The 58,212-nt window shown below is 55.0% G+C and overlaps 2 protein-coding genes across 2 annotated transcripts; one reads left to right on the top strand and one right to left on the bottom strand.

Moving 5' to 3' along the window:
• Positions 1-3,087: 3,087 nt before the first annotated feature.
• BRF2 (BRF2 RNA polymerase III transcription initiation factor subunit) lies at positions 3,088-7,063 on the top strand. Its single transcript, XM_045996927.1, has 4 exons — positions 3,088-3,397; positions 4,102-4,161; positions 4,624-4,945; positions 5,769-7,063. The coding sequence occupies exons 1-4, from the start codon at positions 3,244-3,246 to the stop codon at positions 6,496-6,498; spliced, it is 1,266 nt and encodes a 421-aa protein (XP_045852883.1). The 5' UTR covers positions 3,088-3,243; the 3' UTR covers positions 6,499-7,063.
• Positions 7,015-42,332, bottom strand: ADGRA2 (adhesion G protein-coupled receptor A2). The gene is made up of 19 exons (XM_045996920.1): positions 41,618-42,332; positions 28,533-28,604; positions 18,873-18,944; positions 18,523-18,594; positions 18,283-18,354; positions 17,836-17,999; positions 17,186-17,399; positions 16,462-16,626; positions 15,708-15,906; positions 15,074-15,223; positions 14,782-14,943; positions 13,743-13,967; positions 13,344-13,560; positions 12,571-12,779; positions 11,735-11,862; positions 11,344-11,467; positions 10,735-10,880; positions 10,155-10,244; positions 7,015-9,930 (listed from the first exon to the last, which is right to left on the bottom strand). The coding sequence occupies exons 1-19, from the start codon at positions 41,878-41,880 to the stop codon at positions 8,658-8,660; spliced, it is 4,017 nt and encodes a 1,338-aa protein (XP_045852876.1). The 5' UTR covers positions 41,881-42,332; the 3' UTR covers positions 7,015-8,657.
• Positions 42,333-58,212: the final 15,880 nt, after the last annotated feature.

A 58,212-nucleotide genomic window follows, 5' to 3' on the forward strand; every position in this document is an offset into this window, starting at 1 on the left:
TCACTCCTCTCTACCCCTTAGAGGTGCTGGTTGGAGGATCATAAAACCGCTCTTCCCCTTTAAAATGAGTAATGTTGGAGAAAGCAGAATTCTAAGGCTTCTGTCAAGGGTAGAGGATTCTAATTAAATCCCACTTTTTTTTTTTTTTTAAACGCAGTTAGAGTCAAGATTGGCACAAAAATGGGGATGAGAGTCTGATGCTGTTCTGTATGATAACGTGAAGAAGCACTCCGAATGCAATTATGTTGCTTTTGGAGACATATGTCTCCACCCTAACCAGGATGTCGATGGTGTTGTCAAAAACTAACGGTGTCGGGGCACCTGGGTGGCTCAGTGGGTTAAAGCCTCTGCCTTCGGCTCGGGTCATGATCCCAGGGTCCTGGGATCGAGCCCCACATCGGGGTCTCTGTTCCGCAGGGAGCCTGCTTCCTCCTCTCTCTCTGCCTGCCTCTCTGCCTAGTTGTGATTTCTCGCTGTCAAATAAAAAAAAAAAACAAAACTAACGGTGTCTTTGATGGGTGTGTATGTGCACACACAAGCATGCGAGTGTGTCTCAATGTATATTTGTTGGACACCAGAAATAAATCCTTATCACATCCCTCGCTCTAGTGGGCAAGTCTAGAAGAAAGGGGACTTGGAATGCCAGTGCCCACCCAAAGCTATTGTGCTGATCCCCCCTTGTGGTGTGGGGCTAGAGTGAGGAATTCAGATGTAAGGGTGTGGACTACTGGGGCTTACTGTGGCCCTTGGTTTTGGGGAGGGGATGAATACTCCAGCATGATCAAGTCCTTTGGTAGTAGGTGGGACTTCTCTAGAAAGGAGAAGAGGTTTTATGTCCTGAGAAAGCATTCTCTTGGGGATGAGGTGGCGTCTTTAGGTCTGGATATCAAGGAAAAGCTGGAAAAGAAGGGGCTGGCAGGCTTTAAAGGTACTTTGGTTTGTTTGTTTATTTTTGCTTGTTTTCTCTTTTAATGCTTTCCTCTTGAGCTGTAAGGAGAGTCTTATGAAATTTCCCATTTTACAAAAATATTTTTCATTTCTATTATGATCACTTTAAGTTCCTCAACCCTTCAGCAAGGTGCATTAACAGTCTCGTGATACTGGTGTGGAAAATGAGAAAATGGAAATCTCGCTGTTGTGACCTGTGTTCACAGGTCAACTAACAGCATCCTGCTGGCCCACTGAGGTCGGAGGTGTAGGAAATTCTGTTGAGCAGTAGCAAAGCAGGGGAGGTTTGTGGAATAGCTATGAGCAGAGGGAAGGAACTGGGAGCCAGGGGCTGGTGTTGAATGGACATTCCTTATAAGGCACAGCGCTTCCTTCCCAGTTTAAACTAAAGATCAGTGACATCTAAAGCAGAGAAAGTTGATGCTTCGGTTATAGATAAAATGCAATCTTTGTGTCAGAAATGCCCCGTTCCCCACCACAGTGGGAATGAGAGTCTGATGCTGTTCTGTATGATATGATATGACTATGGTCCAGGGAACTCAGTCCCGCTAGGCATACAGGGAATCCTGTGTACCTGACTACCGATTATAGCTCTTTCAAAAGAACCTACAGCTTTGTCTGATTATATCCCTTTCTTTTTGAGGCTCAAATCCTCTGAGGACTCTCTGGGTACATGGTCCAAAATTGTGTCCCCTGACTCGTCAGACTAACAAGCTCCATTTTTTATTTTGAAAAATTTCCAGCTCTAGAATGCACAGTTTATTAGTCTTCGAAGGAAGGCAGCAGTAACCTGTATCTTATTCCTCAAGCGAGTATCCCAATTTGTTAAGGTCTGACAAAACATCTTATTCCTCAATTCATTCTGCACAGAGCTGTTCAATCATTTTCTGTGCCGGTCTTACCTTTCCATCCTCATCCCCCAGTATAAGTTGAAATCGAGCCCACAACAGTTCCTAAGATCTGCTAATGCCAGGAGCCTACCTGAAATTCCCAGCTGTCAGCCCGAGAAACAAATTCTCTACACACACTTTAGACACTTGCTGCGCGGACTCCCGTCTGCTTCCTTGGAGTCATAAGGAACAGACTTCTGGTGGTACCTGTCATTTAACTCAATGTTCTTGTTTTTCAGACATAGCTGATTCTAAAACTTTCAAGCATTAAAATCCTTATTCTTAATGAGTGCAATTAGAATTAATTAGAAATACTCTGTTTTGGTGACTTCTTATTTATAAATATAGCAGACAGAATTTTAAATGTGTAAGCCTGGTTTCTGTGATAGCATCACTGGAGGCACAAGTTTGCTCAAGATTCTTTGACCTATACTTGTACCAAGTTAGGAACTTTGGAGCCAGAATTTGGGAGTACCTTAAAGCTCAGGTTTTGTGTTTTTTTTTTAAGATTTTATTTATTTGTTTGACAGAGAGAGAGATCACAAGTAGGCAGAGAGGCAGGCAGAGAGAAAGAGGAGGAAGCAGGCTCCCTGCTGAGCAGAGAGCGGGATGCGGGGCTCGATCCCAGGACCCTGGGATCATGACCTGAGCCGAAGGCAGAGGCGTAACCCACTGAGCCTCCTAGGCGCCCCAAAACTCAGGTTTTAAAAATATCTAAATCTGCCCGAAGCCTCCAGTTTGCCCAAAACCTCACCACCCTCATATTCCTTCACTCCCAACTCCTTTAGACATTCTTTACCTAGTCTCTGAAAGCATTTCTGTTTGCCACCTGTATTTTTCAATTCAAGTTCCTCATTCTACAGTTGAGAGAAACAGACTGAAGGGGAGGAAAGAACTGGGCTGGGAAAGCCGCTCTGGAGAGTGGAACACAATTTCCTGTTCTCTCACGGCAGTATTCTTCCTTTTAGGCAAACTTTGTACGATGGCCAAAATCAACATTTGTTACCAAAAAGAAATGGAGAATTCTATGACTTCCCTAGCGTTTCAGAAAGGAGAGTTGTATGGGAACGGGAACAATTCCCTGTCTGTGTAGTATGTCCACGTAGGTAGAAGTTTCACTCAAATTCAACTTGCAAACTGACCGCAGATACTGGGGAACGCGAAGACGGAGCCCACAGCAGGAACCTCTGTTCCTAGCTCGCGTTTCTACCCGAGTCCGCAGAGAAAAGGACCGGAGTGACGCGCCGCCGGCGGACCGAGTTACCTACGTACACTGCGGTTGCCCTGGCCGGAGGAGAAGGGTGCAGCTCTTAGAAGGCCCCTGTCCTGGTTCTTGCTTCTCCGCTGTTGCTGTTGTGGACGTAGGAGTGGATACCCGAACGCTTCCGCGGCTCTGGAGTGTGAGATGCCGGGCGGAGGCCGCTGCCCCGATTGCGGGTCCACTGAGCTCGTGGAAGACTCGCACTATTCGCAGAGCCAGCTGGTGTGCTCAGACTGTGGCTGCGTGGTCAACGAGGGGGTCCTCACTACCACCTTCAGCGACGAAGGCAACCTCCGAGGTATCTGTGCCGGCCTTTCCAGGGCCGCGGGTATAACCTGGGGTGGTGAGAGATTGACGTCGGAGTGCTCTGATTCCTCCCGCGCGCTCTCGTCCCGTGTTCGCTGAACTATGGGAGAAAGTAACCGAGGAAGCTGCAGGAGGTCAGGGACTGCCCTTCGTCTGTTTTTCTAGCAGCCAGTACGGTATCTGGCATCTGTCTATCCGGAGAGAGAGAGAAGGTATAATAAACGTTGAGCATATGAATCAGAGAAACAGAGTTCCACTCAATTTACCTAGTCTGGGTGTGATGGAAGGATTGTGGGTCAGTTCTTTACAGATAGGGACAAATTATTACCTCCAAGTAGTCTTTAGCACTAATTGGCAAAAACATCGTTTTTTTTTCTTTGCGTTCTGAGTTCCTGGCCACTGTAGCCCTCAGAATCAGCAGTCAGGAAAATTACCTGATTGGATATGCAGGAGGGAGGGCAAAAAACTTGGAACACTCGAAGCCACTGTAGTGCATTCTTAACCTTCTCAGTCTCTGTATTTGATACTGCTGTGGACATAAAAACCGGGTAGACTTTTAACGTGCAAAATGGGTACCTTCTGTGTTTCAGGAAGCAGAGCCTAAGGATATGAATTCTCCCTGGTTTTGTGTGGTGCGAGGCCAGGGATCTGGTGAATAAAGGCTAAACAAGTTGTTTGTTGTCCATTATCTTACAGAAGTAACCTATTCCCGAAGCACAGGGGAAAACGAACAAGTTAGTCGCAGCCAACAACGAGGTGAGAATCAACCTTTTGTGATACGGTGACCTTAAAGAAAATTCTCCTGATGGTCCAGCCTATCCTCTTGCTTTTCCTGTGTTCGGCATTACTGTGTAAGGTAGAGTAGAAGAGATTGGTAATTAGAAATAAAGAATGAAGGTGGTTCTAAGAGAGTATACGGTTCTCATTCAGTATACAGTTTGGGTTTGTCACGGCTGTGCTAGAGGTCCAGCCACGCATTCCAGATCATACTTTGGCCTGGCTTTGAATCAAGCCAGCCCCTGAAGAATGGTGGGTTGAAATGTGACTTTTTCCACGAATTTCTTTGTGTCTTTAGAATGACCTCACCAAGTGTCATCCTGGTCATTGTAGAAAGGTACATTATTTGTGCGTCTGGTGTCAGAGACAAGTTTAGCAAAAATTGCCAGGAGCTGCAGAGTAGCACCTTCGACCTCTGAGTTCTGCTGTTGGCTTTCTTAGGTCTCCGCCGCGTGAGAGACCTCTGCCGAGTTCTGCAGTTGCCGTCGACATTTGAGGACACGGCAGTTGCCTACTACCAGCAGGCCTACCGGCACCCTGGCATCCGCACCGCCAGGCTGCAAAAGAAGGAGGTGCTGGTTGGGTGCTGTGTCTTAATCACCTGCCGGCAGCATAACTGGCCCCTCACCATGGGAACCATCTGCGCCCTGTTGTATGCAGATCTGGATGTGTTTTCTGGCACCTACATGCAGATAGTGAAGCTCCTGGGGCTGGATGTGCCGTCTCTGTGCTTGGCAGATCTGGTGAAGACTTATTGTAGCAGGTACCTACCCACTGGGAAACCCTGGGATGCGATGGCTCCTTAGATCTGAATCCTTTGACCTTTGGCTGTCTCTTTCTCACCAAAGCCCCTCTAAAGGGATTCGAGAGGAAAACCTATTCTCCCTCCCCTGCGCCTCGTACTAATAAGGTTAAGCCCATTTTACAGTTCTAAACTACTGCCATTTCCAAATCCCTTTGCCCTTACTGGGGCCTAATGCTGTAGGCAAAGTAGGTGTCAGCCTTGGCCCGGGGCTGCTGAACTTTGCGCCTCTCGTGTTGTGCGTGGCCTGCCTGACTGTATGCCAGAGCCCTGCCTTGGCAGGGTCATCTGTGAAGGCAGGTAAAAGGAAGTTAGTGATGGGGCAGGAGGCAGAAGCTGAGGCGTTTTTCCCTAAGTAGCTGTGTTCTTTTCTTTTTTTCCGAAAAATAGAGGAGAAAGCAAAGACTCTCAGTGACAAGTAGTGTTGGGTTCGCTGGGTTACTTCCTAGCTGGATGACTCTGGGACCGTTTTTTCTAACTATAAATGCACATAAGAGGGTGTGGAGGAGATGAAAGGAGAACAGTTGGAAAGCACTCAGAATACGGCTGACAGGGATGCTGACAAACGTGAGCCTCCTTGTAGGTTCTCCTGCCCTTCACTGTACAATTAGGACGCTCCACCTGTCTTCTCTCTGCACCTGTAGAAAGTCGCTGCCCAGCGAGCTTGAGTATTCCAAGAGGAGAGAATAGTTTGCCCATCATGAGTGGACTGCTTTCCTCCCTTTGGCAGAGCAGCTCCCTCCCCTATAGGCATGGAGATCAGACCCTTATTTTGTTCTTTCAGCTTCAAACTGTTCCAAGCTTCCCCATCCGTGCCAGCCAAATACGTGGAAGACAAAGAGAAGATGCTCTCTCGAACACTGCAGTTGGTGGAGCTGGCAGATGAGACCTGGCTGGTGACCGGGCGGCATCCCTTGCCTGTCATTACTGCGGCTACCTTCCTGGCTTGGCAGTCGCTGCAGCCTTCAGAGCGTCTGAGGTGTTCCCTCGCCCGGTTTTGTAAATTGGCAAACGTGGACCTGCCCTGTCCTGCCTCCTCCCGCCTGCAGGAGCTGCTGGCTGTGCTGCTGCGGATGGCGGAGCAGCTGGCCTGGCTGCAGGTGCTGAGGCTCGACAAACGGTCGGTGGTGAAGCACATCGGCGACCTCCTGCAGCACCGCCACACTTTGGTCCGCAAGGCCTTTCGAGATGGAACGGCAGAGCTGGAAGGCAGGGAGAAGGAGCTGCAGGGACAGGGCCTGGGGCCAGGGCAGGGAAAAGCAGAGGCAGCGAGTAGTTCCTTAGATCTGCCCGAGGGCAAGCGGCCAGCCAGTCCTGCCCTTCTCCTCCCACCTTGCATGTTGAAGCCCCCAAAGCGGATCTGTCCCCCACCTCCTATCTCCACAGTCACCGGCGATGAGGACATTTCTGATAGTGAAATAGAGCAGTATTTGCGTACCCCTCAGGAAATGAGGGACTTTCAAAAAGCTCAAGCTGCCAGACAGGCTGCCACGGGGGTTCCTAACCCTCCCTGATGTGCATCCGAGGGAGCGCTCCCACCACTCTGGCAGCAGCTTGACCACAGGCCTGTCCTACCCGGAGGAGTGAGTGTACACAAGTCCTGAGGTGGCTGGTTTTTTTCTTTTTTCTCTTGTTTAAAGGAACTAAGGGACTCTGCAGTTAATTGGAACCTGGGTCCTGCAGTAGAAGTTGGGAGCGATGCCGGAACAACTGGGTTGGAGAGAATCCCATCCCTGAGAGGGACGGTCCCAAAGGAGAAGGCACACACATCCATACTGTGAGGGATGGCTTTCCTCCTAGACGGGTTGGAGGATGTCTGGCCTCCTCCTGATTTGGACTGGCTGCACTGTTGCTGCAGGCCTGATGGGCCCTCCCTGCTCATGTGGCGCAGTTGGCATTTGGATGGTATCAGCCCTCAGAGGACAGGAACTGGGCAACTCTTGGCCCTGTGTCCATCTACAGGCACAGGTAGGTTCTTGTGTACAGGGTCATAAAATCCTCTACCTCATGACAAAAGGACCGTGGGTGGATTAAAGTTACATAGCTCAAAGGGCTTTGCAAAATTTTAATATATTAAAACAAGAGGCATCTGCTAGAAAACATTCTATTGTATAAAACCCGAGCTTTTAAAAACAGGTTTTCTTTGGCACTTTTCATCCCCTCCCTCCCTTTTCCCCAGCGTATTGCAAAAAGCTCTCCAGTGCTAAGGCATTGGCACGGTATGTAAACAGCAGCCAGCATATGTGGAAGAATAATACAAAGCTTTTTTTTTTTTTTTGCCTTTTTTTTTTTTTTTTGGTCTAATATTGTCTGTGCAGCAAGCATAAATAACAGGATTCATCCTGTGTGTGTGTGTGTGTGACTTTTCTCCCCTCCCTTTTGTCTTTTGCCTTGGTGATTAGACTGTGGGGATGTGGACACCAAGAGGGGACCTGGACCAGGTCTGGTTTTCCTGTTCCGCTTCCCCAGGCTCAGCTTTCCCTCCATGTTTCACTGGGTCCTGTAGTAAGGCTGGTGATTGCTTTTTAGGTTGGGGGAAATATGGGTGCTGGTGTTTAAAAAAGTAGTGAAGGCGCAGGCCCCACGTAAGCTTCAGGGATCCTACCTGCTGCCCTGGGGGATTCAGCTTGGGCTTCTGTGAGGCAGGAAGGCGGTTCGATATTTGGGAGGTTTCTCCCTAATATGGAGCTAGAGATCAAATTTTTGGAATGGTTCTTGCATATGGCCTCGTGGAGGCAGGGAAACGCTCTTCCATAGTCCCTCGGTGTTGGCAGGCGGAGACTGAGGCTATGGGGCTTGCCATTGAGCAGTTAAGTGCTTCTTTAGCACCACCTGGGCCTTGTGGTGCCTCTCTTCAGAGCACTGTTTACAGGGCTGGGTTTAGGCCAGGACTGCATGGGTCTCGAAATCTAAGCACTGCTCTCTAGTTGCCTCTGATCTCTCCTGGGTGTCTGGCGGAGTCAGCAGTGCAGGCAGAGTTTTGTCCTAAAGCACCACCTCTTAAGCCCTGCCCTGTGCTTTGTGTACCACTCCTGTGTCCCCAATTGTGCACCCTTTCCCTAGAACGCCATCTCCAGGGCTGCCTTTCACACTGTTCCACCTTCTCTTACATAGTTTATCTTAAAAGTAGCACCTGTGCACCGGGCTGCCTGGCTCATCTGCTAGACTGGCACCCTCCTTGCCCGGAAGCTGGGTGGGGGAGAGGCCCTATGACCTAGGCACAGATGGCTGACTGTAGAGGGCAGTGAGGAGAGAACATGGTTCTCGAGCTCCCATCTGTGTTTTCCTGATATGGACGGCCACCAGCGAGGCAGGGTGGAGGAGATGTGGGGAGTACCGAACGGGCCCACCTGGGAGCTGTGCCTGTGCCCGCCTCCCAGGCCGGCAGGACCTTCCCCCACTACCGTGGAGGGCACAGTCTACTGCCCAAACTAGTCTGGGCTGGGAAGGTGTGTATCCTGCTGGCGGTCCTAGGATCGTCGCTAGCCAGAGGGACGGCCCTCTTGGCAGTGGCAGGCCTTCGGCCTGTCCTTTTCCCCAGCCTCCGGGACTAAAGCCAGCGTGGCCTGCAGCAGCCCTGGGCACCTCTCCCTCAAATCTGCTGGCGTACCGCTGGACGTCTTTGAGGGTCCCCGGGAAGCCGGCGTGTTCCGCAGCATTGCCCACCCCCACCTTAGACGGTAGTCTCGCTCTTCCAGAGACCCGTCTTCATGCAGGCGCTGCCGGCTGCGTCCGCGCCCGCCCCGCTGAGGTCGTCGTACTTGGCTCCCCTGGGCGCGCCGTTGAGGCTGGCGGCGTTGAGCGGGTACGAGCGCCGCTTGCCCTCCCGCTCTGCGCCAGCCCCGCCGCCCTTGAGGTTGTCGCGACTGGCGCTGCGGCGCTGCCCCGGGCGGCCGGCCTCGGGAGGCAGCGCTGCGCTCGTGTCGCTGCCCTCCGACGGCGTGAGCATGGGCTCGCCCTCGAGCTGGAGCTGGAGCCCTGGGCTGTTGCGGCTGCTGCTGCCCGGGTAGCTGTCAGACGGGCTGTTGTGCAGGCTGCCGCTCTCGCTGGACAGCAGCTCAGGCGCCCCGGCCACCGCGCCCCCGCGCAGCACCTTGAGCCGGTTCTTAGCGCCGGCCTCCCCCGCGCGGTGTCCCTTGGCCCGACTCTTGTGCGCTCGGCGCCCATGGTGCAAGTTGTTGGGGTGGCGGGGAGCGAGGCTGCCCCGGGAGCCCATGGGCTCCGGCTCCCCTTCCCCGCGGGCCACCACCCCCACCTCGCACACCTGACTCTGGGCTAGCTGCAGGTTGGTGAGCTTGCAGGGGCCCAGGGACGGCCCTTGGCCGCTGCTGCCACTCGGGGAGGACTTGAGGGAGGCGGGGCCCTCTCCGAATACGGGGGAACCGTCCTCTGGGGCGGCGGGCACGGCCCGGGGTGAGGCGCGGGAGGCCGAGGCCTGGGGGCAGCAGGCACGCCAGGAGGCCCTAACGTCCCGGCGCCGGGCACAGTGGTGGGTGAAAACGAAAAGTCCCAGGGCGGAGGCCGCCGCCCCGTACAGGCAGCTGCACACCACCCGGGGCAGCCAGCGCTGGGACACGGCCAGAGCCCCACAGGCCCACATGGCCAGGTACAGGAAGTGAGTGGTCACCAGCGCCCCCAGTTGGACGCCCGGAGAATAGAGACCATCACCATCCTCTGGTGGCCCCGGTGTCACCACCCCAGTGCTCCCAGTAGCCAGAAGGGAACCTGAGTCATTCAGGAGGGGGCCGCTGCTCCTAAGCCTGGTGGAACCCCTCAGTTCCTCGCCTGTCTCCAGGGACATCCTGCTGGTGCCCCCCTTTGGGCTCTGTGCCAGAGGACCCCTTAAGCGCAGCCCGGCACACAGGAAATAGATCCAGGTGATCAGCAGAATCAAAGCCACCGGGATGTAGAAGGCTCCTAGGCTTGGACGCCACACCAGCCAACAGCTGAGGGGAGACACAGGCAGTGGGTGAGGGGGGCATGTCTGGGTGGCTGGGTAGCTGGGGAGATAGGACATGGTGAGTGGCAAGGCAGAGACTGGCTTAGGCAACATGCATGGGTTTGGGTTGGGTCACTGGCTGGGTGGGCCTGCAGGTGCCCCTGCTAGCGGAGTAGAGGGCATCTGGTGTCAGGGCGGGTGGGTTTGGGGCAGGCAGGCCATGGCGCTCACTAGGGGCTGTGGTCCCGGTAGTTGTGGATGTTGACCGCAGCTGTGATGCCACAGATAATGAGTGGGATGCCTCCGGCGATCAGATAGAACCTGGAGAGGAATGGGGTTTGGGGGTCAGAGATGGTGGGGAACCAAGGGAGTTGGAACCAGATGCTCAGAAACCTTGACTTAGGGTCTCTGTCCCATCCTCTTTCCCCTTTAAATTCTCAGAATTTGTTGCAGGCTCTGTAGGTTCCCAGGGGATTTGACCATGACTGTTGCAAGGGACAGAGGCCAGAATTGCTCTCACCTGAAACAGTACAGAAGACAGGGTGCCACTGTGGTTCACAGTATCCCTACCCAGGGCCTAGGGCCCTGGCCTTGTTGTCATCCCTGAAAAGCTCTAAGGACATACCCACTCCCGTGGCCTTGGGCAACCGTGTGCCACCTAGAGCTTTGCCTCTTCTCTCTTGGGAGAGTGCTCACCCAAGACCTTGGACCCGCCCTGCCTCCAGCCTGGGAAAACAGATGGTGCAGTCCTTCCCCTGGCCTGGCCTTGGAGCCCTTCACCCTTGCAAAGCTGACCATTGGAGGCAAGTACCGGAGCATGGGGCGGGGCGCTGGTGGAGCCAAGTCCCCTTCTTGTGGAGGGGGCGCTCTCCAGGTGAGCTCCTTGTGGAGGACACGGGCCTTCACGCCCATCCAGAGCAGTGTGGACAATGAAGAGTAGTGCAGAGTGATGCCCACCTGCAGGGTCAAGCCACAGAGGCTGGGGGACCAGGCTGCTACTGCTGAAGCCACCCCAGAGCCCCAGTCCCCAGGATTATTCTCCCACTCCTCCCACAGTCCCACCCCCAGCTCTACCCTGAGTCTCCTCAAGGTTCTGCCCCTGCTGTCACGCTCACTCCTTCCACCCCATGCTCCTCTTCCACTGGGGAGACTTTTCACAGCCCTGCTGTTGGTGTCCGCCTTGTTCCTGACCTCTCCTCCACTGCAGATCCCCACCCTCCACTGTGAAGACCCATCTCCTAGTTTCTCTACTTCTTACCACCCCTATGCCCATGGCTCCCACCCCCAGCAAGGCTGCCCACAACAGTGGAGTTGGGGCCTATTACCATGAGACCTCATTTTTTCCCCCTGCACCTCCCAACTCTGTGCCATCACTCATCTTGGAGCGCTCCCCACCCCCACCCTAGCCCCTTCTGCTTACTGCCTGGCAGACCATGTGGTAGTTGGTGAGTGTGATGCCTCCTGCAAAGACGGCGGAGGTCATGGCCATGTGGAAGCACAGGTTCAGCAGCATGTGCCAGCCCTTCCGGGACACATGGATGGAACTGCCCCAGAAACAGTCTTTAATTAATGGGCTGCCCACCCAAGGTCAGGCCCATGCGGTCTCAAGGCCATTGGGAGAGCAAAGGGGGAGGGCAGATATCTGTGTGCACGCACATTTGTGAATGTGATCAAGGCCCGAGGGCAGGGAGGGCTTAACCCTTTGAAAGAGCCTGCGAACATCATGGAGACCCACTTGGGAAAGGGACACTGGCCAGTACTCAGACCCACAGCCTCCCCTCCGCATCTTCCCTTCCTTCAGGAGCTCCCACCTGTGGTTGAGGATGTAGGTGATGATGGTGGAAAAGAGGCAGAGCAGAAGCAGGGCTGTGCAGGGGTACACAACGGGATGCAGCCCTGCCCCGGAGCCCCCCACCGCCCTGGGGAAGGCACTCAGCTCCTGGAAAGAGCAGGAAATAGGAAGTATTAGGAAGCAAGGGGTAGGGGCCACCCCTTGGAGTCTTGGCCAGTCCCCCGACCATTTTTCTTCAAGCTCAGTCAGCTCTGGCCCCTCGTCCATCCAGATGGGTGAACACTGAGTGCTGAGACAGTCAGTCCCAGGTAATGTTCGTCATCTACTGCCAGCCAGTTCTGCCCTCATCTCTTGCCCCTCTGGGGACTTCTCTCAGCCTAAAAGCCAGAGATGATGAAAGAGGGGGAGGTTTCTGTCTATAATCCAGCTGCAGGCCTGCTCAGGATCTGGGAAAGTGGGGTGCAAAATGTGGTGAGGGAGAGGGACCTGGAGAAGAGTGAGCGAGGAGGGTGACCAGAAAGGAAAAATGTTCCCAGATTTTTTTTTTTTCCCCTTTAACAATGTGGGTCTCAGAGAATACAGATGTGAAGACCAGGCTGGGGAGTTCCAGATCCATCTCTCAGGATGAATGTAGGCAGGACCTATCTCCTGAAAGATGAAAAGATGTGGGGGAAGACCAGAGGGACATTTCCCCATGAATTCTACAGTCATGAGGCCCAATGAGGCTGTTCTGCTTTCTGTAGTTCTCTGGGGCCCCAGGTGATCAGAATACCCACATCCTTACCCCCACCTCATCCTCCCCCTACAATTCCCCAGTCCCGGTCCTCTTGAGCTCCCAGCCCCCATCCCACTCACCATGAGCACGGCCACATTGCCCAGGTGCTGGCAGTGCAGGGAGCTGACGTTGGGCTGGCTGGAGCGGAGCTGGCAGCCCTCAGAGCTCCAACCCCCAGGGCCCCTGGGCCCATCCTGGCTCCACCAAGCTGCCACAGGCTCAGCCCCCTCAGCCCAATGCCGAAGTGAAATGGCCACTGGCTCGGTCAGGTTGCCCACACCGCAGCCACCTGCAGGGGAGAGGGAAGTCCATCCAGGTAGAACAAGGCTGTGAGGAGGCTCATCCTACAGCAACAGCAAGACAGCAACCGCAGAGCTGCCCGAAAACCCGTGGGCGGGGCAGGGTGTGGGCTGGGCTTGGGATGTAGTTAGATTCCAATCCGGGCCCTGCCTTCCAGGTTGTCAGTTTCACCAGGGAGACCCAGGAATGAATCTAAAAGCACTGGGAGGTGACCCATTCTAAATGTCAAATGAGTGGTGGCTAGGGGCAGGGAGAGGAAGGTAGAAGGTAATACTGAGGGTGAGGGAGAGAAAGGTGAAGAGAGAACCCTTTTGGAATTCGACAAATCTGGGATAGAAATTCCAATGTCTTCCAGAGCCTCTTCTCCAGCAATCCCTTTCCTGAGAGGATGTCTCTGTCCCTTATCCTCCTGGGAAATGATCAGGGGCCACTCTCCTCAGCCACCTCACTCAGGGCCTTAGGGGTGCTGTGGGTGAGGGAAGGGCAGGTGGCAGGGGCCCCAGGTAGCCACTTGGGAGCACTCCGTGCAGCACAGGGGAGTTCAGTCCCTTACTGGTTCCTGCAAAGATGACGGGGGTGGCCACACCACGCCTCTTGCCAGGCCCAGCGGCTCCAGGGCGGGAGGTGTTGCCGTGGCTGCGGAAGAGGCGGCCATTTCGGAAGACCAGCAGTTGCAGGGTGCAGTCTGGGGGGACAGGGGGAGCCAGGGCAGCCGGAAGGGACGAGAACAGACTGGGCGGCAGCTGGATGGAGGCCAGGGCCACGCTGTTCTGGGGGGACATTGGAGTTCCTCAGAGACATCTGGGAACCCCTAGGACTCTGAGGCCTTCTGGTCCTCTCCTCCCCCCTCCCCTGAACCCCTTTTCTGGATCTGCTTCCACTCACCCCACCACCCCCACCAGGCAGTGGCATCGAAGCGCAACCACCCCCTCGGCCGTTCCCCAGTGCCCACCTTGATGTGGAAAGACGACAGAGAAATGCTGGGTCTCCCTGTGGTACAGCGGAAGCGGAGCTGCTGATCAGCCAGGGGCTCAGGCTCCGGTGAGGGGTTCTGGCCAGGGCCCCCGGGCCGCATGCCCGGCACCCCTGCCTCCCTTCTCTGGAAGGCTGTGCAGGTCAGCCCCACGTAGCCGTGTGGCTTGATGAGGTAGGCCTCCAGTGCCACATTCCGGGAGTTCTAGGGACAGGGAGCTGGTCACCCCCGATCTGAGATACGGCGGCTCTCTCTGGGCCTCCTGCCTGCCGCGGCCCAGTCCCTCTCTGCAGTCGCACTCAGGCTGGACGCCCCCTACACCTTAGTCCTGACTGGCTCCTCAAGGCCTGGCGGTGTGACGTGTGCTGTGGGGTCTTCCCAACCCCTGGCCATGGCACCCTCCTCCTTGCCTCGCACCCTACCTTGTACCTTGCTCGCCCCTTCGCAGGTACTAACTAGTTCTGCTGCCCCGGCCAAGCCGCAGAGCAGGGTCCCGTCCAACCTTACACCACCCAGGGTGCCTAGCGCGGGAGCTTACACGCAGAAGATGCCCTGCGGCGGTTGTTAATTGGTTCACAGCCCACCACAAGCAATGTCACCCTCTTCTTAGGGAGCAGGAGTCTCCATGACTCCTCATTCCATCACAGGGCTGTGGCCCTGCTTCCAAGCCTCCTCTTACTCATGCCTTGGGCTCCTTTTCCCCTTCCTCCCATTTATTTCCACTGGGCTAGCGTTACAGCTCCAGTTCCCCACCACGAAGTCTTGCATGACTCCTCCCTGTCATCGGCCCCCTCCCTCCCCTCTGCACCACTGCGGACAACTCAGAATCAGATTCCACACACCGGTCCAGCTCAGAATTCTCGCCAGTTGGGCCCATGCAAGTGCATACTTGGAGGACTTGCTGCCCAAAGACAGGAGCATTTCTCTCCTGGCAGGCGAGGGCTGGCCCTGATTGCCTCTAAGGTCCCTCCCAGGGCTAGGCTCCCCAAGGAGCTCCCTCCCAGCTGACCCACGTTACCACGGAGATGTGCTGGGCGTGGGGGCTGAGGGCAGCCCCCCCAATGCGCTCCAGGGCGCCCACGATGCCACTGCAGGCCTTGTCCTCGCGCTGGGCCAGCCAGAGCAGGTGCTCATCCACCAGCATCAAATTGCTGGCCATGTCCACCATCACCTCCACCAGCTGGCAGGGGGCACAGAGTCACTGAGGGCAGGAGCGGGGTTTGGGGCCCGGAGGCTGGGGCACAAGAGGCTTGAGCAAATGGGGGTTGGTTTTCGGGGACCCCAAAGAGGCCAGGTTGAATCTCACTCACCTCTTTGATCTGGTCGACGTAACCCAGAAATTTCTGGATCATCTGAGCCACATAGACAACATCCATCATGTCAGAGAAGCTGGCTGCCTCGGCTGTGTACACTCGCAGCTGATGAGCCAGGGTCAGCGCATTGGAGGCATTGATGGGCATCTGGGAAGATTGAAGGAAGAAAGGAGATGGTCCAGTTCTGCTCCTTCTCCCCCAGAACTGCCCCTAGAGGGCCCCCTTGTCTGTGCTGATGCTCTGGGCCACAGTGCCTGGGGAGAGGGATCTGGCCCATCTGCTGGGTCTAATCAAGATGGGAGGCACAAGTAAGGAATGGACTCATCAGGACTCAGGGCCACCCACTTCTAACACCACCCGCCTAAGGATAATGGGACAGCCTCACGCTGTCCTTGTTTTCCCCCTTCAGGCTGCCGTGGCTGTGTTTGAGAATAAAGGCTTGGGGTGACCCTGGAGGGATCTGAATGCCCTCGAAGGAGAAAAGCTAGCTGAGAAGAGCAAGAGCCCCTCACTGCTCACACCCACAGCAAGAAGGAGCAGCAGAGCCCACAGCCATGAGGGGGCTCCCCTTCCCAGCCCCCAGAACCAGAGCTGACGGGTGTCCCCTGCCCCTCTCCTCTCCTGGCCTCACCAGCACGAAGGTGTAGAGCACCCGGGTAATGTCGTTGGTGTACAGACAGTGGGAGTAGTCCCCTGGCTCCCAGCGGCCAGCTCGGTCACACCGGCGGGAGGCTCGGGTGCCTGGGGCGCCCCCGCTCAGGGGCACCGAGGTGAAGGGGTACTGTAGGCAGGACTGGTAGGCTGTGATGCCAGCCAGAGTTCGAGGCCACCTGGGGGCAGATGCGGGAGGTTGCTGATCCCCCCAGGCTCCTCAGAGCAAGGCTCCCTCCTCTGCCCTTAGACCTGGGATGCTGAACCCCTTTAGGACCTGGGGGGTGGATTCAGAAAGAGGGTTCGGACTGGCCTTGGAGGGGCTCCCGAGCTCCACCTTCTGAGTCCACGTTTGTTCAGACTTGGAGCCCTGACTTCAAGCTCCTTACACTTTCTGGGCCTGAGTGTTCTCAGCTGTCCATGGGGAGGATAGTACCTGCCCTTCCTCATGGAGACGCCCAGGGGTATATTAAAATCTGATGTTCCTTGTGGGCGAATTTCATAAACTATTAATGCAAGGAAACAAGACAAAGAAACAAACAAAACCCACCCAAACTTTTTGTTCTGCACAGCACATGTCAGATGGGGGTTTATACAAAAAGATAAGGTCTCTGTGAAAACAACAGCGGGACAGTGGGGCTGGGGACTTGGAGCAGAAGGGGAGCCCCGCCCCCGCCCCGTGTTCTCCGAAGACAAGCGGGGGGCGGGGCCCGGGGCGGCAAAAGGCACCGCACCTGAAGTCCCCGCGGTTGTTGGCGACTCGCTCAGCAGGGCAGTAGGAGGCGGAGGTCTCCAGCACCACAATCTCCACCTTCTTGCTGGCGTTGCCCTGAGCCGTGGACACGGAGCACTCCCACTCCCCTGACGCCCACACGCCGATGTGAGACAGGGTCAGCTCGCTGCGGGCGGGCGGGCGGTGGGCTGGCTGCGCGAGGCACTCTCGGTGGCCGCGCCACCCTCCGTAAGCGCCCCGACCCCGTCCCCCCCGCGGCCCCTGACTGAGGGCCTGCGGGGCAGGGGCTTCAGGGTTCCGCCCTCTTTAACGGAGAGGGATGCGCGAGCACATACTCCCTCAATTCCGACTGGCCTTACGGTACGGTCTTCCTGAGCTTCCATTTCCCCACCTTTCTCACGGAGCTACTGAGACCTCCCCTGCAAGTCTATCGGAGAGACTCGGTCCCACAGTGGAGCTGAGAGTCACTGCATACATTGTGGAAGCGCCAGAGAAACCTCAGGTACCATCCTTGTTTTTTCCCTATCAGGCGCTGAGTCTCTATCCCGTAGCGGGACCATTTACGACTCAGCCCTGGGTTTCCAGAAACACACCCGTGCACTCTCAGATACACGAGCATGCTCTCCAGCCCGTGTCGGAGCAGGGCTCCTTTGGGGAGCGGGCGATGGGCACGGTGGCCTCCCCCACCCCCGCCTGGGGTTGGGAAGGGGCAGGAGGGCTGGTACCTGGTGATGAAGGTGCAGTCGTGGATGAGGCTCTCTGCCAGGAGGATGCCGGCCTGCTCGTCGCCCTCCAGGGGGGCCCGGTTGTGGAACCAGCGGATGCGAGTGTCATTGCCCAGGTAGCTGGCTGAGCACTGGAAGGGCAGCCGGTCACCCTGGAACACGACTTGGCGCAGGGATGGGATGAGGTGGTGCGTGTGCAGCTCCAGGGCCCCTTCTGTGGGAGGAGACATGGGCGCGGGGGCGGGGCATCAGGCACCAAGGTGGGCCAGGCCAGCCTGGGCAGGGCCAGGCCCCGTCTGACCGGAGCTCCCGTCCAGCTGGGGAAGAAAGGGTGCGGGAGAAGCCTCTGGAGGTGAGAGCACGGGAGAGGAACAGGTGGGCTTTGGCTGAGCAGATCAAAGTGCTCCTTTCCACAGCACACTTGTCACCCCAAGAGGAGGACCAGATGAAAACATAAACAAAGCAGCTGCCTAGGAGCACTGATGGCTGGAGAAGGAGCCCCAGGGGGATCTGAGGGAAGGGAGGCATGCCCTGGAGAAGGTGCCCACCACCCCCTAACACTTAAGGCAGAGGGAGCCTGGAGCCAGCAGGGGCCCTTCTGGAGTGCTTCTGCACCAAGGGGCAGGTGTGCAGGGGGAGGCTGTGCTCACCGCAGCGCAGCTGGGCCTCCTGGAGGCCCCCCAGGGCCTGGGCGTGTAGGGCACTGGGGTAGGCACAGAGGGTGCGCTCGGAGAGCTGCAGGGAGTGATTCCGGGCCCAGGGCAGCAGCCAGCGGAGGCGACAGTCACATGTCAGGTACTCAGTGCCCAGATCGCTGCAGAATGGGGAGAGGAGCCACAGAGTAGAGCAAGGGAGTGTGGATTCTGAGGGGCTGGGGGATGGAGCCCTGGGAGAGACTGAGGCTGGAAGGGGCACATTCGGGGTGTGTGTGCACCACCAGCCTAGCCATAGTGGGTAGGCAAATATGGAGATGTCAGCCATCGCCCATCCCACCTACTCATAAGGTCGGGTGCTGTCGTCATGATGCTTATGTGTGTCCCTCCTGGACAGAGAAAGGATGTAGGGCTCTGAGTCCTGGGCTGGGAACAGATACTCACACCACCTTAAGGGCTGGCAGCTCATCAAAGACCCCAGGTTGCACACTGGAGAAGATGTTTCCAGATATGTTTCTGTAGGGGATACCGGGATCTTAGGGTCTTCCCGGACCAGAGGAGGGAGGAGTGAGTGAAGGGAATGCGGGGGGCCTATGAGGGTCTGGTGCTGCCTCCTTCCTCCCAACCCCTCCTTTGGGGTGAGCCGTCCCTCTCCCTCCTCCCCACTAACTGCCCCTCACTCACAGTCGGAGAAGCCTGGGGAGGCCTTGGAAGGTCTCAGACGTGAGACAGCCAATCCGGTTGTTGGAGAGATCTCTAGGGGGACACACATAACGTCAGCAAGCTGGCCACACAGGAGCACATGGACCCACTTGTGCGGGACACACGTGTGTGGCCGGGGCTTGTGTGGGCAGCAGGAAGAACAAGGAGATGGGCTTCAAGTGTCTCCCCCTTCTGCCCTCCCCCATACACTGTGTGGGGAGAGGGGTGCTGTGAGTGGGGAGACAAGAAGGAACAGTTGATCATGGGATCTAGGACCATCTCCAAGGATGGGGAGGGCTGAGGGGGCTTGGGGAGCCAGACATGCCACTCACAAACGCTTCAGCTCTCCCAGGCCCAGGAAGGCACCAGGCTGCACCGTGCTGATGACGTTGTTCCTCAGGTCCCTGTGGGAGGCAAGTGGGGGCCCTCACAGCTCTCCCGCTCTGGGGGCCTCACGCTCCGCTGGGGCGGGGAAGCCTCATTTTTACCAGCAGTGTTGGCAACTGGATTTTCTTCTAAATCTCCTCAGCCCTGGTGAGGAGGTTGAATGAAGGACCTGACCTCTCATATAGGTCTACTTGCCGCACCCCCTCCCTCCACTACCATCAAGGGGTGCTGGTCAAAAAGACGTCAGGAAGAACAGAGAAGCCAAGATGGGGTGCCTGGGTGGCTCAGTGGGTTAAAGCCTCTGCCTTCTGGCTCAGGTCGTGATCCCAGGGTCCTGGGATGGAGCCCCACATAGGACTCTCTGCTCAGCAGGGAGCCTGCTTCCCTCCCTCTCACTCTACCTGCCTCTTTGCCTACTTGTGGTCTCTCTCTGTCAAATGAATAAATAAAATCTTAAAAAAAAAAAATAGAGAAGCTAAGAGATGGGAATGGGGACCCCTGGGATGAGGAAGCAGAACATGGTGGAAACAAGGATTGGAGCCAGCACTGAACTAGGAGCTGGGAGGCCTTGGCCATCTTGCTCTAATCTGAGCCGCCAAGGATCTCACAGGGGCAGCTATGAGAGCCATTTGAAAATGGGTGTCAGGGACACCTGGGTGGCTCAGTGGGTTAAAGCCTCTGCCTTCAGCTCAGGTCATGATCCCAGGGTCCTGGGATCAAGCCCACCACTGGGCTCTCTGCTCAGTGGGGAGCCTGCTTCCTTTCCACTCTCTGCCTCTCTGCCTACTTGTGATCTCTGTCTGTCAAATAAATAAATAAAATCTTTTTAAAAAAGAAAAAGAAAAACAAAAGGAAAATGGGTGCTAAAGTCTTTTTTTTTTTTTTTTTTTTAGTCTTTTGTAAATTACTATACAAAGGTAAGACCTTCTGGAGTCCAGCATTGGAGGGTGGTATTTCCACGTGTTGATCTCTCCATCCAACCGGTGAGGAGACACAGCATGAAGCTGATGACCGCCTGGAGGCCCACCCGGGTCTCTGACTCCAGGGCAGAACTATAAATCCCCCCCACCCCCACGGTGGCCATTCATTCTTCAAATGAGGAAGGCAAGGCTGGGGACGGGTAGTAAAGCCTTGTTCACCTGCATTCCCCCCAGGTCTCCTAGGAGCCCGCAGTGCTGAGGGAAGGTAGCAAGGGAAATGCAGTCTCTAGGCTGAGCTCCAGCAGGTCCAGACAGAAGAAGGTGGTGCCCCTCCAGGGCTCCAGGGAGCCAAGCCTCCCCCCTACACACACACACCCAGGAATGAGGTGCAGGAGAGGCATCAGGCCAGCTTCTGTCCCAGCATCACAGTGCTCAAAACAACCACAGGACCAGATAGCAGCCCTCCTCTCTTTCATCCTCCTCCCCTGCAGTGGCGGTGGCAGTGGGATTGGGGGAGGGGGGTGGCAGAGCTGAAGGGGTGGCTCCTGCCCCTTGGGGACCCACCAGTGTCCACCTGGCCCCAGCTCAAAACCAGGCTGGCAGCTGTCTGGGCCACAGGTGAGTGTTGGCCCACTGGCTCCCGTCCCATCCTCTGCTTTCTGAGCACAGCCACCGGCAACTCACTCACCCACTACTCAAGGTCCACCTGAGTCTCTCCTGAGCCCAACCAGCACGCTTGCAGCCCCACAGGGCAATGCAGCAGGAAGCCTCACTGCTCAGCCAGCCCGCCTCCCCTCCTGGGACCCTGGGATGGTGGCTGCAGCCTCCTGGCTTGGCTCTGCTTTCCACCCCGAGCTTAGGAGGCAGAGCGCAGGGGTGGTGGGTGGTTCCCGAGTAACCAACCTGGTACAAAGAGCCCGTACAGGAAAGAGGAGATTGACAGAGATATCTGTGGTCAACCTGTGTTCCAAGGCCCTGTGACCCTCCAGCCCAGGCTGGCGCCCTGGGCACTTGGCCTTGCCTGCTAAAGTCTCAGGGATATCTCTGGATCCTGGGCAGGAGGGGGTTAAGCAGCCACTCCCAGCTCTGGGAGAGGAAATGGGTGTCCAGGACAGGGTGGTGCCGTCCCACCAGGGGGCCTGTTTTCGCACAGCCAGTCCCAGCTGGGGACAAAAACACCCTGAGAGAGAGAAATGAAACACCCTCATATCAAGGAGTTGGCCTCCATAACCCTGAGTCCCTGGAAAAGAAGCCACCAGAAGGGGCCAGCTCCCTAGAGAAGGGATGGCTTCCATGCCCAGGCGCGCTGGCGGTGCACCACCAGCAGGGAACGTGCAAGAACGAAGACCCTCGATGCTCATGCAGCATGGAGACTGGAGATGGATGGGGTCGGTGGGGGGGGGGGAGCGCCCCGCCTGCTCTGGATTGCCCCTCCTGCCAGCAGCCCCCTTTTGGTTCCCCACTCTCACAGCACCCCCCTCTGGTGCTGTTCCAGCACGTGCCCCCTGGCCCCAGTTGGGGTCTGGCCATTCTCAGGGCTCTGCCTCCCACCCCCACGCGGGGGAGGGCAGAGGGAAACACATTCCTCATTGTGTCACTTCCCTTCATGGGCTGCCAAGGGGCTGAGGCCGCAGCCCCCCGCCCCTTCCCTCTCCGCTAGCTGTGTTTATTCTCATTTCCTCCCCGGCCCCCCTTGAGAACCCCCACCCCGCCTGCCCCACTGATGCTCTGCAGATGGGAGCAAGGCGGCCACTTGGGCCCCAGCCCCTTCCTGCCCTGGATTTCCTGCAGCCCAGAGCCATGGGCCGGGGCCCTCTGAGAGGGGAGCTGCCACCAAGCGCTGGCATGCCTGCCCCCTTGCCTCCCGCCCACAAAGTGGCTTCAGGGGTGACCCAGGCAGCCCTCGAGTGCCCAGATGGGCCAGTCCTGGAGTCTTCTCCTGAGGGGTACAGGCCAGGGGCTGCTCACTGGGCTGAGCTCTGAAAGCCTGATGATGGGGTCCTGGTCCCTAAGGTAGGGGGAAGCCGGTCTGGGCTAAACCCTCCCTAGCAGCAGGAGGAAATGCTATCCTAGAGTTTGGATTTTTTTTCTTTTCTTTCTTTATTTCTTTTTTTTTTTTTTTTTTTTTTTGAACCAGTAAGGTCCCTATAGGTTGGTGCTTCTTGCTATGGACTCCTGTCTCAGAAAAATGCACTCTACCCAACACGGTGTCCATGATTTCAAGGGGCCTGTGGAACCCAGGAGATGCACCGCTGCCCTAGATTGTCTAATCTGATCCCTTCACTTCTTTTTTTTTTTTTAAGATTAAAAAAAAATTTTTAAGGAAGTTCCATACCCAGTGTGGGGCTTGAACTCACAGCTCCAAGATCAAGAGTTGCACATTCCACTACCTGGGCCATCCAGGTGCCCCCAAATCCCTCCATTTTTTAGATGAGGTCATGGGGGCGAACAGATGTCTCAAGTGATGTGGACTCTCCCCTCTTCTCCCTGCTCCCACAGAGCCCAGGTCTTGGAAGCTGGGAAAGATGTGGTGTGTGGACAGAGGGTCCCCTCCCCACCACCCCTCCCCCAACCAGGAGCAGGCTACCCTGACTCAAGGCAGGCCCCTCTCCCAGTATCTAGGACAGTGTGGAGGGGAGGGACTCTATGGCAGAAGTCAGGGCAGGGGTGGGGGGGTGGGGGGGTGGTAGGTAGGGGTGTTCCTGAGAGCAAATCATCCTTCTTGGGAAAGCCGAGCTCAGGAAGCCGAGTGTAGATGGAGTGTGTCAGCCTAAGATTAATAAAGAGTCCTTCATAAAGAAAAACTTCTGCTGTCTGAAGGACACCATCCAGAAAGTGAAAAGCAACCCAAGGAATGAGAGAAAATGTTTGCAAATCATATATCTGATAAGTGACTCCCATCTAGAATATACAAAGAACTCTTCCAACTCAATAATAAAAGGACAAACCAGCTGGGAAAAAAAAATGGGCAAAGGATGTCCATAAACATTTCTTCCAAGAGCAGATACAAATGACCAAACAACGCACGAAAAGATGGTAGACACCATTAGTCATCAGGAAAATGCAAAGTGAAACCACAGTGATATCCCCTCACAGGCGCTCAGACAGTGATCAGAGAAAAACGGGCCACAGCACGAGTTGATGAGGGCGTGGAAACACTGGACCCCTTCTCCATTACTGGAGTGGTGCAGCCACCATGAAAACCAGTTTGGCAGAGTTACCAAGGGACCCAGCAACTGCGCGCCCAGGGACGTATCCAGGAGAAATGAGGGTACAGGTGCATGAAAACCGGAACAGGAATGGTCGCAGCCTCAACGTGGAAACTTCCCGAGTGCCCGTCACCTGATAACGCATTTGTGCTCTATTTGCACAACAGACTTTTATGGAATGAACTGGTGATCTGTGCTATAATCTGGATGGAGCTTGAAACCATTACGCTAAGTGAAAGAAGGCCAGTTATAAGAGATTACATATGATGTGATTCCATTTAGATGAAATGTCCAGAAGAGGCAAATCTATAGAGGCAGAGAGATTAGTGGTTGCTTAGGGCTTAGTAGGAGGGGGAGCGGGGAGTGGCTGCTGCTGATGCCCGGTTGCCTTCCGACATGATGAAAATGTTCTAAAATTAGATGGTGATGGCCGCAGGACTGTAAATACAGTCGGAGCCCGTGGGAGGGCATGCTCTAAGTGGGTGGACATTCTGGGATGTTAATTCCATCCCATGAAAGCTGTTAAAGAGTTGAGTTTGCACGCCAGAGCGAGCACGTGTGAGGGTGAGCCCCATACCATGCTTGGACAGGGTGGGGTGGCCCCAAGTTGGCTCCCTCCGGCCCCCCCAGACCTCCCTGCCTGTGGGTTCAGAAATCAAATTATAGGTTTGGAGGCCACAGAGCAGCTTTCCCTGGGCCCTCCAGGACTTCCAAGCCGGCCAGACCCCCGCACAGGTACGGAGGGTGTGGGAGAGGATGCGGCTGGGGAAAACTGAGATGGTCCCACCCCTGGCTGGGCCCCTCTTGTCTCCGATATCATCCAACAGGTATTTATTCAGCACGTACAGAATGCCAGGCATTCTGTACAAGAGCGGACACAAGGTCTGTCCCCCAGCCCACAAGACTCCCTTCCCAGCCCTCCGCGGCTCCCAGCATCAGCAGCCTCTCTCCCGCATTCTTCCCTAGTGCAAGCGAGCAAGCCGCAAGCCTGGTGGGAAGGGGTGGAGGATGGGGCTGGGGCGGCCTTGCTCACGGCCCTGCCCATAGATTAATGGAAACCACCTGGCGGGTGAGAAGCACTCCACCCCCAAAACCCCCCTCCCTTGCCATCATTCCCATGAGCATCTGCTTCTAATGAGTGCCCCAGCACCGCTGCATACCAGCCCCCGGGGCTCATTAATCTCATTAGGCAATGACAAATCATCCCCGGGCTGACCAGGCTCCCCTCACCAGGCCTTCTCCTCCAGGCATGCAAGGGCCTCTGGGGGCTCATGTCTGCACAGAGCCACTCGCTTGCTGGCATGCCCAGTCTCTCTCCCTTGGCCTCATCTGGGGGCTGTCTGTCCTGCGGCCCATTTGGTCCCCAGTCTGGGGGATTTCACTGTGACCGGGGCACCCTCGGAGCCCGGGAAGGTCTTTAGGTGGCCCACTCCCTGTTGAATGTGCGTGGTGGGGGATGTGGGCGGGGATGGCTGCCACCAGACGGGTGGGCCATCAGAGAGTCCTTTTGGGACTCTGAACCCACGGTTCAGCTCCAGGACTGCCCCCTCCTCCTGGAGGCTGAGGGAGCTCTGGGCAAATCCCATGCAACGAGGGGCTGCAATATAACATCTTCCAACTTCAAACTCTTCAAAGGAGAAGGGAAGGGGAGAGGTATTTACCGAAAGCCCACGCCATCCCCACGACAGCCTGTCTAGGAGTCCTGATAGCCCACTTTTCCAGGGGAGAAACCCCAGGCTTGGAGAGGCATCCAGAAAGAAAATGACAGAGGCAGGATTCAATCCCAGGCCTCTTTGACTTTAAAGAGAGTTCTGTGCCCTTCATCGCCCACCACATCTCCTCCACCCCAGAAGTCTTTCCTCTGGGGGACAGACAGGCTTGTCCATGCCTGGGGCTGGTGGGATATGGAGGGGAGGGCCCAGAGACAGGGTCTCATGCCCATCTGAACGATCTGTACATGCCATGGGCTGGCTGTGAACCTCTTCTCAGCTGGACCCTGTCTCAGGTTTTCTTATCCATCCAGCTTGGCCGATAGAGCCCCACGAGGTCGGCTCCACTCTCCCCAGCCTCTCTGGAGCACCTGTCCTCCCCTGAGATCATCACAGGCACATTCCTACACGGCGCCCTCTCTCTATCCCCTCCCAGCCTTGAGGCCCCTCCATGCATTAACTGGGACCAGGCTGACCTCCCCCACCACACACACTTAGACTTGACCCATTTTCAAAGACCAGAAGGGCACTCAGCACAAGGAGGCAATGCTGGCTTTCTCTGTGGCCCAGACCTTCCATTTCAGTTATTAGGCCAGGCCCCAACCCTCCCACGGGACTTGCCGCTCACAGACTGTGGGATGTTAGGCTGCCCTGGACTCAGCTGCCCAAGCCTGGGTGTCTGAGCCTGACAGGACAGAGAGATCAGTGTTTCCTGGCACCAACGGCACGCCAGGCCACAGCGTCTCATTTGTGATGAATAGGCCCACAGTCTCGGGGTCATCTGGTCCACCGGTTCCCAACCCCGGATGAGCATGAGAATCGTCTGCATACCTTGTAAAAAATTCCCAGGCCCCTTCCGACCTGATGAATTAGCATCTCTGGGAGGGGGGCACAGGGTCTCTCCCCATCCCATAGCAGGCCAGTGGTTTTGATGACTAGCTTTATGTGTCCGTTCAGCTGGCAACAGCACCTTGTAACCTAACCAAACACTAATGGAGGCATTATGGTGAAGGAATTTGTAACTGCAGTGGACCTCCACAAATAAAGGAGATTACCTTACCTTGGAGAACATGGGTGGGCCTCACCCAAACAGGTGAAGGACTTAAGAGCCCAAAACTGAGGTTTCCAGAAGAAATTCTGCCTGGACACTAAAGCATCATCTCCTGCCTGACTTCCCAGCTTACTGGCCTGTCCTTCTACAGATTTTGGATTTGCCAGCCCCCATAATCACAAAAACCCATTTCCTTAAAATAAATTTCTTTATAAAGAACTAATATAAAATAATTTCATTGTGTCTTAGATTCACACACATACATCCCTATTGGTTTTCCTTCTTTGGAGAACCAGACTGATCCAGTGGTGATCAACCAGGCTGGAGATCCTGGGCTCCTCCGGTCTGCATCCCTCCAGATTCTTCCCTCCCTTAGACCTTGGGCTCAATCATCTGTCAATGAGGCCTTCCTTGACCTCACTACATGGCAAGGAACAGCAGCCTCTGCTGCTCATAGCAGCCTCCCCCTACCGCCATTGCCTTCTCTCCCCCTTACCCTGCTTTGTTTTTCTTTGTAGACTTATCTCCTGATACACATTTATTTGCTATTTTCTGGGCCCCCACGGTGGAGGGTAAGTTCCCTGAGGGCAGGCACTGGGTCTGTTGTGTTCACTCCCAATGCCTAGAACAGAGCTCAGCACCCAGCACAGGGGCTCGGTAAATATCTCTGGAACGAAGGCCTTGGAGGATCCCTAAAAGAGTGGGGTTCACCCTCAATATTCTGAATTCTCATCTGTCTCCTGCCACGGCACGTGATTCAGCTCTTAGTCATTATTCCTTGACCATGCTCTCATTTTTCTCTGACTGCCTCCCAGGCTCTGGAAGCACATGCTGGGCACTGACTTAGGTCCCCGCTGCTGGCAAGATTCAGTAGGTGGGCACGGGTGGGAAGGAAAGGACCTGCTTTTCTTCTCCATCAGGAAGTTGACCCTCATGAGACTAGAGGAGAAGCGGGGAGACCCGGTGGGTGTTGGATGGATAAAGTGAGAGGGTAAAGCTGGGAAGAGGTCAGTGGGGCCCCAAGAGGCTCCGAGCCATCTGGTGCGTGGTAGTGAGAAAGGACGGCGAGTCTGGGCGGTGACAGGCTCTGGTGGGGCTGGGCAAAGGGGTGGGGGCAGCTACAGTCTATCATCCTGCAAAGATCCCTGGAGAGAGCGTGTGGCTTCCTGCCACTCAGCCCTCGGAGACCAGGCTTGGCCTGAGTGCAGGAATCAGAGCTCCCACAGGCCTAACCGCTTGTGGGGGATAAAAACCTTCCCGAGCTGCTGGTGGCCAAGGAGACTTTGTAAGAGCAGCTCGGTGGCGGCCCTTTCTCCCCATCTGTGAGTGGTAAGGCAGTTGGACGAGGGACCTGGTCACGGAGCTGGGTGCACGTACCACTGACAATGTCCCGACACCCCCTCCCAGCCCAGCACACCCCAAAGCAAAGACAGCACGCTCTTCCTTTCCACCCCAAACATGGGTTTGCCCCTCCACACTGCCACAAAGCCAGCCAGGCCACTGAGCTCTCCTCCCGGCGCTGGGGAGTGTGTGGACAGGTTTTCCCTTCCCCTGTGAGTGGGCTGTAATGGAGATGACCTCACAAGACTGTTGTCACGGTTGAAGACCTACATTCCACGTCACGGAGAGACTGCCTCCCAGTTACCCTCCAACTGTCCAGCCTTCCCCGCTCAGTGCTGTCCCCAGTTCGGGTTTCGTGGAAACCCCAACCAGCTCAATTCTAGCACACGTGGCATTGACGGTCTCCCCTAGACCGTGAGCTCGGGCTCTTTGAGGGCAGTCTTCCACCTTATTTTTCTGTATCCCCCATCACACCAGGTCCACGCCTGGCAGGCAAAATGGCAGACGGGGGGCAGGAGGTCTGCTGAAAGATTTGGGAACCCTCAGGGTGAGAGCAGAGGTAGGAGACAGGGCAGGGGAGAAAGCAAGGATCAGGCTCTGGGGGGACAGAGGCCCAGGTCTCCTGCGGAGGAGACAGGACCCAAGGGTGGATTCTGGAGCAGGCCAGCTGAACAGGGAACTGAGGGGCTGGTTCAGTCCCCTACTTCAGCAGGTTAAGTGACTTGCCCTCAACTCAGTCAGGTCCCCAACCCTGGGGAAAAAGTCCTTTCTGGCCAGCAGAGCCCTTGAAGTCCTGAGCCCAGTGCCAGCCCACCTGGGCCCAGAGGGATGCAGCCCCAAACCACGGCAGGTGGGGTGGGGGCCCTGTGGATAGGATCCACTTTCCAGACCCTTAGCCCAGGGCACTAGCCCCATGGGGCTCTTTTTGTTGACTTGTTTGGGGGTGGGGTTGGGGAGGAGGAAAGAGGCCTCAGTCACACCCGATCATCCTCAGCCCATCATGCTGGGCCCCCAGCTGGAGCAGGGAGGTGGCATCTGGCCAGCTAAGGGGCTCAGCTCTCACAGCTAAGTGCTCATTAAAGAGCGTTAATGAACTTCCCTGAGCCCCATCCTTGCCTAGACCAGCTTTCCCGTACTTCTCGTACTTCTCGCTGCTGTCACTGGGGAAGGAGCTGGTCCCTCTCTCTGTAGCCTCCACCTGGTGGTCAAGTCCTGGGCAGGGCTCCCGTGGGTATGACTCTGGGCCTCACTTAGGCAGCAGGTTCTGGGGTTGAGGGGCCCCCTTTGGCACCCAGGGGTCCTCTCCCTGCCTGGACTGACTTCCTGCCCATGACCACCGGCCCCCAACTTTGCCCCCCTTTGCCCCAGCACTTACAGCTTCTCCAGCAGGGACAGTCCCAAGAAGGATCCGTTCCGGAGCCCAGTAATCTTGTTGTTGCTCAGGAGCCTGAAGGAACAGGGAGAACACAGGCAGGAGAACATGCGGTTACAAGCCAGAAAGTGTGGCTGGAGAGGCGGTACAGTTTCCCCAGTACAACCATGCTGTTTTCTGTATCAGTGGCGCCCCCTGAGGTTGTGCGAAGCAGGAGCCCCACTGGCGATTACAGGAAAGAGCCAGGGAATGGTTCAGGCAGCCTAGATAGCCCACTGAGCCCCTCACCAGACATTTCACCTGCCCTGGGTTCCCCCATGGCCTGGATCTGACTTAGGGCTCTGCAGACAAGCAGGCTGAGCGGGGTCAAGGTGCAATGCCCCCTCTGGGGCTCTGTCTTTCCCAGGCCTCCAGCCCCATATCCTGAGGAGAGTGGGAGAATGGCCCGAATTGGGTGAGAGCTCTGGCAGGTGGAAGAGGAGGCCGGGCAGGTGGGAGGAGCTGCCCTTCCTTGGGCCTCACTCTGTGAGTGGAGGACTTCACAGAAGGGGACTCTTCCCAGCCCTCAAAGGCCCTGGCTCCGAGGGACTGAGCACCCTTGCCTCCCTAGACCTGTCTGCGGCCTTGACAGAAAACTGAGAGAGCCCCGGGGGCTGGTGGAGGAGGCCCAGGCCTCAGCCTTTGCCTCTGCCCACTCGGAGGTTCTGTTTATGTATTTGTATTTAGAGGGGGAGGAAAGAGGCCCCAAGCTACTGACTAAACCCACTCTGCCCACCCACTTAGCCTTTCCCTGCCAGACTCCCTCCCTGGGAGGAGGAAGTTCCATACCAGCCAAAGAGCTCATCCTTTGAGTTAATTGCTTATTAAAACACTTTAATGAGCCTCCCAGCCCAAACTCTTGCCTGCTCTAGGCCGAGACAAAGGGTTTCACTTCTTTGCTCTTATTGGTGGACATGGGAAGGTCAGAGGTACAGGTCTGGAAACTTCTCTCGACTGGGCAGCCTCTGGGATGCACAGTAAAGGAGATCTCAAGTGGGGTGGGGTGGGGACAAGGCATATGAGCAGCTCTGTCCCCAAGCTTACTGGTGAATTCGAGGTGAATGTATCAAGACAGGCGGTGAGAGGACCCCAGACATCAGACGTTCCAACTAGTCCATCTTCAGGAGGCTCTTGGAGAACATACAATAGCCAGGATGGAGGCAAGAGTGGAAAGGGGGCTTCCTCCCTTCTCTGCTTTCCAGACAGACCCCTCCTACCCATTGGGTCCCCACCTAACTGTGCCTCCAACACCGACACTTCCTAGTAGTACCTGAAGAGTGACTGTGTGAAGGGGATGTGGGGGCAATGTTGGGTTTCCAAATGGCACGTTCTCTCTCACTCTCTCTCTCTCTCTCACACACACACACTCACACACAATCTTGACATTTCCAAAAGTTCATCACAGCTGTCATTATATGAGTCATTAGAACTCACATGGCCCCCTTTATTCCCATTTTACGGATTAGGAGAATTTTATTTATTTATTTATTTATTTTGAAGATTTTATTTATTTATTTGACAGACAGAGATCACAAGCAGGCAGAGAGGCAGACAGAGAGAGAGGAGGGTCTCTGCCAAGCAGAGAGCCCGATGCGGGGCTCAAACCCAGGATCCTGGGATCATGATCTGAGCTGAAGGCAGAGGCTTTAACCCACTGAGCCACCCAGGCGCCCCACGGATTAGGAGAATTTTAATTGGCATTATCCATGGTGGTAAATCCTAATCCATAATCCATAATCATGTCAGTTCTCAGGGCCTCTAATGGTCTCATTCAGGCCCTGGGGTGGGGGGGCTGCGGTGGCCCCCTCAGTGGGGACAGGCTCCTGACAGTGTGACTTTTCAGTCAAAGCCCACCTCACCTCAGCTCTGCTTCAGCTCCTTCATATATGCCCAGAGTTTGAGCTCAGAGGTGGCATTAAATGTCAAAGAGGGTGAAAGGACCCCTCGGTATTTTGAGTAACATCAGAGAGGAGTCCTGAAAGGTCAGGAAGAAAGGTGGAGAAAGGGCACGTATTTCAACCTTCCCCGTGCCCCGGTCCCGAGGGTCTCTCCCAGGGACTGTCCCCTTCTTGGTTTGTGGGGATGAGGCTGGGGGGACAGGGGAGGGAGAAGGTATGGAAGGAGAGAGGGACAGGGCTGCCAGATGTTCACAGCGCACACACATGCACGCACACGCACGCATGGAGGAGGAAGCCAGAGAATATTACTTCTCAAACCTGATTACACACCTGTTAAAGGGAGGCGAAAAGTATCTTATTTCCTGAGAACAGGTCTGAGGATTCTAGTGTGAGAAACAATGACTTAAGGAATGAAAATCTTATACTAGGAAAATACCTTCTAATAAATAGTCATCTCAAAATTATCTGCAAAAGATTTTTGTTTAAAGATCATTGAATGGAGGGGTTCCTGGGTGGCTCAGTGAGTTAAGTGCTGGCCTTTGGCTCAGGTCGTGATCCAGGGGTCCTGGGATGGAGACTTGCATCTGGGGCTCCCTGCTCAGTGGGGGGTCTGCTGCTCCCACTCCCTCACCCCTGCTCACATGCGCGTGCTCTCTCTCTCATGCTGTCTCCCTCTCTCAAATAAATAAATAAAATCTTTAATTAAAAAAAAAGATCATTGAATTGAATTGAAAACAGAAAATTTGGGGCACCTGGGTGGCTCAGTGGGTTTAACCTCGGCCTTCAACTCAGGTCATGATCTCAGGGTCCTGGGATCGAGCCCCACATCAGGCTCTCTGCTGAGCAGGGAGCCTGCTTCCCCCTCTCTCTCTGCCTGCCTCTCTGCCTACTTGTGATCTCTCTCTGTCAAATAAATAAATAAAATCTTAAAAAAAAGAAAACAGAAAAATTTTTAAAATCCTCCAAAACCCAAACCCCTGAGATTAAAACCTGGGATCCTAACTTGAGAATCCTGTCCAGACAGGTCTAGAAGTGGTGTTGGGGTATACCCCACATTCTTCAGACTCTTCAGCCTTTAACCCTTGAACACCTTTTGCATACCCCCCAAATTCTTTAACCCAGAGCTGGTCAGTGGAAGTACGATGATGTGAGATGAGTATGTAATTTCAAATATTTTAGTAGCCATATTTTTTAAAGTTAAAAAATTAATTCTAATCATGTATTTTAGTTAACCCAATGTATTGAAGTTATAATTTCAACATGTAATCAATATGCAAAATGATTAATGACAGTTTCTTTTTCCTTTTTTTCAGTACAGAACCTTTGGAATCTGTGTGCGTTCTACTGTTCCAGCACATCTCAGTTCAGACCAGCCATGTGACAGGTGCTCAGGAGCCCCATGTGGCTAGTGGCTTAACCCTCATCTAGTTTCATTGTGGCCCCTGGCTCCCCAGGAGGAAGTCTAGGTTACTTTTGGGATAGGAGGTAATCAGGGTGGGGTGTGTGTGTGTGTGTGTGTGTGAGAGAGAGAGAGAGAGAGAGAGAGAGAAAGCAGAGCACAGGGTTGGGTACCAGCTCCTGATGGCAGGTGAAGATGAGGCTTTTGCCCAGAACAAGGAACAACTCATCTCTTGGTGTCCTATCCCCCTCTGGCAGCACCCCCTCTCCCCCACCGAGGTAGCCACTTTTGTGCTGGGGAGGAGTAAGGCATCTGCTGTAGTCCACGTCTCTAGCTTGACTAACCCCAGCCCAGCAAGTCTGGAAAGGAGATACTTCTCTGTGGCACAGAAAAAGTCCTTGATCCCCAACTCTCTCTAAGCCATTTGCAGGGACACCAGGCAAATACCCATTCGTTCTTCTCCTCCAACGGCCTCCCTTCTTCCACATTTCCAACTCCTGGACAAACTTCAGGCAGATATCTCTATGCTCCCAGCCCCCCAAAACCTAGAATTGGATCTTTTGGCCTTTACAACGTAGATGGGGCTGAGGAAATTTTTGCTTGAGACCCAGACTGTTCAGAGAACGGCTTCAATTGTGCCAATGGGTTCTTCTGGTTCAGCTCTGGGAGCTGCCCCTTGTGGGTTTGGGGGTCGGAGGGCAGTGATTTGGGGCAGGAAGTGCTTGGGTCTGGCGTTGTTTGGGGTACGTAGGAAGCTGGCAGTTACTGGGAGTAGAGGAAAACACACACAGGGCCTCATCCAATGGGAAGAAAAATGTTCCCACCATGCTAGGCTGTCACATGGGACAGAAGCTGGCAGGGTGGCCTCAACCATGGGGTGGGAAGGAGGGAGCCTTGGCCCCATGGTTCTGCCCAGCTTCGCAGACATAGTGCCAGCTTGGCCCCCTCCGAACTGCCCTGCCACCCCTACTGGACAGCTGCTTCCTCAGTCGGCACCAACCCCTCGCCCTGCAACAGCACAGGGAGCCTGCCAGGCGGATTTCCTTCCCAACCACGCCAGCCTCTCAGACCTCTGGCTCCCCCAGCCCAGCATCTCCAGCTTTCCTCCCTCCCTCCCTGCCTACCACTCCAACATCATCAGATTTTCACAGGGAGGCGGGCAGGTCCCTGGAGTCCCCTGTTCTCTAACCCTTGAGTCTGAAATCTGGCCAAGGAGAGGGGGCACACTGAGTCCACCCCAGAACTCTCTCCCAGCTAGGGTCCTATTTTAGGGAAGAGAAGCAAGCAAGCGGAGTGACCACTAATGAGGCTGGAGGCCAAGGGAGCGAGTGGCTGGCGTCTACAGAGAGGCCCTGTGGCCTCTGGGCAGCCACAGGAACTCACCAGATCCCAGCCCCACATCAGAGATGACCCTGCACGGGTCATGTGGGCACTACTCCGTGGGACATGGGGCCAACGCATGCCCAAACCGAACTGTTCTCTCGTGTGCTGGAAGACTCACGCGTGTCTCGCCCCACCCCCTGCCCCCAACACACACATTCTGCTGTAACACACACAGATCCAAGGACCTCATGCCTGGACACTTGAGGATGCGGGATCTGAACCTGGTGTTCAGGGCATCGCCAGGGCCCTCTGGGCTCAGGAGGACCTGTCTCTAACATCTGTTGCTGGCACCTTAGCGGTGCCTTAGGGAGACCATGAGGGAGGGGGTCTCAGGCCCACGGCCACTCTGAACCAGTCCGTGAAAGTGGACTCCCAGCCCTTCCTGCAGGCGGAATGCCCAGGCCTCTGAGCATTTCCAGGGCCCGCAAACATGTCTGAAACCTACAAAGATCATCACTGCTTATGAAATATGTATAATTGCAATGAACACTTAATAACAACCAAGTGTCAAACTATGTCAATGAGCAAGAATTGTTTCACTTCACGAAGGAGGTGGGTGCATTCCTGTGTGCTTGATGTGACAGTAAGGGTCTCCAAAAAGCAAACTGCCTCTAGTCCACAGGCCCTGCCCTGACGCACAGCCTCAGGCTAAAGGCTGCCCTCCTGCAGCTTCCCTGCCCTCCTTTGGCTTCCCTTCCTTTCCTGTCTGCCCTTCACGTCCATTTAGCCTGATCCCTAGGGGACTTAACTGGTGGAGAGGACGCACAGCGCTCCTGAACTTCCTGGTCATCCCTACCCTTGGCTGGAGGCCTGTCCGCACAGCCCTGAATACCTTTATTGAAGGAGACCCAGGTAAGACCTTCCTTCCCCATGCTGGGGGGTTGTGTCTGGATATGGCCTCTGACCTCAGCCTTGAAGCTGAACTGTCTAGGCAGGGCCTGAGGTTAAGGTCAGGAAAGAAAATAGTCTTGCAATGGCTCCTATGCATGGAGCCTTCTTGTCTTCTTTTTTCTAACCTACGCTCTCTACAAGGGCACCCCAGCTTGGTTGTGAGGAGGCAGGACCAAGAAATCAGGGCTGAGATGGGGAGGACTGATCTGAGGGAGTCTGCAGCCTGAGAAGAGGGGCTCGGGGTATTGGTGGTGGGTGGTTGGTGTGTCTTGCTGGAGATCTGGGGCCCCAGCACCCTAGCTTGAGTGCATGGAATCAAGTCTGCTGTGATCATTCATGCCTAGGTACTCATTCAATCTTCAAGTCTACACTAATGCCTATTGTGTGCTGGGCCCTGTGCGACACAATGGTACTACAGACATCAATGAGACCTGGGGTCTACAATCCTCCATTCATGGAAGGTGGAGGGACATGTGTCAGACCGGATGGAATGTTTGTGTGTATGTGTGTCCACTCGATTCAAGGAAGCTGAGAAGTTACTCCCAATCCGCCCTAAGTGCTTCTCCAAACATGGCCTAAAATCTCAGGCCAGGCAGAGCCATGATTTTGGGTGAAGAAAGTGGATTTCTTTTCAAATCCAAATAAACCTGAAAGGATCAATTTGTTATGTCTTTTTTTTTTTTTCCTTTTTTTGAGAGAGAGAGAGAGATCACGAGCAGGGGAGAAGGGCAGAGAGAAAATCAGATGCTTAACCGCTTAACCGAGCCACCCAGGTGCCCTATTATTAGTCTTTTACACTCAAGTATAAATTAGTCCTTTAATCTTTCTACCACAGAATTCTCCCTTGGGAGGCCTGAGGCCCTGGTCCTGTCCTGCTTTGTGAGCTGGTATCCAGTCTCCATGATGAGACTATATGGCCCCTGAGGTCAGACACCAGCTCCCTCACCTCCTGGCGCAGGTGCTGCGGAACAAAGGGACCAGGGACCAGTATCTGGAGGCACAGAGCTCCAGGCAAGGTGGAGGTGGTCCAGGACAGGGCTCATGCTGAACCCTGGTTTCTCAAGTCATAGAGCAGTTTCCTCCTCCCTCCACTTCCCTGCCCCTACTCTGTCGCCCCTGCTCTAACCCCCTGCCTGGACAGTCAGTCTTGGCAGAGCTCAGTCCTGACAGCTTGGAGACAGCACCCATCCCTTGCCTCCACAGTACAGCCCTCCTGAAACTTCCCCTGCCTGCTGGGGGTGTGGTCCTGAAGTCCTGCGTGGTGCAAGAGAGAGAGAGAAACACCAGGAGGATCTTTAGAGACCACCTTGCCCTGGGTCCCTCTGATTCTGAATACTCTGTGCAGACATTTTGTCAGACGTCCCCTAAATACACAAGTGTTTATTAAGTTATCTGCCCCTTTTCCCTGGCTCATGTCTCCATATGGAGAAAGAAGATCACTATCTCCCCTGCTCTGTTCCCAGGGATGAGGTCATCATGGGAAGAGGCTGACCCGGGACCAGGAGCCGTGGGGTCTGGCTAGTTGCTGTGTGATCCTGGGCAGGTCAAACCCTCTCTGGAGGTTTCTTCTTAGTAAAAGAGGGGTCTGGACTGAAGACTCCCACTCCTTCTATTTGATGGCTTTTCCCATCCTGGATACCGGGTCTCCTGGAGCCTGAAGTCTAAAGTTTCTGCCTCACCACACAGCAGGCAGAGAGCCCTAGGTGGGTGGGTTGAGGGGGGGCAGCTCTCAGACTTTCCCTTCCCTTTCCAGCTGGGAGATGTCTGGCCCCTCAAATTAAGGTTGGAACTCCCTCCTCAGTCCTCTCTCTGCCCTATGCACTGCTCCTCGGTGACAGATGGGCTCCCCTGCCCCTCACCTGCTCCCATCCATCTTGCATACCCCTTTGCCCCCTATCCCATCTTCCCCCCCACTCCCAGGGCTAGGGAAGCTGGGTCCTGGGAGGTGGCCCAAGTTAGCTACACTCCACAGTTTCTCTGTTCCCCCACCCCCATCACCCAGTCCTAAAAGCAAAGGAATGTTCTGGAGTTTGGGAAGGATGGGGGCCCGCCAGAGGAGGGAGGAAGGGGAGGAGGCAGCTTTGTCCTGTCAGTGTCTGAGCTCTAAATAGAACAGAGCGCTGGGCTGGGGGAATGAAAATAAACAGCCCCTCCAAGCCGCCCCTTCCGAGCTGTTACCAGACTTTCCTTCTAGTTCCTCAGCCCAGTGCCATTTCCCTCTCCTCTTCTCCCCTGCTCTCCTGGTGGGGTGTGGGGGCAGGGATCGCTCTCTCAGGGTCACAGAGGAGCGAGGAGCACTGGTCCAGGCTGCGCGGCACTGGGGAACTCATGTTCCCTCTCTGGGATCTGGTGAGGAGAGCCCACTGAATGGAAGGACATGGAGCAACTCTGAGACGGCTGGGACTTCTTCTCCTTCAGGAAACTTTCTTATCCCAATGATTTCTCCTGTGGCATAAGCTTGGAAACTCTCTCCTTTTAAAAACATGACCCCCAATTTAAGGGTCAATTTATGGTCAGATTCAAATTACACTGGCTTGCATGTGCCTTTGGGGGAAATTCTCAGACTCCCCCCCCCCCCAGGGCTAGGGATTACCCACCACCCCCTCTCCCCACCAAGGAAGGTAATCCATGGGACAGTTGGTGGGAGTCGGTGGGAAGGGACCTCCTTGGGGATCAGAAGTGGCTGGGTTCATGCACATGTTCTGAATAATTCAGGCCAAATTACCCATTCTGGGTCCTGGAACCACTGGGATGCTGAATTATAGGGGTTGTCTTTGGAGTTCAGTGTGGTGGCCTCTCCAGTCTCTTTGGCGCAATGAAGACTCAACCAGTAAACCCCAGAGGGCTCTGTTCTCTGCCCAGTGCTTGCCCTGAGATGGGACCACAGACCCTGACATCTTGCACATGAGGGAGCCCAAAGGGTCCCCAGGAGCTCCGGGAAGGGTCTGGCTGCTGCCACCTTCTCCTGCACGAAGTTGCAAGTTGCGAGGGGAATGTGGATTTTTTCTGGGCTCCTCGTTCAGGCAGGCGGGGTGAGGAGTCCCCACTGGGCGTGCTGAAGCTGAGCCCCTGCCTCAGGAGGGTAAGGTGGTGTGCTGGAGTTTCCCAGCTGCCTCCCACCTTCCTTCCCCAGCCTCTTCCCTCTTTTCTTTCCTTCTTTCGCTCTGCTCTCTCCCCCTCCCCCTCCTCTCTCGCACAAAAGCTCTCTGTACACAGCCACTTCCTCTGGCTGCTGTCTCTGAGCCCAGACCTTATGAGAACCATATGGGGGAAAGAGGGTGGAAGAGAAGGGGGTGGGGAAGCTGGCAAGGACCCGCCCCTCCAGCCAGCATCTTTCCACTCCCCTCAGGCTATGTGCAAGGCAGTTGGCACACTTTGCCCCCAACTCCCCTAACTGGATCCTGGCAGCTGGGGTGAGGGGCACTGAGGAGAGGGACCAGTCCAGAGGGAGATCTGTGTTCAAGAACCAGTTTCCTGGGGCGCCTGGGTGGCTCAGTGGATTAAGCCGCTGCCTTCGGCTCGGGTCATGATCTCGGGATCCTGGGATCAGCCCCGCATCGGGCTCTCTGCTCCGCGGGGGGCCTGCTTCCTCCTCTCTCTGCCTGCCTCTCTGCCTGCCTACTTGTGATCTTCTCTCTGTCAAATAAATAAATAAAATCTTTAAAAAAAAAAAAAAATCAGTTTCCTGAGGCTGGAGCAAGCACAAGGGCTGTGAAAGGGCCTCGCCTTCACCCCATGCTATCTCTACAGACCCTCAAACCCCAGCAAAAGGATCTGGCCACCACTAGCTGCATCTGAATGGCAAATGCCCCTTCTCCCCTGTGTGGGCTGCTGACGTGGTGGGCAGCCCCTGCCCCAGAAAGGGGAGGCGAAGTGGACAAGGGTTTATGGGTTCTGGGAGAATCTGGAACGACCTGTACCTTGCCTGCCTCCTCCCCACCCAGCCTGGGAATGTTCCCAGGTCAAAAGGGCCTCGGTTCTGCTGGGAACGAACTGGGTTTTTTTAAAAAGTGGCTTTGTGTCCCTTGGGTCCCAAGTCCAGCCAGGTGAACAGCAAGTCCCTCACCCAAGAGGAGTGTAAGAGAACCCAACCAGCTGCTCCTGGCGTCATCTAGGGTCAGGACACCAGGCCCTCCCCTCCTGGCCTCAGTTTGCTCAGCCCTAAGACCAAGAGGCAGGGGCTGGATTTGCTGGTCGGTGAGGGCCTTTTCAGCTGGTCTAGGAATTTACGACCCTGGCTGAGATTCTCTGAGGGGCTGCTCGGATGTCCCAGAAGGTCCTTGTAGGAGATTTCCTTTTGGAGTTACCTGTTATCAGTCTTTTCCTAGAATTCCTTATTATCCCCCTCCCCCTTCCTCTCACTCCCAGAGCAGAGAAGCAGAAGGGGAGCCCCATCAGTTGCTGTCCAGGGATGGGTGGGGGGTTCACAGGGGTCTTCATCTCCCTCCCATAGCCAGGCTCTCCCCGAAATTCACCATCTCCCATGAGACCTTTCCCCTTGGGGGAGAGTCAGAAAGGCCCCTGCTCTGGACAGGAGCATGGGTGTCCACAGCCACCCTGCAGACCAAGCTGAGGGGTGGGACAGACAGATCAGGAAGGGAGCCAAGAGTTCTGCTTTCCTGGAAAACTGCAAATGAAAATCCATTAGAAGGGGAAAAAGCAAAGGGTGGGGAGAGGGGGCACAAAGTCTACAAAAACAGAAGGCAGAAGTTAGGATAATAGGGTGGAAGGGTTTTCAGTGCAGTAAACAGGACTAGCACGGAATTGCCCAGAACTGCCTGGAAGCTTTCTCTGAGCGGAGACAGGAGGCTCCTTGCAGACAGGCACCTTTTCTGGCACGTACTTGGCCTGAAGAGTCCCAGCACTGGCACCTACAAGGCTTTCCAAGGTGGAGTCCTGGGTCCCCTGAGGACCCAAGTGAGCAGGGTGGGGTGTGAAGGGGACGGGGACTGGGTGGCCCATTCCGGAGGAAAAGAGGGGAGGAGGAAGGAGATAAAGCCAGGGGTGCAAATACTGATCTTGTGAAAGTCCCGTTGTTTCCACCAGGTGACAGACAAAAAGATGGCAGGGGAAATCTGTGTAGAAACACAAAGAGTAAGGAGGAGGAGTCTGGGAAGGTGTGGAGAAGGTTCTCAAACTCCTAGCCTCCTGTTTTGCTGCCAGGCTGAAGTCCCTTCCCAGCACGTCTCTTCCTTCTTTTCTCAAGAGGCATGCTGGGTAGGGATGGGTACGCTGGAGGGGCTGAGCCCTGGGGAGAGAGAACCCCTGCCCAGCAATCAGGGTCGGGTTTAGGTAGAGCCTGGAGGGAGCCTAAGAAATATGTCTGTGGCTGGGATTCAGCCATACGCCAGGCTGAGGGGCCAGCGGGCTCTCCAAAGCTTCTAGGGCCCTCCCTATTGTTGCTCTCCGGATGCCCAGCTAGGCTGCAGGGGTGTGTGGGGGGGGTGTTGGCTGTTCCTTTGGAAGGTATCTTAAGCCAGCTAGGTGAGTGGCCTGGGACAAAGAAGGGGCCCTTCCTCTGGGAGCAGTTTTGGTTGGGAAGGTGGTCTAGCATTCGTGTTTGCTGACACCCTGTGACAGTATATTCTCACCAAGGGTTGGCTGTGCTCACTCCTTGGAGTGGCGTCCATGGGAATTAGCTATGGCTGGAAAGCATTAGTTACCAAATCATTCTAAGATGTACTGCAAAACCACCTTTTAATGTTTTCCCCCTCTTTTCTGCCTTCAGTATGTGTGGATTCCTTAATCCCAACAAACAGACACACAGAGAGATGGTGTCCCACATATGTGTGTGAGTACAACCACAAGATCGAGTAGACACACACACAGACACACACACACACCCCTCTCTTGAACCGAGTTATCATGGCCCAGCAGGGGCTCACAGAGACACGGGCCCAACCAGTCCATACAGCAAGCATATTTCTCCTCCAGATCTGAGTGGGCTGGGGAATGCACGGGCCTATCTGGACCCTTCAACACCAGTGGACAATCAAAGAGACCAGGATTGAGCAGCCCTAGCTGCCTTCCCAGGCCACCGCCATATCCCAGAGCTGCTGCTGGGATGTGGGAGAGAGCAGACACATTGCCTCCACTCCCCTAATGCACACACATACACTCAGCGTGCCTGCACACACACACACACACACACACACACACACACACACACACATGCACACACCCCAGCTGGGGAAAATGCAGGCCAGGCCGCCAACGTCAGAGGCTGACCAGTCGTGTCCTGTCAGGAAGCCGGCAGCCTCTGAACTCACCCAACCAGAGGCATGACTGTATTGTTCTGGACACAATCAGGATAGACTGTGAGCCAGCCCCAAGTCTGGGCAAGGGGCGGTGGGGAAACGCTTGCCACCGGGGTCAGGAAGACAGGAAGGGGGAAGCGCTCTCAGGTTGGGTCCGGGACAGGAAAGGCACGGGCCGCTCGGGCCGGACCCTCCACTCCGCGGCGTGCGTGGAGCTGGGAGCACGTGGTCAGAGCAGGAAATCGCCCCGGCGGGCTGGGGTCGCTGAGTCTCATGCGGTGGCGGGGCCTTCAGCCCTCCATCGGGGAGGCTTGGGGTGGGGTCGGGGTGCGGCGCCACGGGGCCGCGCTCGCGAGCAGCCGAGTGAGGGCTCAGTACGGGCCCTGGCTGAGAAAGGAAACGGGATGACGGAAGGAGGCCGGGAGGCAGCCGCCTCCCCCTCAGCCGGCTTTCTTTCTTCGCAGTCTTGGGAGCGAAGAAGTCAATCGATTAACAGCCAAAGCTGGTGTTATACCCAGAGGAGGCAAAGAAGAGGGCGGGGTGCGGGATCTGGCGTACAGCTCACTTCACAGATGCGCGCGGAGGGAGAGGGGCCCGAGTCGAACCGTGACGCCGGGGTCTCATTCAGGCCAGAAGCGCCGCAATCCAAAGACAGATTTTCCGACAACCCCCGCCCGCACCGCCCTATGGAGACCGGCTGGAAGTGGGGCTGGCAGGCTCGGGGTCGGGGAGGGAGGGAACGGATGGGGTGCCCTCATCCGCCCCGGGAGGAGAACGCGGGAGTCTCCTCCAGCCCAGCCAAGGACGCGTCCGCGGAGGTAACGACCGCAGCCCCCTTCGAGGCAGCGGGCGTCGATCTTTCCCCAGCCCACCCACTCAGGTCCCCGAAGTCTGCAACACTAGCGCAGGCTGGAAAGTCAAGGGGTTGTGGGCGTCCCGCCGGCGCGCATTCCCTTCACCTGTGCAGGTGAGTGGGCGCCCGCGGTGCCTCTCCTTCGGGCGCAGGCGGCCCCCGAAGCTCCCTCCCCCCTCCACACCCCTGGAGCCCTAATGCTCCCCTCATTTCCCCAAGCCTCCCTTCTCGGCGCCTGGACTCAGGCCTGTCCCCGAGTCTCTGAAGTGGCGGCAACGTCCCGGTCCCCCTCCTCCCGCCCCTCCCGTCCTGTCTCCGTTCCCCTCCTCGTCGGGGCTCGGGCCCGCCGGCCGAGTGGGGGTACTCACAGGGTGACGGTGCCGTTAGGCAGAAGGCTGGGTTCGGGAGGCTCCGGGAGGTCCCCGCCGCCGCACACCACTCTCCTGCGCGCCGGGTTGGGGGCGCCGCCGCTCAGCCCCTTGGGCCGCTCCCCCGAGCATTTGCAGCTGCGAATGGGGACGGGGCAGCCAGGCGCACCCCGGGTCTCGGGCGCCAGGAGCAGTAGCCACGGCAGCAGCGGCAGCAGCAGGCGCGCTGGCGCCCCCCGCATCCTGCGTCCCGCGGCGCCCATCAGCCCATCGCCCCGCGGGGACCCACAGCTCTGGGGCCCGTCTGTGCGCCGGCCAGAGGGACCTGGGCTTGCGGGAGGCGTGCTCAGCGGGGGCCCGGGGCGTCCGAGGGCGGGGCGGGGGGCCCTGGGCGGAGGCAAGCCCCGGGGTCCCCGCCGCCGCGCCCCGGGGGCATGTCCGGCGAGCGCCCCGGCGGGGAGGACGCGGGCGCGGCTGTCAGCGCGACGCGGGCAGCCCCCGGCGCCGCGGCCCGAGTCTCTGCGCTGTGCTCCCGGGCCGCCCGAGGCCGGGCCCCTCCGCGTCGCCTGCTCGCTCCGCGCTGACCTGGAACCTAGCGGATCGCGGCGGGCTCCTGCTGCTGCCGCCGCCGCCGCCGCCGCCACCGCTCCGTGCCATGGATGGAGGCAGCTCCGCGCGGCGCCGCTCCAGCCGCCGCCAGCCCCCGCCCGCCCTCCCGAGAGGACGCCCTCCCTTCGCCAGCTCGCCAGTCCGCGAGGCCCTAGCGCCTTCCGCTACGCAGCCAGGCAGCCGCCCTCCTCCTAGCGAAAACCGGCCAGGAGGCTTAAGGCCCCGAGCGTCCCTGAACTCTCCCGGAGCCTAGACTCCTTCTCCCTCCCGCGCCGCCCCCCTTCCCGGGGCAGGGACTCTCCTCTCCACGACCCATCTCAGCCCTCAAAGCCAACCACACCACTTTCCACAAAACTCTCCCTCGCTCTTCCTCATCCAACCCGCTTGTTCTGGGTCTTTCATTGACCTGCGGGTTTGGCCAGAGATGGCTGGTGCTCCCGGTCTGGGGTTGGGATTGAACTTTGCTCACCGCCCTGGCGTCGCTGACACTCGGCTTCCCTTGGCCCCTGACCTGATGGGCCCCTCTGTAAGCTTGCTTTCCCCCCCACAGCCCCGCTCCAGCCACTGCAGGATACAAACCAGAGACTTAGGAAGGTGCAGACCCTCTTCTTCTGCCAGTGACCTCGCCCAGCGGGGCGGTGCATGTCCCTGGGCCACGGAGGGGTCAAAGGCCAAGGCAACAGGCTAGATCGCGTCTCCTACCTTTTCCAGATCCCTGTGTGTGTGTGTGTGTGTGTGTGTGTGTGTGTGTTTAGGAAGCAGTGGGAATGAGGGAAACGGGAAGGAAAGCAGGGATCTGGGCGGGGGTGTGGAAAGCGCACTGCCTGTGAGTCAGGAGGGCTTCATTCTAGATGGCTCTATTTGACTTTGGATACAGCCTCAAATGTCTTGGAGTATCTAATCTCTGGGGTCAACATGGGGCTCTGTGTGCCTAATTTATGAATGTCAGTTGTGGTGGTTGGATGAGTGAGTGGAAGATAGGGCGCACTCAGTTTCCAGAAGCAGAGGGATGGTGGCTTTGGGAAGTATCTGACCTTGGCAAAGGGGCATGGGAATGAAAGTTGCCTGAGGATCCTAGATGGACTGTGATGCAAGCTGGGAATGGGGCTGGGGACAGAGGGAAAAAGAAGTGTGACCTAGTATGTCTGCTTCCTCAGTTCCCCCACAAACTCTGCCTTTTCTGACCTTAATAGACCCTTCGCTGCTGAGGGACAGGCTGCTTGGGGTGGAGGATCCCTGGGCAGAACTCCTCTTCCTCATGGTTCACTGTATCGCCAAAGAAGGTCGCTAACTGCCACCTCCTTTCTGTGGTCTTGGCCCTGCCAGTGTGTGTGGCACCTTTTCCAGCACCATGGCCTTTTGGTCCAATCTCCCACCTCCCTTTGCAGCACCTTCTCTCCCTGTCAGAGGCAGACACTGGGCCCAGACACTGGCTTCTTCACTTTCCCTCTCTGGCTCCACCAGTCTCTCCAGGCTGCAGGCTCTGGTTCCTGCAACTTCCAAAGATAAATAAATAGTGATTGCAAATGGAGTAAGAGAGAAGGGGAATGGACTCCCCAGCAGGAGCCCTCCGCAGGCGGCAGGCAGGCTGCGACTGCATTCCTTTGGAAGGGTCGAGATGGAGGCAAGGCCACAGGCAGGGTCTGCCATTCAACTCTCCTGCTCCTGGACAAGGGAAACTTCTCAGAGAGGAGGGGAGAGGCCTCTGGCCTAGGTCACGCAGCTTTTTTGGTCAATTCTTTTTGCTAAATGAAGACACTAGAAAGTCTGGAAAGGAATTGCCCTGGGACACACACTCTGTGAGCTGTACAGAGGCCAAAGGACATTTAACCAGGCAAAATATCCCCACCGTGGGAAGGAGGTGCTGCCTGGAGACATTTATAAAACGTTGTCCTGGTGTCCCTGGCTGGCTCAGTTGGTTAAGTGTCTGCCTTCAGCTTGGGTCATGGTCTCAGGGTCTTGGGATTGAGCCCCACGTTGGGCTCTGCAAGGGCTCTCTGCTCAGTGGGGAGCCTGCTTCTCCTTCTCCCTCTTCTCCTCCCCCTGCTTGTGCCCAGCTATCTCTCTCTCTCTCTCTGTCAAATAAATAAATAAAAATCTTAAAAAAAAAAACACACAAAAACAAAAAAACCCGCTGTCCTGTCCTGTATGTCATCCAGTTTGGCTACTCTAACCACCCAGAGAAGTGAAGGCAGCGGGAATTACTTTCCCATTTTACGAGTGTGGATGAGGAAACTGAGTCACAAACAGTGAAGAACCAGGGGAATTTACCTTTCATTTGCTTTTCAAGAGCTCTTTTCTCTGAGTCACTCAGAGCTTTTCCTACAGGAAGCTCCCTGGCTTATCTGTCCTCAGAGGCTCGGGGTGGGATGGATGAGTGGCCCACAGGAACGTCCTTTATTTATTTATTTATTGGAAGTTTGCTTGCCTCAGAAGGCGAACTCATACTTAGTCCCAATCTCAAGAAATCTGGCTAGGGAGTTTGGCCAATTAAATACTCCCTGATCGGGGCTCCTGGGTGGCTCAGTGGGTTAAAGCCTCTGCCTGCAGCTCAGGTCGTGATCCCAGGGTCCTCGGATCGAGCCCCGCATCGGGAGCCTTCCTCCCCCTCTCTCTGTGCCTGCCTCCCCCTCTCTCTGTGCCTGCCTCTCTGCCTACTTGTGATTTTTGTCTGTCAAATAAATAAATAAAATCTTAAAAATAAATAAACATAATACTCCCTGATCGTATGATAAGCTCTTTTTTTTTAAAGATTTTATTTATTTATTTGACAGATCACAAGTAGGCAGAGGGGCAGGCAGAGAGAGAGGAGGAAACAGGCTCCCTGCAGAGCAGAGAGCCTGATGCAGCCTTTAACCCACTGAGCCACCCAGGCGCCCCCCCCCATGATAAGCTCTTTAATTGAGTAGGGATAAGGTGCCATGATAATAGAGAGGAGGCTGAATTGGCCCTATTGAAGCAAGAGAGAGGGGGTTTACCAAAAGTTTTAGTTCCATATAGGGCAGAAGAGTAACTCACCTGACTCTACTAAAGCATCGTTATTCCCTTAAGTATCTGGGGGCTCACGTCCGCTCTGCCTCTCTCAAAAGAAGTTTGCCTTTGCTAGGTTCTAGCTGCTCAGCCAACCTCTCTCTGCCCCCAGCTGCAATGCTGATCCAGTCCTCTTTCTCAGGAGGAGCTGGGGCTTCTTACCCCATTGGTAGACTAGCCTCTCCATTAGGAGCAGTTGAGAGTGGAAGGCCAGAGTAATGGTCAGTGCTCCCTCCCTCCGAGCCTGGAGCAGACCAGAGCTACCACAGGAGGACATGCACAGGAGAGCTAACGGCCATTTAGTGGTTATTATGTGCCAGGCATTTGTCAACCACCTTTTACAAGAATTCTCTCATTGAGTCCTTCCAGCAGGCTGAGGATGACTGTTTTAGCCGACAGGGAACAGAAGCGTGAAGATGCCCCGTAGTAGTCCAAGGTTACAAGCTAGAAAGTAATAAAGCCAGGATTCAAACCCAGGCACTCTGCACTCCAGAGTCCACATTTTTAACCACGATGCTCTGTAATTTGTAGATGGGCTCTCAGCAATGCCCCCCAAAGTTTACTTCTCCTTGAGGTTTTCTCGTTTTGATTCCACGGCCCTTTCTGGGCAGAACCTCTATAGATGCCCACTCACAAACCATAGCTGATAGCAGAACCAGGACTCCCTCCCCTAGTCTAACAGGATCAAGGGTGCCAGAAACTTTCTGAGGGAGCCTTGCTGCTCAGCTAGAAGGAATGAAGGAGTGACTAAAGACGAACCGGCAGGAGGTAGTGTGTCCCAGCCCCACGTGCTACTCTCCCCCCCAGCTGTCTGGAGGCCCCATCCTGGATGTTCACCTTGGAATTCTAGGTTTTCTTTTCTTTTTTTTTTTTAAGATTTAATTTATTTGACAGAGAGAGACACAGTGAGAGAGGGAACAGAAGCAGGGGGAATGGGAGAGGGAGAAGCAGTCTTCCCGCCAAGCAGGGAACCTGATTTGGGGTTCGATCCCAGGACCCTGGGATCACGACCTGAGCTGAAGGCAGATGCCAAGCAACTGAGCCATCCAGGTGCCCCATCTTTTTTTCTTTTGTTTTTTAAGATTTTATTTATTTATTTGAGGTAGGGAGTGAGTGAGAGAGATCACAAGCAAGGGGAGGGGCAGCAGAAGAGGGAGAAGCAGACTCCCACTGAGTAGGAAGCCCAAAGTGGGGCTCCATCCCAGGACCCTGGGATCATGACCCGAGCTGAAGGCAGATGCTTAACCCACTGAGCCACCCAGGTGCCCCATGAATTCTTAGGTTTTCTAACTCCCTCTGTGCCTTGTTACCTTTCAGAAGCAGGATACTAACTAAGACCCAGGACAACAGTAGAGGAGATAATGACCCATAATCGGGTTGGTAATGCAAATATGACATTTCTCCAGGGTTCCATTAGCTTATACAGACAGACACTATGGAGGCATAGAACCTGTGACCTCCCCCCATCCCCCAACCCACCACTCCCTCCCAGGATGGCTGTGCTGGGCAGTCCCCTGGGCTCTCTGTCCTCTTCTCTGTCCTGTACCTTCCTCTGGGGACAGTGTTGAGCTGCCTGTCCTGTTGAAACATTCACACAGGGTATTCATGATGGAGAAACCCTCCTGCCTCAACCAGAAGGAATGAATAAGAATTGTGAAAAGCTGGGGCACCTGGGTGGCTCAGTAGGTTAAGTGTCTGCCTTCTGCTCAGGTCATGATTTCAGGGTCCTGGGATCAAACCCCACCTGAGGCTCCCTGCTCAGCGGGGATCCTGCTTTTTCCCTCTCCCCCTGCTTGTACACACACACACACACACACTCTCTCTCTCTCTCGTTCTATCTCATATAAATGAAATCTTAAAAAAATTTTTTTTGTGAGAAACTACCTAGATAAATATTTGGGCCTGCAAGGGCTTCCCTTTGGTGACCAGGTTTGACCACATGTTAGGTACCTGGGCATAATTTAGGCACTCCCACAGCAAGTGGTCATGATCTCTGTGTCTATTAAAATTGGACTCACCCTTGAGGCGAAAACTACTCACATTCCCCCAGATGACAGACCACCTCCTGCACTTCTAGTTCAGTGACTAAGGGCATGGACTCTGCAGCTGGTTTCAAATTCTGGTTCTCTGACTTGTGGATCACGTGACTTGGGGCACATCACTTAATTTACCAAAGTCTCCATTTTCTCATCTGTGAAATGGAGGATAAAAAGTAGTATTTACTTCAGAGAATTGTACTGATGTTGTCAGTTGGGCATAAATGATGCCTGTGTGGTATAACACAAAAATACACTTGCCCTTCGTCCTGGTTCCTGACTGGAAGCTCCTCAAACCCTTGGTATTTCCCAAGAGATAGGAGTGTCTTTTGTTAATCAGGAGCCTCTTTGATCATGCCCAAGCTTATGCTAATGACTGAAGTTGGGCCTCTTAGGTAGCCTCAGAATGGGGCTGGTCACCAGAAAGACTTAGTGATTGGGGGGGATTGGAACTTTTGTCGATGCTGGCCTCTGCCTCTGGGAAAGGGACAGGGGCACTAGAGGTTGAGGCCTATAAAAACTCCAACAGTGAGACTCAGAGTGCTTCCAGGTCGGCAAACACATCAGGGTGCTGGGAGAGGGCACCAGAGCTCCGTCCCCTTTCCTCATACCTTGTCCTATGCCTCTCATCAATTTGGCTTGATCCAAATTGAATCCTTCAAAACAAACCCGCTAAGGTAAGAAGAGCATTTTCTTGAGTCCTGTGAGCCATAGTGGAAGTTACTGAAATCAAAGAAGGGATCATGGGAGGCTTGGATTGACAGCCAAGTATGGGGGGCCCAAGACTCCCAACTGACACCTGAAATGGAGGGACCAAGCCCTTAACCTGTGGGGTTTGTTCCACTCTCAGAGTGGAACGGAACTGTAGGACACACAGTGGAGAACCGAGAACACCCCAGCCTAGCACACACAAAGACTCACTAAATGACTCACTAAATGTTAGCCAGGCTCTTCCCCTAGGGCCTGCTGCTGTTTTTTCTTATTGGTACTGTTGAAAAAGAAACAGCAGATCCAAAATGGAGTCACTTGTGGTAAACCACACATCAGCAAACCAAGACTTAATACCAAGCCTAATTTTAGTCTCAGCCCTGCCAGAACTCTGACCTTTAACCAGCCAGTCTGGAATTACCTTGTCAGCACTAGTGAGGTAATCTAACTGATAGACCCCAGCCCTTTCCCAAAGGAGGGAGATCTGGTCTGAACCGACCCACTCTTTGCTAGGAACTTCCTTTTCCCACCCGCTTCTGCTTGTACAGGCCTTCAGTTTTGCACAGCATCAAGGAGCCCTGTTCTACTTGCTAGATGGGATGCTGCATGATTCATGAATCAGTGAGTAAAGCCAATTAGATCTTCAAATGTAGTCAGCTGAATCTCTTTTTTTTTCACGGTACCTACTTAGTTCTGTCTTCTCTCAGAGTTCACTGTTTAAGTATCTGACTCTTTGGGGAGCCTGGGTGGCTCAGTGGTTTAAGTCTCTGCCTTGGCTCAGGTCATGATCTCAGGGTCCTGGGATCAAGCCCCGCATTGGGCTCTCTGCTCAGTGGGGAGCCTGTTTCTCCCTCTCTCTCTGCCTGCCTCTCTGCCTACTTGTGACCTCTCTGTCAAATAAATAAATAAAATATTAAAAAAAAAAAGTATCTGACTCTTTCATTAGCCTGAAGGTCCCAGAGGAGGGAATCCTTTTGTTTCTATGATTTCCAGCCTGTTCTAGTGCCCAACAAATAGAAAAGACACTTATTTAATTTGTTCAACAAAGTGCTACTGAAGTCTCAGTCATTCATTTAAGCCACATTTATGGAGCCTCTACTATGTGCCAGATACTGTTTCTGGCGCTGAAGATACAGTGATAAACCAAAGGAAAGTCTGGTTTCACGACACGAACGTTATCGCAGAGGGTGACAGATAATATGTAAATAAACACATACATATAAACTGGTAGGTGGGGAGGAGATCAATGAAGCAAAATTAAGCCGCTTAAGGAAATAAAGAGTAATGAGGAGACCTCTAGGAGGAGGTGATCTTTGAGCAGAGTCCAGAAGGAAGCAGGTCCTATGGATTTGGGGGGACAGAGCATTCCATGCAGGGGGAACAGCAGCGGTATCAAGGTGGTTGGCACTCTCCGTGCTCACTCAAGGAAGAGCTGGGGACCAGTGTGGTCACAGTGCCCTTCAACTTCATGTCCCCATCACCCAGGGTACTGATGACCCGGGGAAGGACTTTGAATTTTATTCTGAACGGAGGAGCAGCCTAGAGGGTTTGAAAAAGAGGTGTCGTCTCACCTGAATTAGACTTTTACATCTCCTGTCTATGTGGCACGTGGAGGAGGACGGGCCTGGGGGGCAAGAGGCCAGCTAGGAGGCCCGTCCAGCGGCGATGCCGTGGCACCTTGGGAAGAGGGGGTGGTGAAGGAGGCGGAAAGAGGTTGGATGCTGGGTATGGGCAGAGAGCGAGTCCAACGGGATTCCCTGACGCACTGAAAGTGGGGTATGAGAAGAGTTTGTCAAGAATGAGCCTCAGGGGGTGCCTGGGTGGCTCAGTGGGTTAAACCTCTGCCTTCAGCTCAGGTCATGATCTCAGGGTCCTGGGATCGAGCCCCACATCGAGCTCTCTGCTCAGCGGGGAGCCTGCTTCCTCCTCTCTCTCTACTTGCCTCTCTATCTACTTGTGATCTATCTCTATATATCAAATAAATAAAATCTTAAAAAAAAAAAAAAAGAATGAGCCTCAGCACTGCGTAATGTACAAAACTGTCAAATCACTGTGTTGTCCACCGGAAGCTAATAACAGCATTGTGTGTCTACTGTGTTTCAGTGAGAGAAAGAGAAAGATCGGTGCCCTAGGTGTTGGGCTTCCACTGTGAGAAGAGTGGAATCACCATTTATTAAGCTGGAGATGTCTCAGGACGGATCAAATTTGGGGAGAAAAATCAAGTTCGGCCCATCACTGTGGGCTGGGGGTTGGGTATACAATGGTGAAAAAAAACGAAACAAAACAAAGCCTTGGTTGCCGCCCTCAAGGAGTTGAGAGTCTAGTAGGGGAGGCAGAGACTGAACAGAGAAGGGCACTAGTGGCTCTATAATGACAAATTGTGACGTGGATGAATGTGTGTGAAGGGAAGGAGGCCATTAGATGGAATAATGGGGGGACAGAGAGCCTGTAGTTTCCACTGGGACCAGGAAAGGCATCTTGGAGGGAGAGTGGATAGGCCTGCCTGGAGGATAAGCAGGCATCAGCCAGGCGAAGAGGAGGCCAAGAGCTTCCCTAACCCTGGGCGGGAAAGGCTTGGTGCCTTAGACAGAGAGACCTGTGTTGTGTGAGGCAGTGAAGGGGGGCTGGTGGCAGCGGGGTGAGGGCTCTCCTCCTCCCTCCTTCCTCTCTCTGGCAGGCCCGAGGCACCTCTGTAGGCTTGTAGGCTTTTCTGAGCTCAGGCGATAGGGTGTGTCTCTCCTGCCCAGGGTCTTACAGACGAATCAGGTCTCAGGAAGCCTCTTGATTCACAGCCTGGTCAGGTCACAGAGGGAAGGCCTTTTCTGGGGGGCTGAGGTAGTCCAGCCCTTGAGGGCCTCGCTTCCCATCTGGTTTCGTGGCTCTTGGGGGGTCTGTGACCTGTTTCTTCTAGGCCCCCACTCCCCAACCTGAAGAACTGCTCCATCTATTGCCTTTTCTCCCCAGAGGCCCTGGAGAGGATGAGGCCGGTGACAGGGTGACCCCCCTCTCTCCCTGAGCCCTGCTGGGGTCGGACTATCCCAGAAGGAGGACGGGCAACGCAGGCCAGAGGAGCATATGTGAGTGTGTGGGGGTGGGGCGGGGTGGGCCGAGGGGGCCCTGGAGAGAAGAGCAGGTGACAGGGGCCCTTTTTTTACGAAGGCGCGTGGACACACCTCGTCAAGAGTGTAGAGAAAGGGGCGCCTGGGTGGCTCAGTGGGTTAAGCCACTGCCTTCGGCTCAGGTCGTGATCCCAGGGTCCTGGGATCGAGTCCTGCATCGGGCTCTCTGCTCAGCAGGGAGCCTGCTTCCCTCCCTCTCTCTCTGCCTGCCTATCTACTTGTGATCTCTCTCTGTCAAATAAAGAAATAAAATCTTTAAAAAAAAAAAAAAGAGTGTAGAGAAAGAGTGGGAGGAGGAGGACGAGAGCGATGTTTTTACTCAGGTGCTAAGGCCCTGAGGGCGCCTGTGCTTCCAGCCGGCCCTTGGACCACGCGGGTTGGACCTGTGCAGGCGTGCTTCTCTGTGGGTTTTTTTACCGTACAGCAAATGTCTTTTCTCTTTTTTATGACTTTGTTAATAACATGTTCTTTCTGCTAGCAGACTTTATTGTAAGGATACATACATACTACATATAACACACACAGTATGTGCTCAGTGACTGCTGATGTTACCGGCAAGGTTTCTGGTCAACCACTCACAGTGGTTAAGCGTTTGGGGCATCCAAAGCTGTACTCCAATTTCCAACTGTGCCGGGGGGTGTCAGTGCCCCGAACCCCCCATGTTGTTCAAGGGTCAACTGTATGTCCTTTAATCCTTACCACTGTCCCATACGCGGCTGCTATACTCTCTCACATGGGCCTCAGACAGATTAAACGAAGTGCGTGCATGCGACCGTGCGTGAGTGCGTGTGTGTGCCCATGTGTGCTGGGGCTGGAGAGGCCTCATCTGGCTTCACTCCTCTCTGTGCTCTGACAGGGTGACTCATCGATGCAGCTGGACAGGGCCCCGGCTCCCCCAATGCCTCCCGCCCCACCTGCTACCTGGCACACGATGGGTGAGCGTGGGTAGGTGTGAATCTGTGGTCTGGCTGATGACTCCAGGAGGAGGCTCATACATCTGTGCCCCTCTCACCCCAGGGGAGGCCTGACCCAGCACTGAAGAAAACTGAGGAGGATCAGAAAGCTACTTAGTGGCTTTTCTTGTTATTCTGGGCAGGAGGAGAGATCCAGGCAAGCCCGGAGTGTTGGGGGTCCTGGCATGCAAGGGGACGTGGCCAGCAGGGGGCTGGTGAGACTCCAGACCCGCCTCTCCCTTTGCAAGGGATGTAGCGGGGGCCCAGGCCGAGGCAGACCTCAGACTTTGTCCAGAGTTAAGCCTGCTTCCAGCCCTCACCACTGTTTATTAAAATTATTTTTATCAGAGTAGTACACACATATGGTTAGAAATGAAATAGCATGGAAGCATTTGTAATGGGAAGCAACATTCTCCTCCCCAACCAGCTCTCCAGAGGCGGCTCTCCCCCAGTCTGCTTTTAGTTCTATGCTCTTTGTGGATTTGTGGATGAAACCACTGAAGGAGCCTTAGTACCAAGAGGACTTCCCTGTCTGAGGGCAGCTTTGCAGGTCTAGTGTCAAGAAGTGCCCCCTTCAGCTCCTCACAGCTGGGGGCGTGGCCTTCAGGGCGGTGGCTCTCCACAGATTTTCTTTCCTTCCTTCCTTCCTTCCTTCCCTCTTCCTTTCTTTCTTTCAAGACTGTATTTATTAGAGAGAGAGGGGGCACAAGCAGAGGGAGGGGCAAAGGGAGAGGGAAAGGGAGAAGCAGACTCCCCGTTGAGCAGGGGCCCTATGTGGGCCTGGAACATCTTTTTTCAGCTTAAAAGATGATAGAAATATGTTAGTTCACTTCCGCACTTATCCTGGGGAAATTACATTGTGTGGCTTAGTTCATTTAAGTGTAAAGTTCTTGAAAATGTGTTCACCTTTTCTCTTTTACAGATTTTATTTATATGAAAGAGAGAGAGAGAAAGAGCACAGAGGGAGAGTGACAGGGGCAGGCAGACTCCCTGCTGAGCGGAGAGACCGATGTGGAATGTGGGGCTCCATCCCAGGACCCTGGGATCATGATTGAGCCACCCAGGTGCCCATTTTCAAGCCCAATTCTCTGGGTCACTATCACCTTCTCCCAACACCACAGCCTGTCTCCGCAGCGCATTCTGGCCCTCTTGGAGCATGTGGGAAGCCCCTCCGGTTTCGGGGAGCCTCATTAACACACAGCTGAGGCTGATCAGCAGCCTGGCAAGTTGGATTTGTAATTTGCGTGGAGCCCCAATTCCCTGAAGCAGCTGTCCTCTGGATGTCTAGCTGGCCATGGGGGCGGTTTCTGGCCTGGACTTTATCTCTCTTATCTCCCTCGGCTTCTATTCCTCTCTCTCTCTTTTCTTTCTCCTTTCCTCTCCTGTCTACTTTTTGTACCCTAACCAAAGCACCACCCCCCAACCTCCCTGGAAGGTCAAGGTCAGACTTCTGGTCAGGAGGTCAGGCTCTATTACCCAAGACCTGGCCAGCAGCCTTGGGGCCCTGGGAGGCCCGCAGTGGTCATGGACAGGGAGGTTGGGAGAAATGCAGAAAGAGGAGCACCCTCCCTGGGCCTCCCTCCTGGGGACTGCCCTTGGGGAGTTTGGGTGTGTCACCAGAGTCTCAATGCCCAGGGAGTGTGAGCCAGAGTATCTAGTTTTGGTTTCAGTCTGGGCTGATTTCGCTGTTTTTATGCCCCCATCCCCAGCTAGGTCTTCAGTTAAAAGCTATGGGGATGGGAGGGGAAGGCTTGGGTGTCCTTATTTGGGCAGCACATTAAGGGGAAGGGGGGCCTTTCCTCCTCTCTGTGTCCAGCCTCCTAATGTGCAGAGCGAGATGCCTGTAGGGAGAGCTCGGCGTGGGCCCTTGGAGTTTTAGCAGCCTCTAAGACGATCACCCTTCCTCCTCGGCCTTAGAGGATCAAGTTTCATCTCTGAAGGAAGGCCGCGGCTTTCCCGACAGTCCTTATCTGCTCGGGCCATCAGAGCTCCACCCCGTTTCTCCATGGAGACTGGAGAAGGCCGCAAAGCCCAACCAGGCTGGGTCTGGCGGGGGCACCTGGGTTTACTGAGCCTTTATTATGTGCCAGGTTCTGTCACTTTACCTGCTTTGTCACATTGAAAGAAAACATGTCCTTGATTTTTAATGTTTACGTCATCTCTACGTGCCACGTGGGGCTGGAACTGGAGACCCCTGCTGAGATGGAGCATTTCAGGCTCTTAGGGACAGAGCCTGCCTGGGGGCCCCCACGCTTTATCGCATTTAAATTTTGCAACACCATCTCCCCTATTTACCGATGAGGAAACCGAGGCTCGAAGGAGCTTAAGTCTTTGACCCGAGGTGATTTGACTGGTGAGATACAGATGTGGGGGTTCAAACGCAGACAGACTGGTGCCAGAGTCTCGGAGCGAGCATTTTGGCTGTGTGTGCCTGTGCACACACGTGTGTGCGCAGGCACACACGTGTGCACGTGTGCATGCAGGCACACACGTGTGCACGTGTGCGTGCCTGCCCATGGTAGCGGCTCCCCGCCCCTCGTGCGGGCCCTCTGCTTTAACTCCTCCTGCAGCTCCTCTCCCTGTGAGCAAGTCCTGAACCGACTGCATGACGTCTTTTGAAGCCTGGGCTCCTGGAAGCCTGCATGGTGAGAGCCCTGTTCGTCCAGCCCGCACCCCACCCCGCCAGGCTCTGGGCCCCAGTTCAAAGTTCCCAGTGGCATAGTGGCTGCCAGAGTGGGCCTGGGCCTCATAGGTGAGCAGGGCCAGCTGGGGACAGCCAACGGCGCAGCTCCAGGCGCACACCCAGCCTGGGAGAGAGCCCTGTGACCCTGAGAGACCCACGCCCCGGTGGAGGAAGAAGGTGGCTCTCCAACCCGGCCCTGGAAGAGAGACATACCCAGGCAGGTCTCCGCAGCGGGGCTCTGCTCCTGATGGGTCAAGTAGGACAGCAAAGAAAGGGGACTCTTTGAGATCTCAGCTTCAAGGTTCTTCCTGTTCCCTGGGATTTGTGGGGCAGGGAAAGGTGGCTAGAAAGAGGAAGCAGAGAGGGGAAGAAGGAAGAGAGAGAGATGGCTGGGCTCCTCCAGAGGGCCCCAGGTGGAGGGATACCCTCACCCTTTTTCCATGGAGGAGATATCCCCTCCTGGAAGCCAGCGGGAGGCAGGCAGTCCTGGCGGACTGTGTGAGGAGGCGGCCATGGGAAGCCCTGGGGGATCAGCAGGCACTCCTCGAGCCTGAGGCCCAGCTGGTAATCCCCTCCCCCGAGGCCCGCCGGCCCAGCTGAGGAAAGCTGTTGGCAGGGGCTGCCTCTGCACATCCTGGCTTTATCTTCCCCACACATTGAAACCATCAGGCCCGGCCCCGTGGCTTTAGCCCGCCCGGCTCTGTCAGCTAGAGACACTGCGCTTTCATCCAAACCAGGCCAGCCCTCCTCCAGGTCCCCACGCGGAAAAGGGGGGCACTCGCGCCCCCCTTGAGCCAATCCCCCAACGTCTTCATAACGTTTGTCCCCTATTTCGCTCTCCTCTCTGAAATGTTTATGAGGCCACCTTCCACTCGGGCCCCTTGCTCCGCCCTCAGCTTCCGTGGGGAATTTTAGCCTGCAGAAAGTGGGAGTTCTGGGGGCCCCCTCCCCGAGCACCGAGCTACTCCCTGAAAGCAGCGGGCACTCTTCAGCGCTGCATGTTCAGGGAAAGCCAAATCAGAGGCAAACCCTGAATTCCTCTTGCTCACGGCCAATAAAAACCTTGCTTCGGTGCCTGCTTCCTCTGCTGAAATCAGATATCCTAGTAATAAACAAGTCCGAAAGGCAGGGAAAAGCTTTTGCTTCTTTCTTCTGATTAGTTTTTCTTCCCTTAAAAAAAAGCATTCTCCTCTAACAGGACGCTGGCCCCAGAAATTTGAGCCCAGAGCCGTGCCCTCTCCCGCCCTGTATCCCCTGTATCCCCCACCTGGTACTTACACCCCCCCACCCCCACTCCTGCAGATGAGGGGCCTGCCTCCCCCCACCCTAGGAGGTTTGGCTCTAAGGCAGGTCAAAGGGCCTTGGGGAGAAGGGTCTTTGCTGCCTGGGAGCTGGCTCCCAGCTTAAGGGGAGAACTAGGTCCTGGGTCTTTTGTTGCTGCGAGGGGGTCAGGGGGGTGGTCAGGAATGGGAAAATGAGTCAGGACAGGGGACCACTTATTTTCCAAAGACAGTCCTTCTCAGTCCCTCTTGGGGCAACCCCCAGGCTGCAAAGAGCCCAGCACTGTGGATTTTAGTGTTGGGTGCACAGGTGAGAAGGCCAGAGGAAGTACAACGCCTCAGCTGCGAGGGGGGCTCAGAGAGTAGAGGACTTGGGATCTTCCCTTCCAGGGGCTGTCCCAGCCTGAGCTCCCAGTCTTGTCCTTGTCCTGTCCCCCAGTAAGTGCGTCTCCACACGTGGCACCCGTGGAGTGCCTTCCCCCCTTCCCCCGTGGGCTGACATCTCTTTTCTCCCGTCCCTCCCCCCAAATAGGTTTTTAAGTGACTTTGCTGTCAGAGATGCTATTCTGTTTGTTTTTCCTTCTGACACTAACTCTCTGGAGAGTTTCTGGTCAAGAGAATTATGTCGAGGCTGCAGATTGCAAGAGAATTGCGCCTAATGGGGAACAGACAGACAAGACACCTTTCAAGTCCAGCCAAGTTATCCCCCCTCTTCTCTCTCTCTCCCAACTTCTCATCTTCCCTTCTTGGCTTCAAAGTTGGCCCCAGTTTATGCTAGTTTCTTCGGTACAGCTGGTGAGTAAGGTCACAGATTGATTTTATTTGGGAGATTGGCAGCTGGGTCAGGGTTTGCTCTGGAGCCAGAGAGCAGGGGAGCTGGGCTGGGGCAGGGGTGTGGCAGGCGCTGGCAGGGAGTGCTGGGGAACCCTGGGAGCCCCAGCTTGGAGAAGACACTCAGGTCCCCAAGGGGTGGCTTCTGTTCCTTTGTGAGCTCAGAAAATGTCTTTTTAAATATAAGAAAGGTGCCAAAAACCCCCTCCCCTTTGTCCCTAGCATATTCAATTTCAGCTCCTCTGTGCTGGACTTTACAGGGAAAAGAGTGTGAGCTCTGAGGTTCCTTGGGCCCTTGAAGGGATTTTAGGAGAGGAACTGAAGGTTAGGGGCCCCTTACCCCGTGAATAGCCACCCAACTCCACAGGGCCACAGTGGATGCTTGGTGATACAGGACTGTGTGTACAAGGAAGCCCCTTTCTTTATCTACATCCTTCTTGAGGGGAGAGGACAGATTCGTAAAGCTTCTCGGTGGACAGTTTGGATTCTTTTGCCCTTAGTCATGAGGCTGATGTAATAGCATTCAACTGATTTCATGGTAAAGACGGTCACAGTTCCCAGAGCAAATCGGTTCCAATTGCACCGCCCGCGACACCCACCCTTATCATAGCCCTTCTGATTGGTGGGCGAGTCCTTCCTGTCCAGAGCTTTGGTGCAGGGGTGTCTTGGGTTTTGGAAATGGCCCATTGAGCTCACTTCTCCCATGTAGCCACGGGGAACAGAATCATCTGCCAGTCTGGCTCTAGAGGGAAAAGGGCACAGCTTGGCATGATCGGGGCCTCGCAGCAGCCCGTGGGATAGTTTGAATCCGGGGAGGAATGTGCGTGTTAGGGAAAGAGGATGACAGAAGGGGGAGGCTAATTCCACTCAGCCTGGGTTTAATTCTCTCCTCCCTGCTCATCCCCACTGCTTGCGGTTTCAGAGTTTGTTCTGCATTAAAGATGTGTCAGTTCTCAACAATTACAATAGACTAAAAACATACATTTCTGTTTTGGTAATACACTTCTCTTAACTTAAACCTATAAATCTAAGAATATGCCGTTTGGCAATTGTTATAATAAGCCTGAGGAGACAGAAGATACCGGTGTGGTGTAGTGAAGCTCTATACTGGGAATTAAGAGCCTTGAGTTTCTCATTCTGTCACCAACCCACTGGGACTTCAGGAAAGGAGCACAGAACCTTCTCTGGGACTCAGAGCCCTGTCCACAAAGGAACGCCACCATGTTCCTGAAATTATCCCACCAGCTTTTGTGAGGGCAGAATGAAAGAATATAGGGGAGAGTGCTGTACGGGCCAGGCATGTTCATAAAAGGGACAAGGAGAGTTGATTTGAAGTAATTAAAAGA

This window comes from Meles meles, chromosome 2 (assembly GCF_922984935.1).
Source record: "Meles meles chromosome 2, mMelMel3.1 paternal haplotype, whole genome shotgun sequence".
NCBI classification, from domain to species: Eukaryota; Metazoa; Chordata; class Mammalia; order Carnivora; family Mustelidae; genus Meles; species Meles meles.

What these genes read in the sequence shown, in the direction of transcription:
- ADGRA2 (XM_045996920.1), bottom strand. Translation starts at nt 41,880, where the DNA reads ATGGGCGCCGCGGGACGCAGGATGCGGGGGGCGCCAGCGCGCCTGCTG. An exon ending in CTGCCAGCCCTTAAGGTGGT is followed by an intron (nt 18,000 to 18,282) that starts GTGAGTATCTGT and finishes CCCATTCTGCAG; the next exon opens with CGATCTGGGCACTGAGTACC. An exon ending in GGAGGCCCAGCTGCGCTGCG is followed by an intron (nt 17,400 to 17,835) that starts GTGAGCACAGCC and finishes CTCCTCCCACAG; the next exon opens with AAGGGGCCCTGGAGCTGCAC.
- BRF2 (XM_045996927.1), top strand. Translation starts at nt 3,244, where the DNA reads ATGCCGGGCGGAGGCCGCTGCCCCGATTGCGGGTCCACTGAGCTCGTG. An exon ending in CGACGAAGGCAACCTCCGAG is followed by an intron (nt 3,398 to 4,101) that starts GTATCTGTGCCG and finishes ATTATCTTACAG; the next exon opens with AAGTAACCTATTCCCGAAGC. An exon ending in GTGAAGACTTATTGTAGCAG is followed by an intron (nt 4,946 to 5,768) that starts GTACCTACCCAC and finishes TTGTTCTTTCAG; the next exon opens with CTTCAAACTGTTCCAAGCTT.